The following is a 72089-nucleotide window of genomic DNA, read 5'->3' as shown; positions in this document are numbered from 1 at the left end:
GATTTGATCGATCATTACGAGACGTGGAAAAAGGGGGAAAACGGAGGTTGACTGAAAATTTTGAGGACGGAGCCACTGATTTGTGCCATGATCATGATGATTACATAATACGTTGTGTATGGTGCAATACGCTACGGAATCAAGCAATTGGTGTCTTCTTTTTTATATGGCAGATAAAAACAAAATAGATGAAGATTAAAAGTAGTTTTTATTCAAAATTCAACAGAAATGTAATAAATTACACCTTTTACCTGTTAATTACCTAAAAATGCAGGTAACCTGATAAAAATTTTACTGAAATAACTGCCTAACATTACAGTTCATACTCTCCTGAGTATTTTTCATGCAATTACATTTTCTGTATCTCTTATAACTAGAGGCTCTAAAGAGCCTGTGTCGCTCACCTTGGTCTATGTGAATATTAAAGGAAGCAGATGGATTCATGACACAATTGTGTTTTGGTGATGGTGATGTGTTTGTACATCTTACTTTACTGAACATTCTTGCTGCTTAAAATTATCTCTATCTATAATGAACTTGGCCCATTAGTTTCAGTGGAAAATGTTAGTAAAAATTAAAAAAATTTATGAAAATTGTTAAAAATTGACTATAAAGAACAATAACTCCTAAGGGGGTCAATTGACCATTTCGGTCATGTTGACTTATTTGTAAATCTTACTTTGCTGAACATTATTGTTGTTTACAGTTTATCTCTATCAATAATAATATTCAAGATAATGACCAAAAACAGCAAAATTTCCTTAAAACTAACAATTCAAGGTCAGCAACCCAACAACGGGTTGTCCGATTCATCTAAAAATTTCAGAGCAGATAAATGTTGACCTGATAAACAATTTTACCACATGTCAGATTTGCTCTAAATGCTTTGGGATTTGAGTTATAAGCCAAAAACTGCATTTTACCCCTATGTTCTATTTTTAGCCATGGCGGCCATCTTGGTTGGATGGCCGGGTCACCGGACACATTTTTAAAACTACTAAACCAAAAGATGATTGTGGCCAAGTTTGGATTAATTTGGCCCAGAAGTTTCAGAGGAGAAGATTTTTGTAAAAGATTTCTAAGATTTACGAAAAATGGTTAAAAATTGACTATAAAGGGCAATAACTCCTAAAGGGGTCAACTGACCATTTCAGTCATGTTGACTTATTTGTAAATCTTACTTTGCTGAACATTATTGCTGTTTACTGTTTATCTCTATCTATAATAATATTCAAGATAATAACCAAAAACAGCAAAACTTCCTTAAAATTACTAATTCAGGGGCAGCAACCCAACAACGGGTTATCCGATTCATCTGAAAATTTCAGGGCAGATAGATTTTCACCTGTTTAACAATTCCACCCCTGTCAGATTTGCTCTAAATGCTTTGGTTTTTGAGTTATAAGCCAAAAACTGCATTTTACCCCTATGTTCTATTTTTAGCCATGGCGGCCATCTTGGATAGTTGGCCGGGTCACCGGACACATTTTTTAAATTAGATACCCCAATGATGATTGTGGCCAAGTTTCGTTTAATTTGGCCCAGTAGTTTCAGAGGAGAAGATTTTTGTAAAAGTTAACGACGACGACGACGGACGACGGACGACGACGGACGCCGGACGCCAAGTGATGAGAAAAGCTCACTTGGCCTTTTAGGCCAGGTGAGCTAATAAAAAAGAAACAGCAGTCTGAAAAGGAATATACTGTTTTAATAAATGAACACAAAAAAAATGCAGCAGCAGCAGCCATTTTTCTATTTTTTTTTGTGTAGCGTTGAAAGGGTTAATCCTCTCAAAAAAATATTTGAAGAAATGTTCTATTTATTTATGAAATCTGAAATAGAAAAATTGAACCCCCTCCTCCCCAATTTTTTTTCACATCCCCCTTTCCCTTATTCCAAAACTGATCTCAATTCAAATTTCTAATGGAGTTTGTAAACAATAGCTACTCATTTAAATACATCATAAAATATTGAAATGTAAAAAAAGTGCTTGTTATCCAGGGTCATTTTACCGCATGGTATTTTGACCCCGGGTTCAATTTTTAGGGGGTTCAAAATACCATATGACACCGGCAATGAAAAATTCATGTCAAAATTAGGTGTCAAAGTTCCCCCCAAAATTTGCTCTCAAAATCCAGACGTAATCAAAGAGCAGATTGCTTTGAGGGATACGATTGCCGTTGTTTCATTGACACATGTACATGTATACATGTAGCTGGATAATATTATTTTCAAAACTAATTCAACTGCACATGTAAAATAGTTACAAAATAGCCAATCACGGATAAAAGTGTATGAACAATGAAATTATGCCTATTGTGTTTTATTTTTGTACTATCAATTCCAAGTTTACTTTCCACAGCAGTCACTGAGACTCAGAGTGAGAGAAGGTATTTCACTTCGTATCTTATCACCTATTTTCCTACGTTAATTCTAGGAGGAACCCCATTCCTAACTCTTTAAATATTTAATTTCCTTTGGGTCAGTGATCATGACTCCTTTCCGTACACATTTATCAGTTTAAATTGCGATCGTTTTTAATATAATACGACGTTAATTGACAAAACGGGCTAATACTCGATGTGTTGTTTTGATTCAGAATTCATGGAAGTTACTTCCGGAAGGGAGACAACTCGAAACGATAATATGGAAGACTCCATTTCGCCTGAAGGGGTGCTCTACGATGTGGACTATATTTATTTTAATTTAAATGATGCATATGATTTAAAATTATGCAACAACAATAACCCTCAATAGCAGACATACATAGAAAAGATCCCATGAGTTATAAATTAATTAATTGAGTGGGGAATCCAGAGCAACCATTCAATCTAAAACCCCTTGAAGTCAAGAAAACTATACGCATGCGCATAATTTCCAAAACAAACCCTGTAGCAAGAATGTATATTTAACGACCTAGATGGTTCTCTATTTCTTCATGGAAGTACATACTTAAATATCAGTTTCATAACGGTAACATATAAGAAAAACTCCACTTCAGTTCTTATACATGTATGACAGAAATATATAGATTTATCGGAATTTAGAGAACTCTCGCATTTTATCAAAATCTGGGAATTCCCTCTGACGTGTTTCTTAATTTATAAATACATTAAATATAAATACTGCTTAATTCTGATTTTCCGTGTTGTTAAGTACACATGGTACAAGTGTATGCATATAAGTCAAGGGAATTATCAAACATGAAGATTATGAAAAGAACATTATAGGAAAGTTGTTTAAGTTCAATCCCTTTGTTTGTTTTTACCTTTTAAAGCAAGACAATCATGAGAATCTGAGATGTTCCTTAATGTTTAGAATAAAACAATTGACGTGAGGGCAATGCCCTGAGCCACCGGTATAAGTCTACAGATTGCTTGAAAGCAATCGTATACCAAAAAATTTGTCAGGGTTCCGCGGAACCCAGTGTCTCGCCTACTTTTGCTGTTAATCACACACTCATCAAAAATAATGAAAAAAAATCAATAAAATTATTCCTCTCGATACTATCTTTTGATTGTCAGAAGCTTCTGTCCAAGTTTGGTAAAAATCCAGGCTAGTTTAAGAATCTTAAAAATGTTTTAAATACTTTAACTGCAGACTGTATGTAATGTTAGCTGGAAGAAAAACTAAGTCCATTTATAAGTAAAATACGGGAAAAATGGAATTTTATTTTTACAAAATTTACATCTGGATACTATCTTCTGATCATAAACAAGCTTCTGGCCAAGTTTCTTACAATTCCAGGATAGTTTAAGAAAGTTATTAAAATTTTAAAAACTTTAACCACAGAGTGAATGTAATGTTTCCTGGCAGAAAAACTAAGTCCATTTATAAGTAAAATACGGAAAAAAATGGAATTTTATTTTTACAAAATTTACTTCTGGATACTATCTCCTGATCATAAACAAGCTTCTGGCCAAGTTTTGTACATTTCCAGGATAGTTTAAGAAAGTTATTAAAATTTTAAAAACTTAAACCACAGAGTGAATGTAATGTTTCCTGGCAGAAAAACTAAGTCCATTTATAAGTAAAATACGGAAAAAATGGAATTTTATTTTTACAAAATTTACTTCTGGATACTATCTCCTGATCATAAACAAGCTTCTGTCAAAGTTTCGTACAATTCAAGGATAGTTTAAGAAAGTTATTAAAATTTCAAAAACTTTAACCACAGAGTGAATATTTGTGGACGCCGCCGACGACGACGACGCCGACGACGACGGAATGTAGGATCGCTATGTCTCGCTTTTTCGACTAAAGTCGAAGGCTCGACAAAAATGGCTTCAGCGTTATGACGTGGTAGGAAGGCGTCCCAGAAAAAATTAAAATAGCCTTGCCAGACGTCATAATTATTTGGACTACCAATATATCTTTTGGCTAGTAAGTTAGGTAGGGACTTACAGGCACTTGTTTCTGTCAATGAGGGGTTTATTACCCACACCCGTATGAAAAATCACAAAATCACTTGATTTTTCGTAAGGGTGTGGATACTAAACACCACATCGACAGAAACAATTGCCTGTGTATCATCACTTATGACATGTATGGTAATTCAGTATATTGTAAAATTTGATTTACCCAGACTCTGTCATTTCAGTGTTAAGTAAGACGAAGATTCTATGAATATGACATATAAATATAAACAATAAAATCAACCAATAATTAAATATAACTTACATGTTCAAAGTCATTATAAATTTCTGTTTTTCATTCCAGTTTTTACAAGGGACATAATTTACATATACTAATGCAACAAACTTAGTCGGAGAAGGAACGAAAATCCGAAACAGTATCTTAAAAAAAAAAGAAAATAGTTCCACGTGTGTGTGTCTCATTGGTGGATCCATCGGGGGGTTCCGGTGTTGGCACCCCACATTTTTGGCTGATCAATATATATGTGGTGGTGTTTAACGACCTTTACATCCCAGCTCCTTTGTTCTAACAGGGGTGATCTGAGCCGGATCGATCTACCAGATCACCCCAGTTTGAGTTTCTTTGTTATGCATGCTTTCCTTTGTTCTGTTACATTTTGGCGGGAATGTCAAATCCATTATAAAACTTATAATTAATTATACGGAAAAGACTATCTATCAAAATTCACGTAGAAAAAATCCAGTGTATATGCTGGGATTCGAACTCAAGACCTTTAGCATATCAAGCCACGACACATATCACTGCACCAGAAGGACTGGATACGAAATTACAATAATTTAACATACTTAAAGGAAGCAAGATCTTTTAAGAAGTGGAGCGAGTTGGCAGACCTTTATTCAGTGGGGTTTAAACCTTTTTCGTTAATAAGTGAGTTGTCAGACTGATTGTTAAATTTGATTTTACACTTTTTCAAAAGTTGGGCGAGTCAGTAAACAAGAGTTGTGTTGATTTTTTTTTTGAACTGGCGATATAGTGTGGGCCGATAGGCAAGTGGGGCGAGTTGACATTGTTTGATATCTACTCATCGTGTTTGAGGGTCATAAAGGGTATACATCATATAGTAATATATAAAGTATATTATAATGGTTGTGTGGCGTTCTAAACTAGATTTTATGAATTGTAAATGTTTTTTCGTCCAATCTAAAAGAGCTGGGATGTAAAATAGTTATCCCATTCGGACTTGGTGTGTCAGTGTTAGATCACCCTCTGGCCTCCGGCCATCGGGGTGATCTTACACTAACACACCGCGTCCTTGTGGGATAACTATTAATGACTGGCTATACAGCCCTCGCACGGTCGGCTCGGTGCCCGAAGGCGTTTGGTGAGCTTTATCATATTTTGATGCCATGGGTCAGGAACAAGTAGTGGAGGTCGCAATATGTAGGCCGCCATCTTGGTTTTGGTGAGTTGTTTTTCTTTTGTTGACTATTTTGATGTTGGTTTACTTCACAACGGCTGCTTTCAGGGCCAGTTTGGTCAGCTTGGCAGCCCGCTAGCCTCGATGATGGAGTACTGGTAGATGATCTCGGACGTAGTTCGAAAGATGACAGGAAGCGTTATCAGGACCAAAGCCGTGAGGCAGTGAAATGAAGGTCGTATCACCCAACAGCCTAGGATACAGCCCTCGGACGTTAATCGGCATAACACTCCCCATGATACAATGGTTTTGGAGTGCATGTTAACGCGGGTACGCCAACTACTACGTCTATCTGTACGGCATGGATTGGTTTCTGTCATCTTAAGTAGTAAGTCGTTGATATCTAACTGTAAACCCTCATCGAAGATAGCGGGTAAAGGAGAGCTGGCCCAGCACGTCCGTTCAGCTGTAATGACTGAGACGTGACTGAATAATTGAATTGATCAATGCATTTGAATGGGAACATATATAGTTGGACACCCCCCCCCCCCCCCGGCTGGTATTTTCAAAATGGCGACAGGAAACGTAAACAGAGAAATTATTTTCATATTGGGCCAGATTAAATATTCCTGGTTTTGCTAGGATAATATGATATACAAATATGCTAAAAACGGTTTAAAAAGGTTACTCCAAATCAAATAATTGAAATATAATTATACCTTTGTGTGTATAAATGTGTGAATTGATTTCCTCTCGATTTTCTACACGCTCGCTCTTGCCCTCTTGCGCACTCGTGGTATTCATCCGCAACAACAATTTTTCGACGCGTCATTGATATTGAAGATCGTTTGATTAATATACAAATATTTCTAACGACAAAACATTTTCATATTATAAATTTGCATTAAGAAAATTTAAAAAAAAACTGAGTATCCATTGAAAACATGAATTTAAAAGAAGCGATACGGAATTTTATTCTGCACTATATAGGTCCGCGGGTCTATAATGTCGGTTATCATTCCAAAACTAATTATATATGCATCTCTTTGATCTTTGAAAAGTAGGCGATGGCAATACACCCGAGGCCCCTCAGGGGCCTCTGATGTAAAAATTAGTAAAGGGTTGGTTCATGCATGTTTTTGCTGAACGTCCAGTCGCAAGTATTTCACGTATGTTCAGGATGAGGTAAATGGTGTAATTAGGATTCATGGAAAACCCCATAATACATTAAAACAGAATAATCGAGATTCAACATGTGACAAATAAATAAACAAAAAGGGAAGTAAACCAAAAACAGTAATTAAACAACACACACACCAAACAATTCAAGGTTAATGTTCTGCTTATCGTTCACCTTCAGATCTCTGTCATTTAACGTCCAAAACAAATCTCGTGAAAGATGTAACTTCAAAATATAAAAACTTTCAATTAAACATGTCATTTGATACACATTGATATTTCTCCATAAATCACTAAAAAGAATTAAAAAAAAGGAAAAACAATCCTGAATTATTTCGTACTCTCGATCTTGTCTCGTTTCGTTTCATTACACATTCTGTTATACTAAAATGCATAATTTAGATATGTTAAAAGATCCAAAAGATATATTTTTTCAACAGGTTAATGTTTTTTGATTGACGTAAATAAGAAGGTTTTTTTTATTACAAATTGAAATGTTCAAAGTACATATTATACTTTAACATCAAATTATCATAAGTTAATATAAAAACACTATTAGTTAAGTCACGCATATCTTGAATGCATGACAAAAGTTTTAAGAAAATATTTTGATACGAATCACGGACGACTGGTTAATTATACAATAAAGATTATTTGTAACTAATATATTTGAACATACACGTATTAGATTTCAATATACATGTAGGAGATCGGTTTAGCAGGTAGGTTTTTATATATTTGTTTTATGATTCGATAGCGGAGTTTTTTTTATAACTATTAATCAACGATTCATAACAAATTCTATCTAAATTATTTGGACACAGATTTCCGCTCATGCCGTTTTTACTGTGACTTTGAGATGAAGATCAGCAATTAAAGCGCTGTTCTTTTGCTTTTTGTGTTTTTTTTTTTCTGTGCATGCAATGATTTTGTGTCAATATTCAAAATTATAAGTCAAAAGAAACTGACAAAGCCATTGCAAAATAAAAACGTATAAGAGCAAAATACGAACAAAAGTTTACGAAACACAACGCAGAAATCTAAAGTCTTAGAAACACGGAACCCCGGATTGATTTCGTGTGCTCCAGAGGAATTAGCAGGTGATATGTCTTGTTAGGTAGGTCACATTCCATGGAAAGAGGACGGGATTGTTGTTAAGACAAATATTACATACCCGTCGTTATGTGTAATATTTGTTATAATAAAATAGAATGATACATGTACAAAGAATATATTTGTAACATAATTACGGCAACAGTTATTCTTCTTATTAATAAAAACATCTATGCAAAGAAAACTAACAGTCTTCTTGTTCTATCCTGACTTTCATGTATTTCTTTTGTGTATAGTATGCTCATTCAATATCTCCATAAAAAGTCTGATTTATGAGTACAGTGTATAGAGTATATCGCATTCTATACGTTTCCTGCTCTTAATTTCTATTGGAAAATCGACGGAACAGAAACTATTCCTAACATTATAAATACCTGAATCAAACTTGGTCTTCAGAAAAGCGGCACAGTAGTTTTTGCATTCCGGAATTTAGGTTGCTCTTTTGTGTATCCTACTTGAGTCAATGTATCTAAACAATGTAATTGGACAAAAAATCAGTAATACTATCACCTGAACATAATTTCCTAAATTGAGGGATAAAAACAGAAATACTACCGTGCCAACTTTAATAGACGTACATAACTTTGTATTCATTTTTGTATTTTTCTCTACAGATTTCCAGAGCAAATTTACTTTGATAAAAGAATTTTGAAAGAAAATGGTAGACGTTTTTCCAACTCTTCTAATAGTATGCCTCTTCACTAGTTCTAAGGCATCATGGGACATAATATATCCAAGTATGTTATAAATGAAAATCTTCTAAAACAGTGATCAATGTTCATAGATATAGGAAGACGTGGTGTGAGTGCCAATGAAACAACTCTCCATCCAAATAACAATTTAAAAAAGTGAACCATGAAAGGTCAATGTACGGCCTTCAACACGGAGCCTTGAATAAATTTGATCTGCGATATATCTGAATACAAATGCACAGCTAATAGAATATTAGGGACACACATTCAAGGTCAAAAAGCAAACAAACAAGTCCAAACAAAGCCATGGCAAGACACCACTGCGAAATATTTAACCCATCGAAAATTATAACTTTTGAAAAAAAAAGGTTTTAATAATACAGATAAATCTTGAAATTTATACAAATGAAGTAAGTGAAAATTAGAAGATATTCCAAATAATCAAAGCTGGTATATAGACAAGTTACATATTAATATAGAATAACAAAAAACATTATAAACAGTATCAACAGGTCTAATTAACAAGAAAATACGATTTGAGAGTACTCGCAGTTACTGACAGCAAGTTATAAGCCAAAAACAATTAAAAATAAAAATTCATGCATCAGAGACTAAAATCAACTAAAACACATCCCAGGGATTTAGTATGTTAACGTCATACAGTCAGAGAAGACATGACTTGTGCAATGCCAAAAATAAATGTATCGAGGGCTAGTAGGATAGTGAGGAGCGACAAAAAATAATAAAAAAAGTATAAAAATCAACGTGTCTGTGTCTTTATACATCCCACCTCAAAAGAAGATACACTTTAGTTATGTTTTAATTTGCTAATGACAAAATCGATATTAGTGCCAAATTGACAATGTAAACTATATTAAGAGATTTAATTACAATATTGGTACGATAAACCTTACTTCTAAGTTTGTTGAAAGGTTCGATAAGTTTACATAGTGATTTCCTCGCTTTAAGTACAATATTACCATAAAATTTAGGATGTGAAATACCATTAATTTTTTAATAAGTTTTCTACAGGTACAGCCAAATTTACTAACCAAATCTTTGTATCTATGAAAGAATTTAGTAAAAGTTTTAAATAATTTATGGTATTAAAATCCCTGACACAACAATTTCCCAGTGATACATTGATTACGTTGCTTAAAATCTATGACATCAGAACACACACGGACAAACCGAACGAGTTTGGATGTATAAACCCCGTATGATGGAGCCAAAGGCACATCGCAGTCTGAAAAAAGGAAAATTAACAATAGGAAATGAAAAATCGTCTCTTTTGTCGTAAATTTTAGTATGAATGTTCCCGTTTGAAATTGAAATGTCTAAATCTAGAAAAGGACAACTGCTGCTGTTAATGTTAGATTTAGTTAAAGTAAGTTCTTAGTATAATAATAAATAATGAAAATATATTTTCTATTCGCTGTTCTAATGTACAGTAACTGTATGTATATAAAAAATACCATTGGTTGGTGTCTTTCAGACACTAAATGGTGTGGCAAAGGAAACACGGCCAATAACTATGACGATCTTGGAAGCTTGGACCAGTTAGACAGCTGCTGTAGAACTCATGATAATTGTCCTATAAATATCAATGCATTTGAGAAGGACTATGGAATATTGAATATAGGAACTTCTACAGTGTAAGTGTTAAAATTAAATAAAGTATCATAGTGAATTACTTTAACAGATTAATGTCACGACCGATCAATTTTAACAACTTTCGCGGGAACAAAAATAACGTGAGAATATAGACTGTAGTGTTAATGTAAAACCATGATAATTATCCTCTTATATAACCATTACAGATTCATTTAACAAAATGTAATGAAAATTCTGAGTCCTCGATGCTTTTTAACTTTGTACTCTATTTATCCTTTTTTATCACAGCGTCATTGATGCGTTTTTAGAACACAACTAAATAGTTAGGCGTACAAAATCATATGCCTGATATCTTTGAAGAGTATTTAAATTGACAGTGATAAGTTCCTTAATTAGCAAAAAAGTTGGAAAGGCATTTTACGATGCGTGTTAAAACAGTTCTATTTACTGTTTTGTTTGCAATTTCTGCAACAGCAACCAAGATAAGGTTTTAATGCATTTGTCAAAATGTCAGATGCAAAATTTTGAAGTTATTGGTTGATGTTTCCGAGCGCTTATCTTGTTAACCTTCATTGGCTATGCTTAACGTTTTTAACCCCTCAAAAACAATAATTACACCTATTCATGAATACTTTAGGAGATATTTGGCAGAGAGGTACCTACTTAACCAGAGACCAACCACAAATTAAGCTTGATGGGGGGGGGGGGGATCTAAAAACAAAACTACATAATTTAGAACTCGTAAAACTGGCGTAAACATAGAAAGTAATTTTACATTAGGTAACATAGAAACTGTGAGTTGGAATTATTTTTTGTTAAAACATGATCAAAATGGTATTCCTCTAGCAATTGTGCAAACCCTATTGGAATTGTTGGTCCTCATTGCTTTTCAACTTTGTACTTCATGTTGCCTTTTTAATATATTTTTTTTAGATTACGCGCGTCTGGTGTACACAGTTGTTAACCTAGTCTTTATGATGTGTTTATTCATTTATTTCGTAAAAAGTAAACTGTCGAATCATTTAATTACCATAGGAGCCATTGTGATTGTGAAGATGTCCTTTATGAGTGTCTTAGAGCAATAGACGGAAGCCAAAAGGACCACGCAACTGCCGTAGGCATTTCTTATTTCAACGTGCTTCATCCTAAATGCATAAAGAAGGAAACGAAATGTGTGCTTAAAATGTAAGTATCAATGTGACACCATTAATTCTTGTTATATTGAAATTGTTCAGCTAATTTCAGTTGTTTTGAATGAAATTACACATGAGAAGATAGAAATGTTTTTTTGAAAGTGTTGTATTCTTTATTAGAAAATAAGGGTAATTGATGCAAAGGTCGGGACGTTACACTAAGAGCCATGCAAGAACAGCAATACACATTACTTGTTGTTGCATCATAGGTAATTATGATTTTCTCTTAATGTTAAACGGAAACTAATATATGACTCAATTTAGTAGCGCACGTTATGGTGATAATTTACAAAACACGTGTGTTGCGCATTAAACTTGTTATCATATATGTTAAAAGATAATAAATTAACCCAACATTTCAATTAAAAACTTTTCAAATATAACAATAAAAGATTAGAGATTTCAAGATATGGACGATGTCTTTAGCAACCGATACATTTGTAACCTTTGCAGAATGTGTTATATTCGTGTTGTTCGAAGAAATACTTTTGTAGAAAATGGGGACTTTAAATTTATGATACATTTTTTTGTTTTAGATGGGGCAACTGCATACATAAGTCGTCGGGCTATAACCTTTTCTCTGGAAGATGGTGGACATAGTTTGAACGATCACATTGATCATAGAAATTTCTCCGTCTGTAAATTAACCAAGGACCAGGTTTTATATACTGACTTTTATTTATTTTAAATTGTTCAGAAATTTTTTTTTTAAATATTACACTTTGTGTTAAAATCTTCTTTTTTAGATAATTAAATTATTATATATTGTAAGATTTTTCTTTTTTTGTTCTTATTAAAGCCTGTAAGTTACAAGTACGTTCCGATAAATTTAAATTAAAACTTCACATTCAGTTTATAACTTCGTGTTATGTAGAAATGGGGATGTTGGATATATACGTCAATAAGACAGCAACCCAACGTTACAAAACTCAAAATACATTTAAAACAATGAACAGAGAGTTTTGACAATATTTCCGGCTCAACCAACTCGCCTTGATCAGGAAAAAAGTAGGAAAACATTTAAAAAGTAAGAGAACTCACCAAATTTGACAAAACTCCGTCTTTTTTTGATAAAAATGGAATGACATTTACTGATTTATTCTTTTTACCAAATATTTAGACTTTTTCATAAGATTAACAGGAATGTGATGTTCAGTAGTTGTCGTATGTTGATAAGGTTCAAAAGTGTTTCTCGTTTCTCGTTTTTTTTTTATATAAAGATTAGACCGTTGACACTTGTCATTTTTGAGAGCCCTTTATAGCTTGCTGTTTAGTGGGAACCAAGACTCCGTGTTGAAGACCATACTTTGACCTATACTTGTTTACTTTTACAAATTGTGACTTAGATATAGAGTTGTCTCGTTGGCACTCATATCACATCTTCTTATCAACTGAATAATGGCTTCGAAAGATGTCGAGAAAAAAGTTTTTAGATGAACAGATGTATTATTAAAAGCACAAAGCGATGAAAAAACATTGGTAAAATAAAATAAATTAAAAAAACGTAAATGAACCTGGTTCCTCATGAAAAGGGTTAACTGTTAATTTTTAACTTGTGGCATCCGTCATGTTGTAAAACTGAAATAGATCTCAAAAGCGGACGTCAAAATAGGAGAAAAGAAGATACACACAAAATGTGGCTAAGATCTAAATAACAACTGCATTTAGCTCTTGTCCTTCAAATGGTAACAATGTCATTCTCAGAGAAATTACATACACAATTATATAATTAGAATAGTATTACCATGTATGTAAACGCTGTTGAAATGTTACAACATAGATAAGTAATCTTTACAGTTGAACAGCTAAAATCAGAAGTATATTTCATGAAAATAGAACGAACGTTTTAGACAAATATAGAGCATCACGTATTTCCGTTCGAATGATCAAATTGTTATGTTGTAGATATTTTTATTGTCATTTTTAAAACAATACGACATATAACGTTTGCGTTAACAATATTCGGATATAAACGACTCTAAAATGTTCTTTGAACTATTTTTCTTTAATGAAATTCTGCAACTTTAATTTAGTTCTATAAAAAAAGTCGCCGTCACGTAAAATTGACCCCATGTTTTTTGTCAAAAAAAAAAAAAAAAAAATCAAAAATCAGCCGCGTTCACTCGAGATGATGTTTTTCATTTAGCGGAAGTAAAATCCTGTCCAAATATCCTCTACTGTCATACCTTTTATTGTGTTTGCACTGTATAATCCTGACCTTCACATTTTTCAAGATTATTTACATGAGGATCCCTTATTCCATAACATTCGTTACTCTCCGGTAATATCATTGTCATTGATGATACATTTTCCCGCGCTTTTTACATAAAGATGATGAAAAGCTCCGAGAGACACACGAAAATGTCATATTCCACCATACAAAATAATCTTGGATTATGTGAAGGTCAAGATTATACAGTGCAAACACAATAAAAGGTAGGACAGTAGTGTATATGGACAGGATTTTTTTCCCGCTAATTGAAAAACATGATCTTTGGTAAACGCGGTCGATATTTAAGAAAATTTTGACAAAAAACATGGTGTCAATTTTACGTGACGGCGACTATAGTTACAAATGCATCGTCAAATCAATTTCTTTTATTTTAAGTGGCTGATTAAATTATTAATACGAGTAACAGCTACCAATTGTTGACCAAACAAAGGAGTAATTTTATTTTGCAGTTAGGAAGTTTATGAAAACAAAAGTAAAATCACAAAAATACTGAACTCCGTTGAAAATTTAATCGGAAAGTTCCTAATCAAATGGCAAAATCAAATGCAAAAAAAACATCAAACGAAAGGATTTGCGAGCATTCATTGATTCATTGATACGGTATTTTATCCTGGACGATATTGTTCCAAGTTCAAAATATTTGTGACAGCTATTAATACCAATGTCTTAAAATAACAAAGATAGAAAAATACAATGAAAAAAAATTTAAGACTGACAGACATATACCATAAACATACTAATAGTTATAGTCAGAGCTTGTTTCTCTATATGTATAAAAACAAGAAAAAAATATAGTTTATTCAGAATCATAAAATACAAAACATTACAATTTGTAAATAAAACATTTTACATAAAATCCATAATTAATATGCAGCTATAAAAATAATTAATACGAAATTCCATCGACGAAAATCATATCAATGGAAAAAATGGCCATTATTGCCACAAGTTCAAAACGTTTGTGACAGCTATCAAAACCAAAGTCTTAAAATAACAAAACAAAAAACAAAAAACGATAAAAAAAAATGTTTATTGTTGTATGAAAAAATATCTGGATAGGACTGAAGATAAGGCACCAGGATAGTCTTATCTGATATTTTTTCAAACAACATTTTTTTTTATCGTTTTTTGTTTTTTGTTTTGTTATTTTAAGACTTTGGTCCTTCCCAAAGGTACTTTAGTGCGTTTTATATTGTTCTGTTACGCCTGTTGAGGAACGATTGAACGCTCAAAAACATATTCAATAATGACTCATCAGTGACGCTCAGGTCAAAATAATTAAAAAGCCAAACAAGTACAAAGTTGAAAAGCATTGAGGACCGAAAATTCCAAAAAGTTTTGTTGAATACGTCTTACTTAACTCAGTAGTCAGTATTTCGGTACAGACATGATTTAACAAACTTTACTAAAATTGTCCGTTAATAAATTTATAAATTATTAAGAAACTAAGGTTTCAACTCCCTCAGGCAAAGTTGGCTTTAGATGAATTTGGCTATTTATTTTAGGTATTTTTTTAGATATAGCTCTTCAACGGTTTCGGTACTTATACATCTTCGGATTTCAAATGTTTGGCTTTGAGCGTTCCTGATGAAGGTAAATCCAGAAAAGCGCTTCGGACGCAAGAAATTAATAACGTGTTGTTTTCAATATTTGTTATCACTGGGTCGATACCTCTGCTGATGGACTATCAGTCCCCGAGGGTATCATCAGCTCAGTAGTCAGTATTTCGGTACTGACATGATTTAACAAACTTTACTAAAATTGTCCGTTAATAAATTTATAAATTATTTAGAAACTAAGGTTTCAACTCCCTCAGGCAAAGTTGGCTTTAGATGAAGTTGGCTATTTATTTTAGGTATTTTTTTTATATATAGCTCTTCAACGGTTTCGGTACTTATACATCTTCGGATTTCAAATGTTTGGCTTTGAGCGTTCCTGATGAAGGTAAATCCAGAAAAGCGCTTCGGACGCAAGAAATTAATAACGTGTTGTTTTCAATATTTTTTATCACTGGGTCGATACCTCTGCTGGTGGACAATCAGTCCCCGAGGGTATCATCAGCTCAGTAGTCAGTATTTCGGTTCTGACATGATTTAACAAACTTTACTAAAATTGTCCGTTAATAAATTTATAAATTATTAAGAAACTAAGGTTTCAACTCCCTCAGGCAAAGTTGGCTTTAGATGAATTTGGCTATTTATTTTAGGTATTTTTTTTATATATTGCTCTTCAACGGTTTCGGTACTTATACATCTTCGGATTTCAAATGTTTGGCTTTGAGCGTTCCTGATGAAGGTAAATCCAGAAAAGCGCTTCGGACGCAAGAAATTAATAACGTGTTGTTTTCAATATTTGTTATCACTGGGTCGATACCTCTGCTGATGGACTATCAGTCCCCGAGGGTATCATCAGCTCAGTAGTCAGTATTTCGGTACTGACATGATTTAACAAACTTTACTAAAATTGTCCGTTAATAAATTTATAAATTATTTAGAAACTAAGGTTTCAACTCCCTCAGGCAAAGTTGGCTTTAGATGAATTTGGTTATTTATTTTAGGTATTTTTTTATATATAGCTCTTCAACGGTTTCGGTACTTATACATCTTCGGATTTCAAATGTTTGGCTTTGAGCGTTCCTGATGAAGGTAAATCCAGAAAAGCGCTTCGGACGCAAGAAATTAATAACGTGTTGTTTTCAATATTTTGTATCACTGGGTCGATACCTCTGCTGGTGGACTATCAGTCCCCGAGGGTATCATCAGCTCAATAGTCAGTATTTCGGTACTGACATGATTTAACAAACTTTACTAAAATTGTCCGTTAATAAATTTATAAATTATTAAGAAACTAAGGTTTCAACTCCCTCAGGCAAAGTTGGCTTTAGATGAATTTGGCTATTTATTTTAGGTATTTTTTTATATATATAGCTCTTCAACGGTTTTGGTACTTCTTCATCTTCGGATTTCAAATGTTTGGCTTTGAGTGTTCCTGATGAAGGTAAATCCAGAAAAGCGCTTCGGACGCAAGAAATTAATAACGTGTTGTTTTCAATATTTTTTATCACTGGGTCGATACCTCTGCTGGTGGACTATCAGTCCCCGAGGGTATCATCAGCTCAGTAGTCAGTATTTCGGTTCTGACATGATTTAACAAACTTTACTAAAATTGTCCGTTAATAAATTTATAAATTATTAAGAAACTAAGGTTTCAACTCCCTCAGGCAAAGTTGGCTTTAGATGAATTTGGCTATTTATTTTAGGTATTTTTTTTTATATATAGCTCTTCAACGGTTTCGGTACTTATACATCTTCGGATTTCAAATGTTTGGCTTTGAGCGTTCCTGATGAAGGTAAATCCAGAAAAGCGCTTCGGACGCAAGAAATTAATAACGTGTTGTTTTCAATATTTTTTACTTAAGGTAATCTACTCCTGGGATAAGAAAGTCCTTAGTTTTTCCAAGAGTTCAAAGTTTGGTTAACAGGAAATAAAAAAAAAAAGAAGATTACCATATAATTGAAATTCGTGTCAACACCGAAGTGCCGACTACAAACGAGAAATAGACAAAAAGAGACAGCACGACGACTATGTAAACAGAAAAAGGCACACAACCATTGTGTATAGTAATCTAGAAAACACCCATGCTTGACAAATGTGAAATAAATGAAATGAAAAAACTAATGACCTCATTTGTGTTTAAAGAAAATTAAAATGGTACAAAAAACGGTAGTCAACAACCAACGCTAACCTTTTAATTACAGGTTATTGACTTATATATTGCACGTATCGAATGGTTCATTGTTGACTATGTTTTTGAGCGTTCAACCGTTACTCACCAGGCGTAACTGAACAATAAAAAACGCACTAAAGAACCTTTGGGAAGGACTTGACTCATCAAATGGTAAAAAATACACAAAATTTACAAAAGGAGTGAAAACAAAGAGTACCAATCTTACCAAAACCTTTTTTCATCACAAAAAATAATCAAAAACAATAATACATCAGCTGAGTTGTACACTATGTGTTATGATAAATAAAGACAAAAACGACAATAATCAGTTATCTGAATAAAGACGAAATTTCAGCTAAAATAAGACAGTAAAAATATACAGTGAAGTTGTCTAAACATCTTAAAAACACTTGGTTCACGGTATTTTATCAAACTTCCATTGCTGTATTGTAATAGATTGCAAAGTTTTATACTGAATGTAAGGTCAACAGTGGTCCAGTTCTTGTAAAAGTTAAAAACAAAATGATTGCGAGTTGCTACATTTGAAACAGTAAAAGGACCCTATGTTCATTCGTGACTTTGCTATCATGCACATCTGTTTTGGTTCTACACTCTGTTGGTGTACTTAACATATTATTGCGCGGTCGTGTGCATTGTTCGTTTTCTGCTTTATTGCATCTGTAGATTTGCATAAGCTTTCTCAAATTCAATTTAGCTGTACATTTATTGCAAATCTGAATTACATTTTACATGTTAAACGACGAGAAAATAGAAAAACAATATCTTAGCAGAAACTAGAAATAACTACATGTATATGATTTAAGAAACAATATTTATCTACAAAAGTTTATTTACCACTTTCAGACAGAAAATTGTTTGAAAACTCAAATAGTTTGCAGAAACATTGATATTTTCCAATTCAAATGAAATATAATACTTAAAATAGTAAACTAGAGGCTCTAAAGAGCCTGTGTAGCTTACCTTGGTCTATGTGAATATTAAACAAAGGAAGCAGATGGATTCATGACAAATTGTGTTTTGGTGATGGTGATGTGTTTGTACATCTTACTTTACTGCACATTCTTGCTGCTTACAATTATCTCTATCTATAATGAACTTGGCTCAGTATTTTCAGTGGAAAATGTTAGTAAAAATTTACAAATTTATGAAAATTGTTAAAAATTGACTATAAAGGACAATAACTCCTTAGGGCGTCAATTGACCATTTTGGTCATGTTGACTTAATTTTAGGTCTTACTTTGCTGTACACTATTTCTGTTTACAGTTTATCTCTATCTATAAAAATATTGAAAATAATAACAACTAGAGGCTCTAAAGAGCCTGTGTCGCTCACCTTGATCTTTGTGAATATTAAACAAAAGACACAGATGGATTCATGACAAAATTGTGTTTTGGTGATGGTGATGTGTTTGTACATCTTACTTTACTGAACATTCTTGCTGCTAACAATTATTTCTATCTATATTGAACTTGGCCCAGTAGTTTCAGTGGAAAATGTTTTATGAAAATTGTTAAAAATTGACTATAAAGGGCAATAACTCCTACCATTTCGGTAATGTTGACTTATTTGTAAATCTTACTATGCTGAACATTATTGCAGTTTACAGTTTATCTCTATCTATAATAATATTCAAAGTAATAACCAAAAACAGCAAAATTTTCCTAAAGTTACCAATTCAGGGGCAGCAACCCAACAACGGAATGTCCGATTCATCTGAAAATTTCAGGGCAGATAGATGTTGACCTGATAAACAATTTTACTCCATGTCAGATTTGCTCTAAATGCTTTGGTTTTTGAGTTTAAGCCAAAAACTGCATTTTACCCCCTATGTTCTATTTATAGCCATGGCGGCTATCATGGTTGGTTGGCCGGGTCAAGCCACACATTTTTTAAACTAAATACAACAAAGATGATTGTGGCCAAGTTTGGATTAATTTGGCCCAGTAGTTTCAGAGGAGAAGATTTTTGTAAAATATTACTAAGATTTAAGAAAAATTGTTAAAAATTGACTGTAAAGGGCAATAACTCCTAAATTGGTCAACTGACCATTTTGGTCATGTCGACTTATTTGTAAATCTTACTTTGCTGAACATTATTGCTGTTTACAGTTTATCTCTATCTATGATAATATTCAAGATAATAACCAAAAACAGTAAAATTTCCTTAAAATTACCAATTCAGGGGCAGCAACCCAACAACAGGTTGTCCGATTCATCTGAAAATTTCAGGGCAGATAGATTTTGACCTGATGAACAATTTTACCCCTGTAAGATTTGCTCTAAATGCTTTGGTTTTTGAGTTATAAGCCAAAAACTGCATTTTACCCCCATGTTTTATTTTTAGCCATGGCGGCCATCTTGGTTGGTTGACCGGGTCACCGGACACATTTTTAAAACTAAATACCCCAATGATGATTGTGGCCATGTTTGGTTTAATTTGGCCCAGTAGTTTCAGAGGAAAATTTTCTAAAAGATGACCAAGATTTACGAAAAATGGTTAAAAATTGACTATAAAGGGAAATAACTCCTAAAGGGGTCAATTGACCATTTCGGTCATGTGACTTATTTGTAAATCTTACTTTGCTGAACATTATTGCTGTTTACAGTTTATCTTTATCTATAATAATATTCAAGATAATGACCAAAAACAGCCACATTTCCTTGAAATTACATATTCAGGGGCAGCAACCTATCAACGGGTTGTCCGATTCATCTCAAAATTTCAGGGCAGATAGATCTTGACCTTATTAACTGCATTTTACCCCTATGTTCTATTTTTAGCCATGGCGGCCATCTTGGTTGGTAGGCGGGGTCACGCCACACATTTTTAAAACTAGATACCCCAATGATGATTGTGGCCAAGTTTGGTTTAATTTGGCCCAGCAGTTTCAGAGGAGAAGATTTTTGTAAAAGTTAACGACGACGGACGACAGACGACGGACGCCGGACGCAAAGTGATGGGAAAAGCTCACTTGGCCCTTCGGGCCAGGTGGGCTAAAAACAGCCAAATTTCCTTAAAATTAGCAATTCAGGGGCAGCAACCCAACAACGGGTTGTCCGATTCATCTGAAAATTTAAGGGTTGATAGATCTTGACCTGATAAACAAATATACCACATAGCAGATTTGCTCTAAATGCTTTGGTTTTTCAGTTATAAGCCAAAAACTGCATTTTACCCCTATGTTTTATTTTTAGCCATGGCGGCCATCTTGTTTGGTTGGCCGGGTCACCGGACACATTTTATAAACTAGATACCCCAAAGATGATTGTGGCCAAGTTTGGATTAATTTGGCCCCGTAGTTTCAGAGGAGAAGATTTTTGTAAAAGTTAATAGACGACGACACCGGACGATGACGACGACGACGGACGACGACAACGACGACGGACGCAAAGTGATGAGAAAAGCTCACCTAGCCCTTCGGGCCAGGTGAGATTAAAAGGAAAAGATTTTTTCCAATGCACATACACAATTATACATATAATAATAAACATGATAAAAAAGGAAAAGAAAACACAATTGAATAGAAAAAAATAAATGAACAAAAATTATAAAAATAAACCATGTACACATTTTATGTGACCTAAAACCGATGATAAACTGAATTAAAACTATTCATTTTTTTAGAATCCCCATTTTTGACAGAAGAATCGATATTTCAAAATTGAACCTTAGCATATTAAATAAAATAATTCTTAAACTGAAAGACAATTAGTTCTAAATTGGCAAGAAACGCCGTCAGTTTCACCGTAGAGTTTATCAGGCAACAGGTTCAAAGTAGACGATTTCCTTTTCTTTTGGAGTTTCTCTGGTATTCGGCAATGGTTTGGCTAATTGGTATGGTGATATTAATGCCGATTTGGTATTCATTATGTGTGTTCTTTTTAGTCCTTTTCTTTCGATGAGATGTTCAGATGCCAAGTTACTGCACCTGTTTGTATTAACAAGAGGAGACGCAAACTCATAATGAACTGGAAGACCATGACGCTTATTGGATTCAATAAGTAATGACTGAGTATTAGCTGCAGGTCTTCCGACAGTATTTGGTATGTCGTATTCGTCCTCAGTGGTAGCTACTGTCTGTCGTCGAATCTTTTTGATCGATTTTGGGATTTTTAGTAATTTTGATTTAATTCCCTTTCTTGTCAGTTTTCTTAGCAACTTACTTCCTCTTCCTTTTGTCTTTTCATATTCGGACGTTGGTACTTGAGGTGTAGCATAAATGTTGTTGTCCACATCTTCACCTGTAATACTGTTGTGCAGAATAATGTCAGGTGGATTTTCGGTTTTCCGTAAGGACGACTCAATATCACGTGAACGGTTTGTTTCCACAATACTCAATCCCCTGCCACCGCTCATTGTAAACCCCCCTATTCCAACTGGCAAACTTGGTCGATATTTATAATTAACCCACGGTTCGGTTTTTCTTTTTTGTTTCTTCTCGAGTGTTGGTTGATCATAGACATACTGTTTATGATTGATCACGGTCTCTTCGTATGCCTCTGTGTTTGATGTGTCATGACGACGAAAATTTGTCGAACGAAATCCGAATGAAAATCTCTTTTTCTTGCTTGGTTTAAGTTTAGAGTTTTCTTTACTGTTTTCAGTCGATTTACCCCACGGATCTTCATATTTTACACTTTCGTCATCGTCGTTTTCTTGTACGTTCTGGTCCTTTGTTTCGTCAGTACAAAAGTTCAGTTCTTGATAACCTGATACACAAGCTTGCCTAGCAGTAGGAAGGTTAGTCTTCGAATATATTCCTGCTTCATCATAAATGTGTTGATTTATATGTAACATCGACAGATTGTTTTTGTGGAATACGGCTTTTTGATTTGATGGATCTAGATATACAGGTCGATTTTCTTTGAAATCATCTGTATCATCGCTTATATGTTCTTCCTTTACATTTTGATTATTTGATAGCTGTTCATTCCTGTTTAGAGCGCCATTCCTATTAAACACAGAATATGAAAATAAGATGTTGTATGAAACCACAGATCAAATGAGAAATGAAAATAACTGTTCTATTCCAGACTTTGTACAGTATTTTCCAAGGAAAGGCAACAATCTGGATATTAGGGCAACATTGCGTTCAAATTGTTTTTGTCTAAACATTGTGTTTTGCATTTTCATAAATACGATTTCTAAAAATTTATGTGAACGCATACATTTTAAGTGTCAAGTGGCATGTTAGTGTTATTATTGCTCTTGTCTTATAAAATATATTGTTGATATCATGTGCGCTTTTGACACATTTGAACATGTAGTAATTTATTATTGATGATACGATGTCCAATATGAATGTAATTTGTTGAAAACATCGAAATGTTATTTTTGTTGTCAATCGAACAGTAATGGGATATTTTTCATTTCAAAATAGGAGATAATACACGTATTCATTTCTCCTTATTTTGTTACGTTCTATACTGCATACTTATTCTAAATATATTGCTAATCACTTAGTATTTATTAGAATTAATTAGAAAACATGGGCAATAGTTTTAGGTCGTACGCAAACAAGAATGTATTCGTACACCAAACAAAATCTGATAATATATTTCAATTTGAATTAACAATAAATGATGACAATGATGACTTGTTGATATGTAAAACTAAATATCTACGAATTTAAAACAAAGTTGAACAGAAAATAAATACATTTTTTACAATCGTTTACTTGCCATTTTTCTTTTATCTTGAACAAACACACCAATAACACCAAAATGGAAACACAAGAAGAAAAAATTCCAAGTACTGTAAAACAATCAAACATACATTTTTTAAAGGAAAATATCATCCATACAGATGTAGATCATTTTAACAGCTAAACACAGATATATAAATCAGTTCTAATCTTATCAAGCAGTGTTATTAAAGAACCGTCCTAAAACAATTGTAGAACAGCTCTCTTACTTAATTTTGGATAGATCATATAGAACTGGTGATGGCAATTCCTTCACATAACAGATTATGGTACTTCTATCTGTCTCTATAGTAAATACAAAGAGACGTGTAGTATTATTGCCGATGAGAGAATCCACCAAGGTTCAATGAAATTGATAAAGGCAATTACAAGCAATCATACGCCTTCAGCAATGACAGTATTGTTTTTAATTTTTAGAATAGTTTTTCTTTATAGTATCATGATTATGTTTTTAAATTTAATGCCATCTGTGAAAGAGTATTCCTCCAGAAGCACATGAAAACCACCCATGTTTCTTTGTGGGGTTTGTGTTTGACATCGTTATTTGTTAATTTCGTTAACTATTATCATCTTCTCTTTAACTTATGAGTCTTGAAAGTCCCCTCGGTATCTCTCGCCTTTCGATAAGTATATCTCTAGGATTATTGCAATCATTGTACATATTGTTTTATCTTGGTTTGTTAGTAATCAAAGGTACCAGGATTATAATTTAAGACGCCAGACGCGCGTTCTGCTACATAAGACTCATCAGTGACGCTCAGATCAAAATAGATATAAAGCCAAACAAGTACAAAGTTGAAGAGCATTGAGGACCCAAAATTCCACAAAAATGTGCAAAATACGGCTAAGGTAATCTATAATTCCTGGGATAAGAACAGTCATCCTTAGTTTTTCGAAAAATTCAAAGTTTAGTGTGAGTTTTAAGGGATCTGTTTTATAATTAATTAACACTCAGTCCTTTTGTTGTATTCCAAATTTGTTTGTTTCTTCCCCCCCCCCCCTTAATATGATTGGATACTTTAAAAAAAAAATGTTTTATAATTTGGTGTATGTGGTAACGTTCAGAAATATACAGACCTACACAAAATATACCACAATTAAGATCATTATGGTGATCCTCACTCTTTACTGATTTCGACATAGTACCATATTGCGTGACGCTATCTTCTTTCGCAAAGAGTGTTGATAATTGTGTTGGAAGATTGGAAGATGTCTTTGCTGGTATAGATCTATCAGTTGTCATGTTGTCCAGTTTCATAGTTGTCTCACGTGTTGTTGTGGACTGTTGTGTGTAATTGTGTTGTGTTGATTCCACATGAACAGGTCTAGCTGTAGTTGATGGGCGAACACTGCTCTCTTCATAAATGTAAACAACATAAAATCGTATTAAAATTTCTTATAAGTTCCAACTTTTATAACTTTTTAAATATCCATCTGTATTTGGAATATTTTTCCACATACGTATTTAAGGGATTTCGCTTATCAGTTTCAAAATAAATAACTTTTCAGATTACTAGTTTATATTGATAGAGGATTAATAAAGGAACCCAAAGAGCAAAACACATATATAGGTCACCGTGCTTGTTTTCGAGATATAAGCCATTGAAATTTTGGCGGGAAAAAATTCTCTCTTGACTTTTCATAGCTTTATCATTGACCAGTTGAAGTTCTCAAAAACTGTTAAAAAATAATTAAAATTTAATAAGACTTTCACAGATGGTTTATCATAATGCATGTAAAAGATTTACAAAAAGAAAAATTTGGGTCACCGGGCAAATTTTTTCAAATGAATAAAACCAGAGGATTCCGAAAATCTGACAAAAAACTAAAACATGACAAGCCAGCTTCCTTAAGACGAGATAAGTAATCAAGATTAAGGCAACATGTTGCTACATAGACTATTGTGTGCGCACTTTGGACTGATTTTCGTCCTGAATAAACGATTGAGAGGTATGATGGACATACGCAAATAGTCGGTGCCTTTCATAGCCAACTATATGGTATGCATTGTTCTTATTGTTGACGTACTAACTGCAGCCTTTAATAGCTTACATCAACTGAATTTAATCTTTGGTAGATAGTTGTCGAAAGGAAAATCATACCACATCTCAATATTTTTATTTCAATGGGGTACCTTACTTCAGCATCTTACTTTAACCAATAATGAACACATGCTTGGATATAAATACACACAATCAGTGACAAAGTTTCAGACTTAAGACTAGCACATAGATTTATTGCTGGATCAACTTACCCATTTAGCATTCATCCTTCTAATATAAGATGATGATAAGAATAACAAGACAATACAAAACGACATAGAAACATCGTTCAACTTGCCTTATCTAAGGGAGAACGTTTAAAGTGATTTAATATAAAATGACAATTTAATGAAACCTTTATGTCATCTTCAACAGACAATGGCCTTAAGGTTATATCAGTGTCATTTTGAATCTTGTGGAGAGTTGTCTCATTGGCAATTTTACTATAATTTCGTATTCTTACATAATGACAAACAACAACTTTTATTAATTGAATGGGTCATCACACATACAGTTAAAATTCTTTTAACTATTTAAAAGATTGATAAAAAGATATAAATACCGTGACAGTAAACATGTTGCCTAAATGTTCCGATCCAATAATATGTATTGTTTTCTGTTGTTTGTGGAAGACTTTCGTTGAGGTTCATCAATTTATGCTGTGCATTTTCACAATACTGCTTTGCCTCTTTAAATGCCAATTTTTGTTCAGCAGGTTTATCTTAAAAACCATACAGTATATATAATATGTTATTTCAAACATATAAAATGTTTTTATGGTTGCTTGGAAATCCCTCTCAAAGAGAGGATAATTTGTTGCGGAATACGACTCCAATGTATAAATGAAAACATATTTAATATAAAAGAAACCAACGACAGGAATTGATTTACTGGAAGTTAAATAGTGTTTTCCGTACTAAGTTGTTTTGTTATGAATAAAACCGTTAGTTTTCAATTGGATGGTTTCATATTTTAATGTCGGGGCATTTTGATGCCGACCATATGGTATGGGTTTCTTCGTTGTTCAAGGCCTTAAGTTAAGTTATAATAATTAACATCCACTTCATTTGACCTTTGGTGGATAGTTGTGGCAATCATCCCACATCTCCTACGTTCATCAAGTATACACATTAAATGATTATATTTTTCTCTCAAGTGTATACTGCATTTTTATGGAACAGAAACATGATGTTTTGTTTTGTTTTCAACCACAACACAATATAACTTTCAAATTAAACGAACGGATGTAACCTCTGTTGCAAATTGTTTGTATTCTTGTAAAGTTATATTGATACTTACATTTTCCGCTGCATATGAAGGAGACAGCCAGGTCACATGGCATTTGTTTGATACCTGTATGGTTGTTGTGTCGATTGACAGTAAGACAGTCGAAGTTTTCCTCTTTCACATCGGGAGATAAAACTGTGTGTCAAATTGAAAACATTAGTCGACATAATTCAAATATTCTTTGTATAGAACAGTTGTTCATATTTTTAATTGTTTTGGTGTATTTGTTTAACTTGAACATACTGTATGTGAACCGAGGAATAGAATTCTAAATGAAGCTAAATAAGAATAAAATTGCTGGTTTAAACTTTCTCATGCTTTTACAATTTAACAGATAGTATATACTGCTACGGACACATCAATTTCGAGTTGATCCGCACAACCTCTCATAAAACGACATAAGACATAAAGTCTTTGATACATTATTTTTGTGTGTGGCTTTTATGAGCTTTAAATTAGCCGTCAGTAGTTGTGGGTACTATAATATCTGTACTTTTTGTCTTATTTGTTGTAGGGATATAAAAACGCCTTGTCACGTACGTTTTGTTGTTTTATTGCTATGTATGGATCAGATGAAATAAGCCTTTTACAACTACTTTTAATAGTTTGTTCTTATTTTATTTTGAACTGTTACATCACTGTTCCAAGTTATGGCGAGGTTTTGGCGTGAGCAAATCAGTTTAATTCCGTCACATTCTGTATGTTTCAGTTCTAAGTCAGTAGCCTGTATTTGACTATGCGGTATACATGTAGGTGTTGCTCATTGTTGAAGGTAGTACAGTGAGATATTGTTGATTTTTTTACGTCATTTGGTCTTTGGTTTAAAGTTATCTCATTTGCAATCATACTTCTTCTCCTCATATTTTTATACACATAACAATTGATTTTCTGGTTCATACATCTGTTGAATTTTATAAAAAGGCAATCATCAGGAGCTTTGACTAAATCCTTAGAAAGTGGATAGTAAAAATGATAAATACAGAACAAACATATATGAACTTCACAAGAGAAACAGCAACCGTAATTTTTGACAAAGGAGTAGGTTCAGTAAGACCACGTTTTGGCCCTAAAATATAGCAGTTTTACAAAATTGTTAAAATGTAAACTTTGGTTTATTTATTAGAGAGTAGAATGCTTCTGTTACATAAAGATGGGCAGTTTTTACCAATACAATGTACATATATCGGGTACTAGCATCATTAAGTTATGGTAAATTACTGAAATCTTCGATGATAATACATAACATATATAAAGGTTGAGGATGAACACGGATGAGGCCACTTTCTTTTTTGACAAAAACATCTGAAAAGTGACATATTTTGGCATATTTGATAAATTTTTCATATCTAAGCTAGAATCAGAGCGTTTTAAATGAGTAAATCAGTTAAAATCTTTCACATAAACTAATTGAATCAATTTAAATAGACACTTAAGTTTTTAAAAAGTGTTTATAAAATCTTTAAGTCAGATGAACTTGAAATTTGAGGCCAAAATCGGCCCTTACCGGAGCTACTCTTTTAAAAAAAAGAATTTGTTTTTAAAAGATGTTAAGTTAAGTATATATTGCTAACATGACTTAAACTGTAGGTCATGTTTAAAAAAAATCCTGTCAAAAAGAAAAAAAAATCACCGACAGGCGTACTGTAATAGACAATTACTTTATTTGATACACATTTCTTCTATGTATTTACCTTTATCGAGTCTATATATATTCACATAATTCATATCCTCTGAACCACAGTACATTTTGTCTGTATAGTCTGGACACTCTCTATGACACTCGTTCAACATTTTTTCCTTCAAGTTCTTAAATTTTGCTTCGTTAAAACAAAAACATTTGAATCCCTAAACAAAGAATACATACTGTCTATCATTACAATGGAAATTGGTGAAGATTATTTCTTCATATTGGCAGGGAAGAGCATTACTTTATAGAGTTGAAATGAAGTATTTGCAGTTCTTACATGTATTTATCAATACAATGTTGATTTTATTATCGTAAGAACAGTTTTACAGTTCGCAAAAAAATAAATTTGATATCATAGGTACGTACCACTAGTAACCCGAATTTAACTTGAACGGACAAAAACGTGTTAACGCTATTTAAATGAGATTGATCGTTATTTGATAAAGATTGACAAAAAATAAAAATTATATTTAATTCATATCAATTCATATCAATTCATTTTAACGCCAGTCAAATAGATTTCTCTGCGGTGAATCAATTGAAATCAAGTTGCTGGTTAGTTGCGTTAAACTAATAGGCCACGCCCCCGTTAAACTATTTCAAACATGCATTAATTCGTTTTAAACATGGATGAGACCCGAGCTTTTTACAGGTAAATCACCCAAGCAAAACGACCTCGATGTATCTATCGTTTTTTGTTTCAAACTTTAAATGCGTATAGTCTTATTAAGTCACATGCTTCACAATTTAAAACGTTGAAACGAATGAATAATACACGTATCATGTTCATATGTAAGGAATTAAAATAAAAACATTAAAATATATATGCACACGCGGTTTAAAAATGCAAAACTTGTGAATCTGTTGAAAAAAAAATAGTTAAATATATAACATGATGGTTTTCTATATTGTACTCGTATTCAAATGTAGACACGGAAAACTATGTACACAAAAATTATTTATTGTGTACATAATTTAAATCGATGTATTTCATATTTTCGGCATTGACTGTAAAAAGTGCTTAAGTCCTTTATGAGTAAAATACAGAATTAAAAATAACTCTACCTTTTTTTATATTTCTTTATTTTAGAGGTAAGCTTCTGGCCAAGTGTCACTGATTCTGTCGCAAATCATTTACTTCAATAACCAATCAATTGTATTCTGAAAGAAGTTGATTTGTTTTCTGTACGAATACATGAAATATTTCTCACTGAACGTTATGTTTGCAATCGATGTTCAAATACAAATCTACAGTATCTATATGAAAGAGACTTAATAATATATTTTTTTTATTATAATTATTCTACACATGCATATTTGAAGGATCGAAATAATCAGTTCTACAAATGGGTGTTATTTTTAAAGACTTGAAACTTTACAATTATCAAGTGAATCCATGAAATTTTTATCGACGCACCAAACTTTCATCGTGCATAGCTCATTTTCCGATTTAACGATCTTCTTACTTGTTCATTACATTCTAAAATTAAAATCCTTAACAAATTGCAAAAACTTGTATTCTCCGGCTAGACTGCGCAAAAGATAAATCTTGCTTTGTTTGTGTATACACAATGTTTTGAAGGCCGATATCCAGTTTGGCTAAAAAAGAATTAATTTGCACCACAAGTTAATTACGCGAATTCTTTTTTTGCACAACTTTATCATAAAAACTGCAACATTCAATAGCGCCAATAAAACAATCATTTAATTGCGCAAATATTATAGACTTCGTTTCAAATGTTTCTTCTTAGTGCATTGAGGAGGTCCTTTTAGGTATTTTCATGTAGGTACAGAAATCGCAAACTGAAAGGGCCTCCTTTGTGCACTTAGACTGACAAAAAAGTGCACTATGGACCTGATGGAAAGATAGAATTGACACAAAAAAACATAGCATACGGAAGGAGAAGTACATAATTTTGAATTTTAGTAATTATAAAGTTATTCCACAGTTGAAGTAGGTATTCTAATGTTACATGTACGTGTAAATAGGTTAATAGTTTCGAGATAAATATGACACAATTAATAAAATTGAGAATGGAAATGGGGAATGTGTCAAGTTTCATTTATTGGCGCAATACATATAATAAAAAAAAAGAGATGAGCGCGATTCAAAACTTTACAATATGATAAGTTACACCTAACCGTTTTGACAAATCAGTAAATTCTTCGCCCGGGGATATACACCTACCAGTAATCTACCTTCAGTAACTTTACAATACCCAGCCGTGTCATTTCCGTATATTGTACATGTAGATAGCAAGTGTGATAAATGTATATACACCAGAAATACCCATTCAAGTGATTTTTAATTTCAGAAGAACTCCATATCGGGTACATAAACATTAGATTACAATAATATGAAAAAATGTATTAATAAGTCAAATGTTGTTTTGGTAAATGCACCTAGGTATGTATTTGTAAACTTATGTTAATTCGTTATTTCATGTCTCTTTCTTCTTTTTTTTTGCTTCAATTAATTTTTTGTATCTTATAGACTTATTCGTAAATCGAAAAAACTCACAAATCTGAATAGAATCATATGGCAATGAACATGTTGAATGATTTCTCTAACTCAAAACTAGTTATACATGTACATGTAGATGCCTCTGAAATTATATTTTCTCGTTGGGTTGCTTGTTCATTAATTGACGTTTACGATATATTCTAATGTTCAGTATTTGTGAAAACCGCTCATTTATCAATTTTACAAGAAATATTATAATACTTGTAAGTCATGAACATTGAAGTTTAACTTTCTATCATTTTTTCGTATACGCACAAACATACAATAAAATGAAACACTTTAAATCGGTTTAAATTATGCAATGCATTTTGAAAATATAGTTTTGAAAAACCGGATATTTTTGATTCATACTTTTTCTATCCCTTTTCTTAAAAATTAGGACACGTGTCACTGGTTAATATAGAATACAATTAACGGTACCAATTTTCTTGTACTAGATGCGCATTTCGAAAATACATGTCTCTTCAGTGATGCTCGAGGCCAAAATATATGAAATCAAAAGCAAATTTAATATAAAAGACGAAGAGCTATAATCCAAAAGGTCCAAAAGTATAGCCAAATTCGTGAAAGGAATACTAGTGAACCATGAATAATCCCAAACAACAAATTTGTGATTCAATTTGGTTTGTCACACTTGCTAATATTATCAATATTATGTATTGTTTTCGGCTGAGACGACTACATGTATAAAATTTATAGTAGCCTCAGTTTTCGGCAATATTGAAACAAATTGGATATCCTTTGAATTGCTTCTTAAGTTATTTTAATATATAAACTGAGCCAAAAACGTTTAGCAACAAAATTGTGAAATTTTGTTTTATTACAAAATCATAAAATTTAAACATATAATTTTAATAACACAAAAATGGAATTATGATATGTCAGAAGCAACATGAATGTTTATCACTCACATTAATTAGGATTTTCTTTGTATGGAGCGCGGGAGGGTCAAAATGCTTAAATGAGTATAGTGTTTCTCAAAATCAATTTCTCAGCCATGCCCTTAGTGCACCAATGAAGGATTGACAGGAACACCAGCAACTTCCCTTAGTCAATGCAGTACTTTTTTAGCCGAAAAAAACTTGTCACGTGTTGACGTAAAGCGAAGGAAGCGCTCCTCCCTTGACGATAGTTTTTTCTTGTCTACGAGATATCGACCTATCCTATGCAGTTGTAATTTGTCGATATCTGTTTGTTAGTCTCTGAACTGTTGCCTAGTGCACATTAAATCGAGCCATGATGTCAACAACCCTCATTCCGGCATCAACCGTTTCAAGACCTTTCTGACTGTCATTTTCGGGGTGGCCTGGTTGACGTCCCAAGCAAATTTTTCAACGGTGTTTGTGTTTTTCTTACCAATGGTGTGTTTCTGAACGTTAGTGAAAAAGAATTTTTTAATATCGTTTTAAAATAACAGGTACAGAAGGTAAAACATCATTGACACGTGCAAAGCTGAAATGGCGCGAAATCAATCAGCAGGAAAAAAGTACGACTGTTACAGGTAAAACTAAGGATTATATCAATGATGTTTAAATATTTTTTTCCAAAAACAACAACAAAAAAATTATAAAAAAAAGTGTTGCTAAACCTTTTTGGCTCAGTATATATACGGAAAAACAAGGTGGATATTTAATCATCGGCTCTCGTGAAGTTTTCTTGTAGGTTAAAAGAAGGGGACAGTATACCTCTAAGTAATAAAACTTTAAGATTTGTATTCTTTAAATTGTATAACGTCTTAGTCTGGCTTTCTCTTCAATTTTTAGATTATATTCAGAATCACGTTTTTATGCCAGATCTTTTATCATTTGTTAAATCAAAGACATGTAGTAGATGTATTTTTTTTTAGACCAAAAAAACTATCATACGGTATTCCACATGTACGGTGAATTAAATTATTGACAAGCATACCACATCTTCTTATATTCATTCGTTATTTGATGAAGATCTTCAACAAGCCTTAAAGGGATAATTCGCGATTTTTCACTTTAAATTAATGATTTTGAAAATGAACTTATTGATAACTATACACTTTTTAATTCTAAATAATTATGTTTATCCAGAGACATATAATTGTATTATATGTCTCTGGAACAAGCATGTGCATACAATAATGCATGTATGTATACGCATGAGTTTCTCGCTACATTAAAGACCCGTAATTTAGGCCTTCCTCTTTTGTCTGCTCTATAGTCGGGTTTTTGTCTCTTTTACACATTCCTCATTTTCATTCTCAATTTTTGTAATATACGACGGTATATTGTTCCTGTATCAAATACCATGTACATGTACATATATGAGGCTATGAAAGTAAGTTTACAGAAATAAAGATGATAGTGGAATAAGCACTTTAAATTACAGAATAAAGAGATGAAAATATAAAGAATAGATTAAATGATTCATGATTGCTTAACGCCCAGTTACAAATATTACACTCTACCCCTCCATCTTTTTGTCCATCCTATTTAAAATGATTCTTATAGGAGGGTCTGAATTGGGGGGGGGGGGGCTGTTTTTCTGTAAACATTTAATTTTCACCCCTTTTTTTCTAATCTTCAAAAAATAAGTCTTAAAAGTAATTTTTTACGCATTATTCTCTAATTTTTCCACAGTTTTCTTTAATCTTTAAAAAAAATGTAAAAATCATTCTTTTAAATGAATGAGAGCGGTGATTTCCAAACAACAGCAAGGCTTTCATTTGTTACTCAACAATGACGTGTTGGTGTGTATTGTTCTGCATGATTTAAGTGCTAGTTCTATGAAGTAACAAGTCCAAGTTTTCATCAGTTCTTTCCAGTGATTTTGACTACACATAAGAAGATGCCAATGAGACAACTCTTCGAAGAGACCAAATGACACAGAAATTAACAACTATAGGTCACTGTACGGCATGCAACAATGAGCTAAAGCCAACCGCATAGTCAGATATAAACAGGGGCGGATTCAGGCTTTTTGAAAGAGGGGCTGTAGTTTTGTAACGAGGGGAGCGAGGCGAAATTTTTTTTTGCCCCTTTTTAGGACTTAAAACATAAAATAAGTGAAATATGCACTTTTTAAACGGTTCCTGGCGTGGGGCATGCATATTTTGTAGTTGCTGGTAAGGTGTAAGGGTTGGACATTTTAGATGCTGCATCTCCCTATTAATTCACGAAGTCTAGTCTGATTAATCATTTAAAAAAAAGTCCAAGCAAAAGGGGAGGTGTACGCCCTCTACGCCCCCTCTGGGTCCGCCACTGAATTTAAAGCCCGAGTAGAAGTATCGGAAACCAGTTCATATTGACTGAATCCTATAGTCTGTTACCACGAAACCAAAAAAGGTTTACCAAGTTTGTTTTCACTTTTATCATATTTTTACAATGATAACTTTGATAATTTTCTTTAAATTTTAAGCAGAGAAAATTCTGTTACCAGATAATGTTTAGCATTTTCTTTTATTAATCATTCAATAAAATTCAGGTATCTTTTAGCGTTTTCTTTTATTGATCATTCAATGTTCATTATATTTTTAGACCACGCATTTCTCTAATCTTTATTTTTTATGCCCATTATTCTCTAATCTTCATTTTTCAAGGGCATTATTCTCTAATCATTGAACCCCATCCAAATCCTCTTTTTTTATTATGTACTGTTATACCACTGATCGAGACTAGGGTGAGGATAGGGAGCCCGCTAACAATTTTAACCTCGCCACATTATTTATGTATGCGACTGTCCCAAGTCAGGAGCCTGCAATTCAGTAGTTGTCGTTTGTTTATGTTTTACATATTTATTTTTCATTCATTTTTTTTTGTTATATAAATAAGGCGGTTCGTTTTCTTGTTTGAATTGTTTTTACATTGTCATATCAGGGCCTTTTATAGCTGACCATGCGGTATGGGCATTACTCATTGTTGAAGGCCGTACGGTGATCTATATTTGTTAATGGCTCTGTCATTTTGGTCTCTTGTGGACTGTTGTCTAATTGGAAATCATACCACATCTTCTTTTTTATATTCCTGTCCTTTTAAAATGCCCATTATAGACATATAATAATACATTAGGCTTAACATTTCAATTTATAAATATCAAATAGCGAAAAAATTATATATTTATTCAATAACGACAATGTTGCTGCAATAGATGCCAAAAACATCAACAATATTTTATTGAAAAGAAACGGCATTTTATTTCACTTGTTCTTAAATAAAAAGATGTTTTATTTCATTTGTTATATACGGACACTGTAAATTTTGAATGTAAATGAGTAAAAATTTGTTTATATTTATATATTGTGTCTTATACGCGTCTCATTTATCTTTTTAAAGATTGATGCACACAATGCCGCTGAAATGTTTAAATGTTTTGTTTAGTTCTGTGATTCTCATTTTATGTTTGTATGTGGTGAGACTTTTAAAAATAATAATAATGATAAAATATTGAATCTAAAAATATTCAGAAACTATTAACTTTTCTTAAATTTATACTTGAGTCAGAAAATTAAAATTAATGTAATATATGTCACTGAACGTTAAAATTCAATCCTTTATTTCGTCTTCGTCTTCGTCAAATAGTGCTGTTGGTTTCTTTTTATTATTATTACATACTAGTATACATGAATACACCACAAGTTATTCCTATGTAATCTCATTTAGATATTTAGTAGTTTAAACATATTTTATTGTTCTAAACAAATGGATTAGAAATTTAGTGCATGCAAAGTAAATTTTAAAGATGACAATGATTGCAGTATCTGTGTGAATCTTCATCTCAATCACGCTTCATAAAGATATTACAGAATATTCAAGATTTACAACTTTTCGTGAATATGATTGCCAATGGAATAAACCATGCAGCAGATTTCAAAATAACCATATTAATTTGTGTCTGAATTATAACAACTGAAACTGTAATTCTGCTGTAGTGCACCTTTAGAACTTGTATTTCAGATAATTTGACCACGTGACAAGAAATTATACAATAAACATTGGTCACGCACGATAGGTTCTGATGTAAGACACGTACCGTTACAATACCCAGTTTACACGCATCAGCGCACACAGGTTTCTCGAATGGGGCAGTTGATTGGAGGAAAGTTACCAAAAACCACGCCTACCTTTACCAATTATCCAATCAAACGCCTTTGACATAAACATAAATAATACATGAGTAATATTACAAAGATTTTGAAAAAAGTTGAGACTCTAAATTCTAACTTAAAATTATAAATTTATGCTCGTAATGCATTTTCGCAATTTACAATAAATGTTATACATACTTTCACCTATCTAGTGAGGAAAAAATAGAAATTAAAAAAAATTGCAATTTACAACTATTTCGAATTATAGTGCTCAGCAAGGCGGCGTTTTACGTTTCCGCAAATTGGCTTTACTTTTCCGGAAAAAAAAGATGACGTTTCCGGAAAAAAAAGTTTACGTTTCCGCAAATAAATATCTTACTTTTCCGGAAAAAAAGTAACTATTCCGGAAAAAATAAATTATTGCTTTTCCGCAAATAATTGAGGAATACCTGTTGATCGAAAGCAAAGCCTTAATATAAAATAAATATTAAGTAAGTCAAAGGTCATCATAACATGCAAGTAAACTTCATCATTTAAATATATGAAAACGTATGTTCAAAAGTCAGCACTAATCAGAAATATCTTGATATGAGTTCATAAGTCAGTTCTGGCAGAATATTTGTAGCCAACACGCCGCACAAAGTCCACAGTAGTACATTCACCGTTAACAAGTTTTGTATTTTGTTCAAGAACTTAAGGAAGTCCATCTTCTCCTTTTCACATTTCCAAACGGGTGCTTTTACAGTTAGAGTTCTCATCTTTATGTAAGATGTTGTTTGCAGTTTCAATAACACATCGATAAAAACAAACAAAAAATGTTAGGATGGCTAGCGTAAAACTGCTCGTTCAAGTGGGCATGAAAAGACTCGGCACTATTCGTGTTTTCGTAACAGCAGTATGCATTACACATTCAAAGTCATTATGAACTACCTCAGGAAGTTATTCTTCGGGTAGTGCACACACCAATAAGCCGATCCAACAGTTTCGTGTAACATTCCTCGGATTTAAGTGGAAGTAGCGCAAATACAAAACGAATGTAGTTACCATTTTTACATCCATGTATCGAATAAACTGAGTTGGTAGAAGAATTTCGGACAGGATTTAAATGCGCCATCTATGAAAATATCAGTCATTTCATTACATAGACATACCAAGTTGGTGAAACATGAAAGTATAACGATTCCCGAATCAAAATCATTGACTAATTAAAAGTTAAAATAAGTTTCAATTTTGTTAGTGTTCAAATCTATTTGTCTTAATGTCTAGTGAATTTCTAATCTACATTTAGGTAATTTTGGAAACTGCTTTCGCCTGTCTCTGTATAAGGACATAGCAACATTTTTCAAGTCAATATATATTCAATTATTTATAATTTATTAGGTAAATTTCCGGAAAAGTAATAAATACAAATTGCGGAAACGTATACTTTAAATTTGCGGAAACGTAGCATTGGTACTTTGAAAAATTAGCGGAAATGCAATACGCCCCAGCAAGGACGTATATTTGTTTTCCGTCCTTGTGCACAGTTTGTGATAAATGGGTGTCAAAATGTATTAAACAGAAACCCAAAGACCAGTTTCAAGAAGAATTCTTTGCTTTTATGCAGAATCGCATAAAACATAATGCTGTCATATTTTAAAAAAGAATTATCAATTAGAAAACTCCTTTTTACATTTCTAAATTCATATATTACGCAGATATAGATGTGGTAGTTGCCGATTGAGTCCAGAAGGTTTCAGGATTTACACAGAGAAGACAGAATATGTCGTCTCTGTGACACAAACAACATTGATGATGAGTACCATTACATTATGAATTGTAGAACATATAAACTATAGAAAAAGAAGGAAATGTTTAAGGAACTACTGTTAGTCAAACTCTTATATCTTTAAAGCTGATCAACAGTTAAACTCATCAAATATTGTAATATAAGAAAAACTATGTAAAAGTTATAAATGTGAAAGTCAGTCCTCCAAGCTAATTTAATTGTATCGTTTACACATGCATGTACTAATTTTACCTTATAGTTATGTGTATGTATGTTCTTGATAACTAGTAATTGAAGTTTTATGAGAAATAAAGTATTCGTATTCCTTTAAACATGTAAACCATAAATTGCAGTACACGAAGACAGCCTACGGGTAAAGTACATGCAAGTGAATATATCACAAAAAGATTATATTTAATCCTCATCCGTACGCGTCCTTGTAAATGCCGAAAACTCTGGATTTTCTTTGAAAATTACCTGAGAGGTTATAAAAGATCTAGAAAAGACCAAAAATGAATTGAAATAAAAGATTTTTGTGTAGACGAGTTACAACATTGCATAAGCATGATTAGGAAATTTGAACAAAAAAAGTTCGTGCTCATCTTTGTAGTGGCGAAAAACACGCATATCGAGTTACGTAGACGAAAAAGAATAATTACATTCATAATAATTATGATGTAAATTCACGAAATTAAAAGGTTATAATTAGAAAACAATCTAAAACACGATTCGTCATTCCCCATGTATAATTATAGATTAAAACAAAATTATAATTTTAATTCTGAAATTCAAAAGGCATGTTTCTGATACGTGACAGTTCAGCGAACACTATTACATGAAATGCACGATGATATTGACCGAAAACAAAGGTGAAAGATTCAAATTGTAAAATCATTCGCTGAACGGTAGAATTTCTATCAATCATTCAACGATATCAAAAGACTTTTGAGTGTAAAAGTATGATAGAAATACTTTTAATTTATTGAAATGCCTGTTATATTGTTCCAGTCATTGGTTACTAGTGCATGATTGTCAGTCCATTTCGATATTTCATAGCACTTTTACAAATTCTGAAAAAAAAGGAAAAGAAAAAACTAATATTCCCATGGGAAAAATATATCTTCCCATGAGAAGAAAATTGTCCCGCAAAGTGTTCAACTCCCACAAAAGGGAATCTAACCAACTAAGAAATGCATAATCATCTGTAGATTGATTTTTATATATGAAACGATGTGTATTGATTTTACTTGGTTCAATGTTCAGTGGCAAGTATTTTATATATGCGCAGGTCCTGAGACAGATAATCAAATTATCAGATTGCGGATGACGGACAGGAAGACTCCAAACGTAACAGTGTGAACTAGCTGTCAGAAACTTAAGAACTCTCAGATTCTTTCATCGTTGAAGACCCTCTAGCGACTTTAAAGATGAACAGGAATAAAAACGCTGACCATTGATAATTTGTATTTTTGTTAAGCTCTGACTTTGTGTTCGATTAGGTCCCGTGTATGTTTACCCCATATTCCTTTATTTTCTATAAAGGCGTCTGTCTTGACAGTAAGTTGACACGACTTAATCATGTTAATACTAGTTAAACCCTTAAATGTAAGACACCAGATGGAAATACTCAAAAAGGAGAGCCAGTTTGGTTCTCTTTAATGTTAGAGTTCAAATCTTCATGAAGAAACGACTATATGTTTTCTGTATTCAGCATAGAATAATATCTTCTAAACTATATTTTTTCGCACAATGTCTGGATATTGGTGGACATGCATTATTGCGAAACCAGACATTTACAAATGAAAATTAACACTTAGACTATAGACATTTAGTAGGGAAGTAAATGAACAAAAGACAAGTAATTCAGAAACATAAAATTGAGAATGGAAATAGGGAATGCATGGATCACGCAAAATTAAGCAGGGGCGACATCGGAGTAATGGGAGTTTGCTTCTTGTAAGACATTCGCCGTGAAAACAATTTGATATGAAGACAAGCCTTTGTACTGTGACTTTGTTTTAAAATTTCAAACATGAGGCTGTTACGGCCCTGGTCAATGTTTTTAAGCAGTACATAGTTTCCTTTCATTTTGTTGTTGGCTTTCTGAAATAAATGTTTACATATTATAGACTATCATGATCCTTTTTTTTCAATTTCAGTTAAACACTATGTCTGATTTGCTTTTTCAGAAACTTTAGCATGTTTAAATGTCTTTTTCTTTTTCTTCATCTTTTTGAAACCCTAGTTTTGTATTACCACTGACCAGTTCAGTAAAAAAACAGCTGCTTCATGTTTGTATAAATGTGTTTGTAACCTTTCTAACATGCTATTATTTTCCGTTATTTTTTATTCCGTGTCTATAGATAGTCTTGATCGGAGAGTCAAGATTTATTTTGTCTGTTGGTTGCTTGGCTAGCGTAAGCTAATCGATTTACCTCACATTTTGAAGTTGGATGGAGATTGTTTTTAAATAAATGCCGTACCTTTGTACTTTGGTTTCCTGTCGGTTTTTTCTCAATTTTAAATTGGGAAGTTTTATCATTTGTTTTGCATGATTATTAATTTTGACTTGCAAATGAACAATTAATAAATCTAGTCCCATGTGTGCTAGCGAAATGTCTTTAGTGTAATCTCGGAGTGTAATTTTTATTTCAACTTTTACGTTTGCTTCAGCACAACATAAAACACGAAAACTTTCATTTTCTTGTAAGAATGAGATTCGTTACTTCAAACAAAAATCGCTTTTATATTTTTTTTTTTTTTTTTTGCAGTAAAAGACCGGTTTCTTAAAAAAAACTTTCATACAATCGACTAAACGAAGTATAAGCTTCGGGAAGGTCAAGGATTATAACATATTTTTCGTAATTTTGCAAAAATCGAAAATTTACGGTAATTAATGGTCGAATTGAAGCTTAATACCTACCAAAAAATCTCAATGAGCGAAAAGACTTTCATTTTAGTCATCTCTGGTGTATTTATGATGGCTTGGTTTGAAGCGAGAACAGACGAACTATGCTTACTAGTGTTGCATAAAAAAAACATGAGGATATGGTTTGTCCTTTATGAATCTATATTGCAAATTTGACTCATATAAGGATAATGTTTGTCTCATAGAAAAATCGGTAGTTTTAACCGATAATTTATTTTTCGATTTTTATCGGATATAGTAGTTATTTGAAAAAATACAAACCGTATAATTAATTATTGAAGTTTCGTATGCATCATAAATCAACCGGCTCCGGCAACTTTTGACTTGTTCTAATATCAATAGTAATGATTTTCAGCGGAGAAAAAGATAGATATTTTGGTCGTGGTTGAAAGAATCGTAAAAGTGTTATTTTTCTAAATTCTGTTTGTTTAATCGGACAAAGTAGAGTCTTAATTTGATTTTTTTTTGCCGAACTGGACTCTATATTGTGTATTGAATTGAAAGTTTGCAAACGTTCCGACCAATGAAATTCATTTTAATATGTAACGCGAACTTCAACGAGAGCACCTAGATGAAATATTTTATCTATACTACAATCAGTTTTAACTTAGAAATTTCCGCTCAAATATATAGGAAATAAAATTATATGAAAACAACAATGCAGGATGTTTCTTTTCCATTTTTTTTTAACAATGTTTATGTTCATTTCAATTTGGTAAGTAGACTAGTCTTATATTAAATGCCCAAAACGTAAATATATGTTTTCTTTTAAAACAGTAAAAAACGTGAGAGTATGCCGATAAATAGCCAGTCTAGGTCGTTAAACTTAAATCAACTTACCCATCGTTATCGCAGACTAAAATTTATCTCATATATATATGTTCATTTATGACAAGTACGTCAGGGTGCATGACAGCACAATAATCTTTTTACAGAATCGTAAGAACAATATTTTTGTTTGATATTTGCTTCTCTTCCACAATTAACGCCCGATTTGGCCAGTGACCGGTATTACAATTTAACACAGTTTAAAAAGTTCAGTGGGCTGCTACTTCATTTATAATTTTGGGTATGACTTTCTGTTTATCATATTCAACATACGTCAACATTGTCTTCATCAATTTTATTATTCAATTCATCAAAACCTTGTTTTTCATTACAAGCTTTTCCGTATATCAATATACGGCAAGAGAATGAATATTTGTTGCATACCGGAAATATAAGATACATCGATTTAAATTATGTACACAATAAATAATTGCTGTGTAGTTTCCATGTCTACATTTGATTTACGAGTACAATATAGTAAACATAAAAAGAGAAAAGAGAAACGGTAAATATACAGGAATACATAAAGTTTCGTAAATAGTTGCAAAGGACCACATGTTACTTACATGCCATGAGGTTTCATAGCATTCAGTAATTTTTGAAACGCACATATATATGTGCGATAAAGATCTAGTGCATTTGAGCAAATTAAATTTATGTTATCCATCTAACTATTTTATTTTCAACAGATTCCCTAGTTTGACATTTTTAAACCACGCGTGCATATATATTTTAATGTTTTTATTTAAATGCCTTATATATGAAAATGTCACGTGTATTATACGTTCGTTTAATTAAATTGTGGAGCATGTGACTTAATAAGACTACGCATTTAAAGTTTGAAACAAAAAACGATAGATACATCGAGGTCGTTTTGCTTGGGTGATTTACCTGTAAAAGCTCGGGTCTCATCCATGTTTAAAACGAATTAATGGATGTTTGAAATAGTTTAACGGGGGCGTGGCCTATTAGTTTAACGCAACTAACCAGCAACTTGATTTCAATTGATTCACCGCAGAGAAATCTATTTGACTGGCGTTAAAATGAATTGATATGAATTGATATGAATTAAATATAGTTTTTAATTTTTGTCAATCTTTATCAATAAACGATCAATCTCATTTAAATAGCGTTAACACGTTTTTGTCCGTTCAAGTTAAATTCGGGTTACTAGTGTACTGTCCAATGATTATTTCTTGGTTTCAATTTTCTTTACAATAATGTAACATGTGTAAATTACGGGGAATGCATTATTTTATTTTAAGATATACTTTGATTCAAATAATGAAATATATTTTTAAACGAACAGTGCTACGGATCATTTTTTTTTTTTAAATGTTAGCATGAACCATGAACTTCATTTGTAGATAATGTGTCAAATATTATTACCATTATGACTTCAATACACAAATTGAAAACAACATCCAGGTCATTTGGTCTCAGTTGAATTTTTTTCTCGTTTGCAATCATATCACATCCTCTAATGTATTGTATATGTATTTTAATCTTTTGTTGTTTCGTATACTTATACTTGCCAGTAGTGCGAATAAATTCCAATTTCCACACTGTCTAGAACATATTTTAGGTTGATTGTTGGTTATGTTTGTCATTTTGACAGTTGTCGAATCTCCCAATCCATTAACACCGAAACAACCTAACGATAATTTGAATTTTAAAGTATATATTATATCAACGGTAAAGAGTAAAATAACAAAAGTACCAAACTAAAGAGAATACAAAACGGAAAATCCTTTATAAATTGACAAAATCAAAAGCTCACAAACACCCATCAAAGGGAAAACAACTATCTCATTCCTTACTTGGTTCAGGAATGTGTTGTTCTACTTAATTGTCTACCAATTAAACTCATCATATCATACATTTCTCTCACGACATGAACTACAGTGTCGGATTATACAACGTGAAAATTTATTATCATTATTTTCGAAGACCAAACAGCTTGTCCAGGGCATGAGTTTGCCTCCTAATTTAGTAAAAAAATATTTGTTTTTAAAGGCGAACATTTAAAAAATCTACATTAGGAAACTTCCTTTTTGTTAAATGTGACAAGAACTAAATGTCAAAAAAACAAGAACACGATGTCATGTAGAAGTCAACGTAAAATGTACAGACGTATAGGTTAATGGTCAAAACTTGTTTTCTCTTTGATACTATGCATTACCTATGGAACGGAATATTCATTATGAGTAATATTTACAACACAGACAGAACGAATTATTTTATGAAATATAACCGATATAACATTATATAATTTATGTTGTTGAACTATAAATTGTATATTTATATTTAGTCCACAGGTCATGTTACAGGAAATGTGTTATCATATTTACCTAAATGAGTCATCCATTTGGTTTTCAAACATTTCTGTGAATCTATATGTTGTAATTTTACTAAATCTGGAACAAAATAGGTACATTTGCACTATCTAATCTTAACAAATCTTGATATCAAATAATGGTGCCATTGGGCGCAGGACAGGATACCAATGATTTGAATAGCTACATTTAAATGCCAACGATAGAAGGTAAAAATGCAATATAAACATATAAAGCAACTGTATAAAATGTACAGTACTGTATACACAGTCGTTATTTTCCCTCAAGGCACATCCCTTATGGCATATCTATCTTTTTGTCACTAAGCACTTAACATTTGTATATGCCCCGTCTGCAAAAGGAAAGGGACATTATTTAATGTTTTTTCCGGTTGTTCTTTCATCTGTCCCCGGCCAGTATTACGTTATAGTTTTTGGTCATGGTAAATAATTATGATGCTGTCATCAACGTTACCTGTTTGAGGCATTATAATTATGCTACTAATTAATTTATCTGATTGACTAGAAGAAAAGAAATTATATATCATCATAAAACTACTGTTGGCAATTTATTATAACTTATCCACTGTATGCTGCTCGCGGTAGTAATTTGACGGCTTGTAGTGTTAAAAAGGCATGTTCTTTTCTCTAAATTATCAATTATCAAGAATTGTACTTTATCCATTATTTTGAACAATAGTTTTCGCTTCTCTTCTTTAGTTTATCACATAGAAACATTGATTACAAGTAAAAGTATACTTTTGCGAGTCAAAGTGATATCATTCAAAGAATATTATGCTTACCGATCGTGATGTAGAAAATAAAAACAAATGATAAAGTTGCTGTTTTATCCATCGTTGATAAACTATTACTTAAATAACTTTCCTATTATAATATTTGAAACTTCACAAGGAAATATTGTTTATTCTCTCATTGACATCAAGTACTTGTATCATACACGTATATTTGTATCACATTATTTCCGTTAGTGTTTTTTTCCGAAATCAGACAATATGAAGTAAAGCAAGAGCAAATTTGCATACTCTTACACAGTATTACTTGTCGAACAAACAATTTGAACGTCAATGAGTTTATAATTGTTAATTGTGTTATGCACAAATTCATTGGTTTTCTCTTTTGAAATTTATTATATATTGTAGAGAATCTAATTTTCCTGTATATATGTTGCTCATTGTTGAATTACTGTAAACCAGTATAATTGTTTAAAGCAATATATATATACACAATACAGATAAAAGAGGGACGAAAGATACCAAATGGACAGTCAAACTCATAAATCTAAAACAAACTGACAACGCCATGGCTAAAAATGAAAAAGACAAACAGAAGAACAATAGTACACACGACACAACTTAGAAAACTAAAGAATAACAACACGAACCCCACCAAAAACTAGGGGTGATCTCAGGTGCTCCGGAAGGATAAGCAGATCCTGCTCCACATGTGGCACCCGTCGTGTTGCTTATGTGATTACAATCCGGTAAATAGTCTAATTCGGTAAGTCATATTCATGAAAGGGAAGGGGATTGTATATATCATTTGTGAAACGGTTATTCCATAACGGTCAACCAACTCGTGATGGCCGTTATGTATGCAATTATTAGTTCATGAAATAACAGAAATAAAAACAAAACGAATACTAAACAGTATTACATGGTAAATTCCCTATTGGTCTTTGTATCAGCCCTCTAGCTTATTATGGGAGTCTCGGGCTAATATCAGGACCATTATAGAAATGCCATGTAATAATCTATAAGAACACTCCCAACGGATTAAGTGTAAGACGTAATAAAAATGTGATAAAAATAAAAAACAAGCTGTGTTGTACAAGAATCTATAGAATATTTTGGGATGCTATGAAAAACAAAGACGCTAAATTCATTCAAGTGTGGACATCACAATATAGCAATTAATTACATAATAATTAATTATGTAATAATTATGTCATAATGAAATTATCACAATTTGACAGATTAATCTGTCTTCTTTCTTTTGGTACCTCATTTATAAATTATAATTACGAATGAAATGAATTACATCAGTTTAAAGTTGTCTGATATGGAGTGAAAAAATCTTTGTATTTTGCTACCTTAAATAGTAAGTTAGCTTAATGATACTTCATGACTAAATAATCTGCCAGTCACACATTGTGACAGATTAAGTTTATTGAAATGTACCACATCACCAAAAACACGGGCACGTCTAACTGGGTGGACAACACAAATAGTTAGACCGAATTTATGGACTTAAGGAAAAGCACATTCCGATGAAGGAACACTTTGTGATTTCAATCCTGCATATTGTTTTGCTTCAAAAATGTACGCAGGCGCGTAGCTACGTTTACGTCAAAACGCTCGGGCGTACACTTGGATTTTGATCAAAAAACTAATTGTTATCTGAAGAAAATAAAAGAACTTGTTAAAAGCATTTCAGCGTTTAATATTCTTTCTTCGTTGGCTTGAAATTGTGGATCAAATTGACGAAATTCACTTTTCAGTCAAATGTATCATATATATTTGTTCATGTTCTGTCAAGTCTGAATCTTCTGTGAGTTTTATACTCACTTCCCTTTTGTTTAAATCAATTCATTATCTGCTGAGATTCGTTTATCAGTTTACAGTTTACAGTTTTGACGACCATGTGACATATTTCTGACGCCAAAGCGAGACATAACGATCCTAAATTTCGTCGGTGGTGTCAATTTCTAGGTTCAGTATGTTGAGAAACTTTGTTCTTTAAATAACAATAACTTTTTCAAACCTTTGTAAACTTTTCCGGAAGTTGAACAGATATTGCTTATGGTCAAAAGAGTAACTGACTGAGGGTATAATATTTAAGTCAGTTTTCCCGTGTTTTACGAAAAAAACTAACAGGTACTAACTAGTAGAATTGGGTTAAAAAAATGTACACAACAATTTCTTTGTCGAAAAATCATCGATTTAAAAAAAAATGACACTTCAGCAGAATACAAGCATTTTTTCATAACTTTTGTCTGAAGCAAATTTTTGAAAGTAAATTTGTTTATTCATTTTTCAGTTTTATACTGACAGACGATGCTTTTTATAAATTATAAATGCATCAACCTTCATACATTTTTATGAAACTTGGGCCAAAACTACTGAATATTCCAGATCAAGAAAAAATATCTAAAGAAAATGTTTGACTTTTCAAATTTCTGTAATGGAATGATAAATAGATTCCCTTTTGTAGGAGAAATCCCAGACAACAAACACAGCGTTCCACAGAACCCCTTACGATATAGAATATTGCACTTGAACATCTCTGTAGATTATTTATTACATGTTCATTTACGAAATTTGGACATAAAAAGGGTTTTTTTTGTTGGTCGAGTCTTTTACCCCCACATATTTTAAAGTTACTGGTTTTGACCTTTTCTCTGAATCCAATGACCATTATATTTCAAATTAACAAAATGAATAATTTAACATAACAAATAAACCATTAAAATTCTAAAGTATGGTGCTACTGAAGAGATATTGATGACAGTAATGGTATCCATTCCCGATAACTCGTTAGCTTCTGGGGGCTTCGCTCCCTATCTCTAATAATCCACTACCAGCAATTGTTTGACATGGACCAGTTTGGACCCCTTGCCAAGGTTCAGGCGTACACGTAGAAATGACATTGGTACGAAAAGATAAAAGATCAAACATTGACAATTACATCTCGGTACAGACAATGCACTTCACCTTTAACTGAATATAAGGTAACACAATCATTCTTGGCTCTTCCAGCAGGTCAACACGCCACAGATAAACAGTCATTCATATCGATTAGATTATTTGTGCACGGACTTGATATTTGTCTTCTGCCTTCGTTAATTTGCGATTGTTGTTTTCGTTTACTTTGAAGTTCAACGAAACAGTATAATTTTGAAATTTAATGATATTTTACTCTGTAATCGACACGATAAATAAGTAAAGCAGAAATTTCATGAAAAATGAACATGATATATGAAGTAATAACAATCGACAAAAGCTTATCAAACACGTTTAGACAGGAATCTGTCAAAAAACTTTCAAACAATTTTGCGTTTTTTTGTTTCTCTAATGCACTTACATTTGTAAAAGCAATTAAAATACAATTTCATGAACATGTAATTATGAAATATAGAAATAAACATAATTTTATAGAAACAAAACAAAATAAAGTAATGAAACATCAATGAATACCATCCTGTTCACATCTATACATGTACTAGCAAGGTTATGGTTGCCTTTCGGAAATTGTTTAACATATAACAATTATTTTATGGATTTTGTATTTACATTGTGTGGTATATTAAAGTCATTCGTTCGGTGTATGTTCACTTGTGTTGATATGTCTTTTGTGTTTTTAATTTGTTTTGAATTTATGACAACTCAGACGACAATCAAATCGCACTACTCAAAAGCATTCACTTATCATAACAGCTTTCATCACTTTATTGAACTCGCAACATGAAAAATTAAGAAATGTAACTAACTCGCTGAATTGTGTTAAATCATTTGACTGTTTGTTTGTTTCTTTCTCCATTCTCGGAGCACCAATGTCATACGTAGACAGAACTGGCACCCTTCAAACAAAATAGTACGAATTCAGAACACAGTAGAAATGATTCAAACAAAATAGTACGAATTCAGAACACCGTAGAAATGATTGCAATCAATACATGGGTGTAGATTATCTTCTTTTATTTATTCCCCTCATGTGAAGAGGCTTGACTTGCACCTTTCGAAAAAAAGAAAAGAAAATACTACTAACTAGCATTACTGAGAATTTTTTTATCATTTGTGTTCTAGTTTGTCGTTTTCTTCTATAATTAATTTCTCCATACTCGGAGCATCTGCGTCACACGGAGACATAAGCTTCTAATTTGAATTCAAACTCATTTGGAAGAAGAAGGACAGACTAATGAAAAGAATCAACATAATGCATCAGTGCATTACAAAGTCTAAGAAACACGAACTCAAGCTGTGTGTCACCCAGAAAATGCCAAGGAGTCTTAAATCTGCGCTCGCGCCGTTTTTGTCTAGTCATATATATATATTTGAACTGCCCTGATCAACACAACCATCACAAGAGCCCTTATCAGTGATAACAATATAATTATTCATGTTATTATTCAATTCATTATACTAAACATGTGTATTGGAAAACCACGCATATTTTGATAATAGTACTGTCATAATTCAGTTTACACACAAATAGGAACAACCCAGAATAATGCTTTTACTTGTCGATGTTGTAATAAGACTATTTGAAAATATCCAATGGTTTTCCTAATATCTAAATTAGTGACGGGAAAATCAGCAATCTAAGTTTTTTACATTAGTAAATTTAACATTAAAGTGAAGTCATTTCTTCAACTGAACGATGATACGTTTTTAGATTTCACAGTGAATAAAAAAGGAGTCAAATTCAACATTTTTGCATTAATAAGGCTACATGTTAAAATAAAATTAATGGTACCAATTTTCTTGCACCAGATGCGCATTTCGACAATACATGTCTCTTCAGTGATGCACGTGGCCAAAATATTTGAAATCCAAAGCTTATATAAAGTTAACGATTTTCTTTTCTTTAATGGTTTTTCTAGGATTCAAAAAGGATTTAGACAATTGGTTTGGAGACTAATTTGTTTTCTTTATTGTTTCTAATTTCCAATCCTCTACTTTCTATTGAACGTTCGGATGCTAGAGTGCTACACCTGTTTTAAAAAGCAAGAGACGATGTCAACTGATAATGCACTGGAAGACCATTACGCTCATTGGATTCAGTAAATAATGGCTGATGATAAGTTGTTGGCATTCTGGCAGGATTTAGCATATCATATTTGTCGTCAGTAGTTGGTACTGTCAGTCGTCAAATCTTTCTTGCTTAATTTCGAAATTCTAGTATCATGGTTTTTCTTTTAATTGTCATAAAAATGAATTCCTCTTCATTTTGCATTTTTTTTTTAGTGGATGTTCAGCAGTAATATTTTTTTTTATCTGTGGTTGTATTTACACCAAACGTCATGTAGAGTACACATTTTAACAATTAGTTTAATGTTATTCACATAGGTTTCACATTATCAAATGCCTCTATTCAAATGTATACGTATTGATCGTCCTATTGGTTCCGCCACTGATTTCGCCAGAAAAACGTAGACTGCAGCGGCGTGATAACAGAGTTTTACGAAGCAGCATTGAGCTGATTTAAAAGTTGTATAAAAAGATATTTATAATAGCGAGTTTATTATTTGGCGAAACATATTTAAGCTTTTGTCAATTCATTAGTTCTGCTTGAAAATAACGGTCACGAGTTTGAACCAAGATCAATAACCAAATTATACCATGCAGGATACTTTTAACCTATTGGAATGCAATTCCATCTTTAAAAAAAAATCCGAAATCAACACATTCCAGATTACTATGTCAAATATCCCAGTGCAGCAAAAATGACTGGATTACTGTCGATTGTTAATAAAACTACATGTACGCCAAACCATACAATCTATGGATTTTTTTTTAGTAAAACATTTAAGATAATAAGTGAATCTTTAATTGATTAAAGGCCACTGTCAATATTTCTGTGCATTTCCAGTCGATCCGAGAAGACATTTCAAATGAATTATATATTTTGCTGTTTGTCAATGATGATGCTTTGAGTGTTGATCAGGGGTTAATAAAGCTACCTAACGTTGTTTTTTTTATAACAAAGCAATATTTCTAGTTTAGACAAATAATTCGTTAAAAAACTTTATTAATAATTGTTTTGAGTATCAATTTTATTAAAAAAAAGTTTCTTCTTTAAATATGCATTGTTAAAATATGTTCGAAATACCATGTTTTGTGTATACCCACACATGACCTACACTGACTATTGACTGCATGTAGACAAACATGATTTAAACTACATGTAAACATTGAGTTTTATTAAAGGGACCGTCATTATAATTAGTTTACGTGTGAATTACACTTACACAAAATCGAGGTTAGGTCAATATAGACTGGTCCCGATTCAATATTCGGTTTGTTCCACATATACCGAAAGCGTATGACTATCAGCTATTACATGGAACGTAGTACCTTGAAGCAGGATGAGGTCAATGTAAACACGGCCTGTGTCTTCACCTGTATCAATGTTGTGCATGAAAATGTCAGGAGAATGTTCGTCTTTTGTTTAAGACGTTTCTATCTCGCGTGAACGGTGTGTGCCCGCAATACTCAACCCCCTGCCGCCTGACATTGTAAATTCCCCTTTTCGAACTGGCAAACTTTGTCGGTATTTATAATTTTTCATGACTGATCACAGTCTCTGCATAGGATGTGTTTTGACGACATTGATTTGACGAACGAAATCTAAATGAAAACCTCATTTTCTTAGTGGAGTTAAGTTTTGAGTCTACTTTAATGTTTTCAATCGATTTACCATATATAGGATCTTAATATTTTTGCACTTTCGTCGATGTCAATTTTTTCCACGTTCTGTTCCTTTGTCTTGTCATTATAATAGTCTAGTGGTTGGTAACCTGACACAAAAGGTTGCCTATCTGTAGGTAGGTTAGTTTTCGAATATGGTCTTGCTTCATCACTAAAGATATTGGTTTAAAACGCACCATCGACAAATGTTGATTGTGGAATACAGCTTTTTAATTCCAGGGATTTAGGTAAACAGGTACCTGTTTGGCTTTATAACTATTTTGATATGAGCGTCACTGATGAGTCTTATATAGACGAAACGCGCGTCTGGCGTACTAAATTATAATCCTGGTACCTTTGATAACTATTTACACCACTGGGTCGATGCCACTGCTGGTGGACGTTTCGTCCCCGAGGGTATCACCAGCCCATTAGTCAGCACTTCGGTTTTGACATGAATATCAATTATGTGGTCATTTTTATAAATTTCCTGTATACAAAACTTTGAATTTATCGTAAAACTAAGGATTTTCTTATCCCAGGAATAGATTACCTTAGCCGTATTTGGCACAACTTTTTGGAATTTTGGATCCTCAATGCTCTTCAACTTTGTACCTGTTCGGCTTTATAACTATTTTGATATGAGCGTCACTGATGAGTCTTATGTAGAAGAAACGCGCGTCTGGTGTACTGAATTATAATCCTGGTACCTTTGATAACTATCGAGCAACATTCCTATTTAACATATTTAAACATCGTTTTAATGAACAAGCATTGTAAATGAGAAAATTCCCAACTAAAACAACAAGCTATAAAAGTTCATTGTACCTTTAAAGTTATTCAATATGAAATCGAAGAATATTTTCAGTTAATTGAAAGGGCAGCAACTGTGATTAAAAGTAAACCAAAAAAAGCATAGGAATCATGTATGTTAACCATTGTGCAAAATATTCAAAAAAATATCACAGAACTACTAAAATTCTAGCAAACGCAAATAGGGAAAGTTCCTACAAACTGACAAAATTAAATGCTATAAACGAATCAAAGGAAAACAAATGCCATAATCGTGATTTTTAAAATATAGGCTTTTCAGAAAAATAGGGATCAAATTGTTGTTAAACTAATGTTTGACTTTTGTGTTCAATTAGTTTACATGGACTGGTTTTAGTCTTAATACTGTGTTTTACATATTCACGAATAATATTTCAAACCATTTATGAACGTGAACACGTTTTATCTGTCAAATAGCATCATAATTATTGTTACTATGTGCTCTATTGATACATGTTTACATGTAGTGACTGCTTTATGATAAGTATACTTTTTAAGTTTATCTTTTGTAAAATGTTGTAAATAGTAAAAAAAGTTGTTACTATTGTTATTTGAACGGATAACAGTATATCGAAATACGTATCCTGAACGGGTGAATAAAAATGGTCAATAAGTTTTATATACAAAACTAATCGGGTTTTTTTTCGAAACAAAAAGTGTGTTTAGATTTCTATTTACATTTAATTAAAAAAATATAATGACTGGGTAATATAAAACCGAAATATTCATATGTGTGAAACTACATACTTTTGAATTTAAAACTGAATTGAGCAATAAAAATAAGAGTTTTAAAATATCGTTTACTTGCCATTGTTTTATGTTGTTTAACACACTCACCAATAGCACCAACATGATAACGCAAGAGGAAAATATACCTAGTACTGTAAAATAATTAAACTTACAATACATTTTTCTTTGAAAGACTTGTAATTCGAACCGCTAGCAATCTTTATTTGTAGATTTACTATAACAGTAAAACAAAGACAATACATGGATCAGTTCTAACGTTATCAGACGGTGTCAGAAGAACTGTTATAGAACAGTTTGTAGAACAATTTTCATGACGCATTTATAACAATTTCTGAACAAAGCTGTTCTGCCTAAGCACAATCTGGATATATCTACAATGGAACTGATTATAAAAGTTCTTCTAAAAAATAAAGGCAACAGTAGTATACCGCTGTTCAAAACTCATAAATCCAGGGACAAAAAACAAAATCGGGGTAACAAACTAAAACCGAGGGAAACGCATTAAATATAAGAGGAGAACAACGACATAACACCAAAACGGACCAAGCATCAGATAAAACACCACGAGAATAACAAATATAACATGAAAACCAAATACATGAATTTGGGATAGACAAGTACAGTGCCACGTCTGATCTCAATATCTCAAAAATAAGAGAAAACACAAACGACTCAACGTTAAAATGCAACACACACAGAAACGAACAATAACATAACAATGGACATCTTCCTGACTTGGTACAGGACACTTTTAAAGGGGAATAAAAGTGGTGGGTTGAACCTGGTTTTGTGGTATGCCAAACCTCGCACTTTAATGGTTTAAAAAACAGTTTCTTGAAATCGCATTTTTCTTATCAGAATTGAATATTCGACATGGTATGATTGTCGATGAAATTAGCCACCAGAGTTGAACGTGTTCAAAGGAAATTGATGTAGGCAATATAAGCCATCGTACAGCCGTCAGCACTGATCGTGATGTGTCCATTTTTAAAGATACTTTTCGTTAGAGGTATGGTTTTGAATTTTTATGCCATCTGTGAAAAATTATCTGCCTAACCGTTAGGAACACATGGAAACACCCCAGTTTTGATTACAAGTATGCGGACTATTCTTTCCGTTATTTGTTACGTTTAAGGAGGCTCGAGGGTATAAAAATTTAAGAAAAAAATCAAACATTTGTTTTTCATTACAAATTTTATTTATTTCCTTTTGTAGTTGTTACTTTATCATATGGTACAAAAATCATTCAAAACAATCAATTCGTGTTGGCCCCAGATGACTTTCAAAATGTATACATCATTGAAAAAGTTCCAAATTATCTCCCTTTGGTGGAAAAATGCCATTTTTTGGCTCTAAAATTGAAATATCTTTTTCAACTCATCGGTGACCTATCTTTTTTAATATAATTTCCATATAAGCTGTACTTAAACTAAATTATTGTAAAATTTTAGCGATTTTTGTAATAAATTTCTTTTTTTTATTTCGATATTGCCTTTATTTCTCCTATTACTTCAACAGAAAAAAAAACCACCTTTACAAAAATATATGCTTCTTTCGAAGGCAGATTGTGAGCGCAAATGAACGGTGACCCCACTTTTTTATTTTATTTTTCTATTAACTATAAGATAAAGTTCATTTATAGAAAAATATAGAGAAATCCTATATAAATGATTTAGACCCGCGAACCCCCTTAAATGCAGTTTGTCATCTTTTCTTAGACTTAAAAAGTTTTTAATGATTCTTTGATATTTATCTCCTTTTCGATAATTATAACTTCAATATTATTGTAAGATATTTTTATATTGCTTCATTTTGTTTTGTTAGATGGTGCGGTTTGTGTTGGTCTTCGTTTTAAATATAAGTGTTTTTGTCCTTCTTTTTGAAGTATACTTTGATTTATTTGTTTCGTTTTCCCCTTGATTTGGATACTTCCAAAGAACACTTATTTCATGATTTTTTTTTTGTATATTTTGATATTTCGAAATACACTGACCTATGCAAAATATGCCACAGTTTATGTCTTCAGGGTGATCTTCGGTCTTTGTTGATTTCGAAGTAGTACTAGCTGTCCAAGTAGATCTCTCTGTATTCATCATGATCAAATGAACCAGATCAAAAGTGCTCTCCCGTTTTGTTGTAGACTGTTGTGTGTAAATGGCTTGAGTTAATTTCCACACATATGATCGTTTAATGGTTAGTAAATACAATATAAACCCATACATATATGGTTTATTGTGAATAATTTACATGAAACATTACATGTTTCATTCGTTTATTGGACTTTTACTTGCTATTACGAACAACAGTTTATGTGTATAGGTATAATATAGTCACTTGCATAACTGTTTGAGGTTCATGTGGACCCTTTTGACGAAAATGGCTGCGTTTTCACCTAAAAAATTACAAGCACACTTGTCCATCTGAAAAAGTTAAGTGACATAGCATGCTCTAGGTAAATAAGAGCTTCATTTCAGTTATGACCCGTGTGATAGTTCTCAAACCTCTTTCCTTACGTAACACCTTTTGTTTGTAAAAGAGCACTGCAACATCCAGTTAAGTTTTTTTTATTTTCTAAATCATGCATTTGAAATCTATTTATGCAATGCCTTGAAACCTCGGGATAGAAAGCTAGCATTACTAATTGTTAGGACTATTTATACTATTTAGAACATAAGTCATATTTATTAATCAAAACATGTAGGCTGGTGTTTTCCAAAAAATACTGAATGTTGATATAAGTGATGCACTGATTTTACACATGAAATCTTTTTTGTTTTCTTCCGATTGATTTTATTCTGAATTTCATGTTATAATTGGTCGATAAACGGCCAACGATCAGAGTGTATACCAAGTCTGTGTATTCTGAAATGTAATGTGTAGATACAATCACGATAAATCTTTAACCGAAGAATCTATGTACATGGGAAACTATGATTTAAATATGTAATACTATGTCGTTTTCAAGCTTCACTCATTGAATTTATGAAATTGAAATTATACATATTCATGTTATTATTGATATAACATATTTTACATCTACGTAAATCGATATGCATTTGTCGCTACTTTTATTTAGAAAGATGAACACTTATTTCCTTAAAGTAAAATTCATTTATTCGATCAAATTCCCTACTTTAATTTGAACGTGCAATACTCATTCTCGATATTTACCTGAGGTATATAGTGGCGGGAATTTGTATTCGATTTCTGTAATGATATGAGGCACACATTTTTGTTAATACTTCCTTATATCGCATTTGAATATTATTGACATTTTTACTTCAGTTTTATCATGTACATCTTTTGAATATTCATTTTATAAAATTTACTGTTTGCAAAAGTATATATTATTCTAAATTATAGGGATTTTCTGGTAACGAACAGAAAACCCTTGCCGTTTTTGGCACAACCTTTTTGATCTTTTTGGTCCTCGATGCTGTTCAACTTTGTACTCGTTTCGGCTTTCAAACTTTTGTATCTGGGCGTCACACGTAGGTCTTGTGTGGACAAAATACACTTCTGGCGTATTAAAATTTTGAACTTGTTGCCTTTTGTTGGCTGTTGTTCGTGTAATTCTTTGTCAATTGTGTTCTCCAATTTATTTATATTGTAGTCCTGTGTTGTCATTTTGATGTTATATTTCACATGGCCATAAAAGTGCGAGGTTTGGCATGCCACAAAACCAGGTTCAACCCACCATTTTTTCCTTTAAAAATGCCCTGTACCAGGTCAGGAATATGGCCATTGTTATATTATAGTTCGTTTCTGTATGTATTACATTATAACGTTGTGTCGTTTGTTTTCTCTTATTTTTGAGTGTAAATTCACATTGCGATAAGACGGGTCACGGTACTTGTCTATCCCAAATTCATGTATTTGGTTTTGATGTTATATATATATATGTTATAATGTTATTCTCGTGGGATTTTGTCTATGTGTGTTACATTTTAGTGTTGTGTCGTTGTTCTCCTCTTATATTTAATGCGTTTCCCTCGGTTTTAGTTTGTTACCCCGATTTTGTTTTTTGTCCATGGATTAATGAGTTTTGAACAGCGGTATACTACTGTTGCCTTTATGTAGCAGTTAAAGAATAAAGTTCATATAACATTGAACATAAAATGGACTAAGTCTTCATTCGTTGCTATATAGTTATTGGATTAAATAAGACCTGATCTCAAGATGTGATATACCAAGGTCGTATTTTAAACGATTATTTTGTTAGAAAGAACTTGTCTGAAAAGTGTATTTTTTTGGTTTTAAATTTAATCATTAGACAAACTTGACACATCTACATACAGATTACGGTTAGGAGATATCATCTTATGCGTAATTTCATTTCGAAGGTTAACCCAAGTCCCTAAAATCGTATTTCAGTGGTTTCCGTTGTATATGTTTTTCGATAACTGCTTTGTGTTAAATTAGACAATTAGTTTTCTAATTGAAATATTTATTTTTTTTTGTCGGTGTCTGTCCTAGCCAACTATACGTTATGTTTTTTTTTCTCACATAGTTGAGGAACGTACGGTTGGGTATAATTGCTTTCATCTTCTTCATTTTGCGTTTGGTGGATAGTTGTCTCAATTGCATTCATATCACGTCTCCTTTTTTTATATACATGGTACATGTATACACATCAACCAATTATAAACAAAGTATTTAGATATAAACACAAGCAACTAAAGACTAAGTTTAAGACTTAGGATAGACAGCTAAGTTTTTTGTTGGATCTACCTACTCTTTTAGCATTCATCCTTACAATGGTAACTATGATCAGTGGAATGACAACCACACACAAAACGACATAGAAACATCATTAACTTATTTAGGAAAACAAATTACGTGCTAATTAATTAGAATAAGACAAATTTATATAGACTTTTATTTCTACCTCAGATAATGACATGTAGTTGTCAATTTCTGAATCATTTAGATTCATGGAGAGTTGTCTCGTATGACAAACAACGACCATCATTTTATTGAATGGTATATCAAACATGCAGTTGAAAATGAATACAAACAGTGTTTTTAATGTTATTTTAACAAATTAACTTCCTTACAACCATCCTAACGATGATTAAAGAGCTACATACCATGCCGAAAAATGCGCTGCCTGAATGTTCCGACCCAATAATTTATGTTGTCTTCCGTCTTTTCAGGTAGACTTTCGTTGAACCTTATCAATTTACTCCGCGAGTTTTCACAATATTGCTTTGCAATTTTGAATGGCAATTTGGGTATGGCAGGTTTATCTAAAAAAAACAGTATAATATGTTATTGTAGATATATATTATGTTTTGAATGGTTGCTTATGAATCATTTTCAAACAAATAGGGGATCATTATTGTGGAATACACCTGTATTGTTATAAGGAAAATTCTTATTTAATTTAAAAGAAATCAACGACAGAAATATTGGAACTTTAATATTGAGAGTTTTGAGATGAATAACAAGTTCCTAACTATACCAAGTCAGGATTAGAACAGTTGTATTCAATTCGTTTTAAGTGTTGTCTTTGAGCTTTGGATTCTGCCTTTTGATGAGGGACTTCCCCATTTGAAATTTACTTGAAAATGGTATGTTTCTTAATGTACTTTTTTTGAACGAAATGAAAAGAAAATGTAAAAACTATGATCCCTACAAACAGCTGACATACTTCGGGATTATTTATATAAAATGATTCGCATTGTAACGTTAATTAATAGTAGAAATTTCAACAAGTGCTTAAAAATACGATCTATGCAACAGTAAATGTAGACAAACATAAAAAAAGAGCGAAACATTAGTCAAATTGACACAACCAGAATATTGTAAATTGATCAATCCACGAATGGTGAATTCTATCATTTTATACAAATAAACGAAAGAATTTTAAATGAATATATTATAATTTGGAAGGTTGTTTGAAATTTCGAGCTTAAAAAGGAATTTGTAGATTTACTTGTATTTCTAAAAACAAATATCTCCAGGACTAAATAATCGTAGCCAACACTTTTCATCTTTTCGCACGACAGGGATTGACTAGTAGATCTTATTCATAAATTATTAGCAGGATCTGTTTACCCTTTCGGAGCACATGAGATCACCCCTAGTTTATTTTTTTTTTTGGTAAGGTTCGTGTTATTGATGATAGTCCATCGGAAGGGGTCGATAAATTGCTGACCCGTGTTAAGACAGAGCCATATCGCTTGCACGTTAAAGACACCCTTGTAGATTTCGCAAAAGAGCAGGCTAATGCTGCAACAAGGCAGCACTCGCACCCGCAAAAGTGGAAAAGGATTAATATAAGTTGCAAATATTGTTTCCCAATCCACTATAAATGAATATTTTAAAACTATTTATTCTTTAGTTTTCTATGTTGTGTGATGTGTACTATTATTTGTCTGTTTGTCTTTTTCATTTTTAGCCATGGTGTTGTCAGTTTATTTTCGATTTATGAGTTTGACTCTCCGTCTGGTATCTTTCGTCCCTCTTTAATTATAGATTTTTCAATAATACAAGTAGTAAAACAAACACACAAGCATAGATATTTTTTTGCTAAAGATTGATACGAGGAAGTATGTTGGTTCAAGTCTGTCATTTTTAGTTTTCGTAAACTCTTTCATTATCAATGCGTAAAATACACTGATAAAAGGCTTTTAGTTCTCACCATTGAATTATTTCATATTTGTCATGTCGATTTCTTTTAAGATCGACCATAGCGAAGGGTTATTCTCATTGTTGAAGGCCGAACAGTTGATTATTATTGATTACGTCCACATTGAATCGTTTGAATGTCGATATTTTTATAAAGTATACTCATGAAATGATAATATTTTTGTTTGAATTATCAAGCTTTTTCTCAAGGTTTGATACATGTAGTGTAATTCAATATTGCTTTATTAATACAATTTATCTAACAGAAATTCTTTGTTTCTAATTCAATAAAAACTTCATAAAACAATATAACCTCAGATGAAAGGATGTACATGTAACTGGTGTTGTCAATTGTTTGTATTCTTGTGTAAAATTATAGCAATACAATCTGCTGCATATGAAGGAGACAGCCTGATCACATGGCATTTGTTTGATTTCTTCTTGTTTTTTGAGTCGACTGACAGCAAGACAGTCAAAGTTCTGATCTTTCACATCAAGAGATAAAACTGTACGTCATAGGGAGAACAATTTAATCGACAAAATCCACATATTCTTTTTATAGAACTGTTGTGCATGTTTTTTAATTGTTTTTGAGTGTTTATTAAATCAAACATACTGTATGTGAACCAAAGAAAACAATTTGCAAATAAGCTAAATAAGTATAAAACTGCTGCTTTATTAGTATTCTCAGATCTATAATTTATGTCTTATTTGTTGTGGGGATCTAAAAATGCCCTGTTACGTTCGGTAAGTGATTTGTTTTCTACCTTAAAATCGATCGGATGAGATAAGCCATTTTCAGCAATAAATTGAATAGTTTGTTCGGATTTTGAACTGTTACACCACTTAGTTCTTCGTTCATTGTTTTATACATACACCAGGCCGTTAGTTATCTCGTTGGAATGGTTTTAAATTTGTCACTTCGTGGGTTTTATATTTTACCATGCAGAATAGGTGTTGCTCATTGTTGATGGCTATGATATATAGTTGTATACTTCTTATAAACATAACAGTTAATTTTTTGGTTCATGTTTTGAATTTTATAAAAAGACAATTATCAGGAGCTTTGAAAGAAAGCAAAAAAGATAAATACTAAAAAACATCAAATGAACTTTACTAGAGAAACTTCAATCTTAACAAATTTATTAAACTTGTATTTGTTTTTAATGCCGTTACATTAGGTATCTACCACTAACATGTCTAAAACTGAGGGTCATCAGTAAAAAACAATTCCTAGTCACGTTTTTTATTATAAATAACCCATCTGTAATGATCACTGTTCACTTTAATAGAAAATTACTTTATTTGATGCATACTTCTTGTATTTACCTTTTTCGAGCCTATATACATTGGCATACATGTATTTCATATCATTTGAACCGCAGTACATTGTGTCTGTATAGTCTGGGCATTTTCTATGACACTCGTTCAACTTGCGTTCATACAAGTTCTTAAATGTTACTTCGTTAAAACAAAAACATTTGAAACCCTAAATAAAGAATAAATTCTAATTACGATGGATACTGGTGAAAATTGTTTCTTCCACTTGCCAGGGAAGAGAGTTACTCTATAGAGTTGAAATGGAGTATTTGCAGTTCTTACATGTTGATAACGCGATCAAATAACATCAGTTTTACAATTCACAAATAATACATTTGTTATCACAGGTTACTAATGTAAATGACGGCTAAATGCATTATATTATTTAAATATTTAATTTGAATCAACTAATGATTTTTTAGTGTTATGGATCATTTCAAATAGTCTATAATAAGTAATCACGAACCATGTACTTTATGTAGATAATGTGTCAAATATTTTCTACCATTATGGCTTTATTACAAAATATGAAAATCACATCCGGGAAAGTTTTACTCGTTTGCAATCATATCACATCCTTTTGTTTATTGTATATGTATTATGATCTATTGTTGTTTTGTATACTTACATGTATACTGATGAAGTTGATAATGTAATTGTAAACATTAAACGCATTTAATATGTTATGTTTTCATTTTGCAAGCAGTAAAATCTAGTGATCTTCTGAACATTCTAAGCAGGGATTAAAAGTCATATAAAACTTATAAGGTGCAAGCATTTTTTGTTCTATGATATTCGGGATGTAATTATTTTCCTTTTTAATACTTGCCAGTAGTGCGAAGAAGTTCCAATTTCCACACTGTCTAGAACATATTTTAGGTTGGTTGTTGGTAATGTTTGTCATTTTGACATTTGTCGAATCTCCCAATCCAATCACACGGAAACAACCTAGATTATAATTTGAATATTAAATTATGTATAATGTCAATAGTATAGAGTAAAATAACAAAAATACCAAACTCCAGGGAGAATTCAAATCGAAAAGTCCTTAATAGAATAGCAAGAAAAAAGCTGAAAAGCAACAAACGACAAAATTACACTTTTTGACCATTGCACGTTGAAATAAATACATATTTGAGGACCAGACATCTTTTTCCAGAGCATGGTTTCTAATACATTTATTGATTTCCAAAGTCGTCAAAAAGTAATTTATTATTCAAGGCAAACGGGAATATTTTGATTCTTTTGAAAATAAAAATAAAAAATGAATATTTTTTGTAAGTAATTAAAAGAATGGGTTGTTTTTGATTAAATACGAATACAATTGTTTATCCCAAACATTTCTAAAAGAAGGAAGAAAAAGACAATCTTTCAAGCACAATTCATAGCAATGCAGTTTACTAGATCAAACAATTGGGTAACACTACATTTGGTTTTCTTTAGGTAAGTTTATTGTATATTGATAAATCAAATTATTTTTCATTCTATCGTGTAAATTTATTCCTATTGTGTTGAATTTTCTTTTATCAATAAAAATAAGAATAAATATAATTAAAAGGAAAAGTGACTACAATGTGCATGTACATTTCAATGAGACAAGAACTAACATCAAAATAACCAAGAACACATCTAAAAGGGAACGTTTGGATGGTAAAAACTTGTTTTCTCTTTCAGAATATTCTCCACGTATGGATCGGTACATTCATTGTGAATAATATTTACAACACAGAAAGAACAATTAATTTCAAGAAATAAAACCGATATAACATTATATAATTTATCTTGTTGAACTATAAATTGTATGTGTATTAAAGTTCACATGTCATTTTACAGGAAATGTGTTATCATATTTACCTAAATGAGTCATCCATTTGGTTTTCAAAAATTTCTGTGAATCCATATGTTGTACTTTTGCTAAATCTGGAACAAAAAATCAAATAATCTAATAAATCTGGATATCAATTAATACACATAAGCAATCCTTATTTGAAAATAGAACATATCCTTCAAAACAATTGTTAAACATTTTGTTTAATCCAATCTCGAATATTAATTGTGATAAAAATGAGACGTGATGTGGAACATCCTGTAAATAAGATGTTATGACATATATATTTTCTATGTACTTAGTGCTGTACATTTTTGTATGTCCCGTCTACAATAGTAAAGGAGCATTTAGTTAGTTAATTTGTGTGTTCTTCTGTTCCTCTGCTGATCCATTCCTCTATCCACGGTCTGTATTACGGTACAGTGATTGGTCAAGGTAGATAATTATGAAGTTGTAGACAACGTCACTTGTTTGTGAAATCATACTTATGCTATATATTAATGTATCTTATTGAAAAGAAAAAAGCAATATAGCTCATTACATAATTAATGTCTTGGGATTTTTATTATAAATTATCCATTGCTTACTGCTCCCAGCAGTAATTTGTCGACTTGTAGTGTGAAATAGGAATGGGGTTTTCTCTAAAATAACAATTGTAAAATGCATCTTTGCTATTCAAAGTGAAATCAGTCAAAGAATATTATGCTTAAAATGCATCTTTGCTATTCAAAGTGAAATCAGTCAAAGAATATTATGCTTACCGAACATGATGTAGAAAATGAAAACACATGTTAAAGTTGCTGTTTTAGCCATTATTTATAAACTAGTACACAATTTACTTTCCTTTGATAATATGTGTCCCTTCACAAGGAAATAATTCATTGAATTTCTCTATTTTACATGCAAGTACTTGTATCATACATGTTACTATATCTGTATCAGAGTATTTCCGTTAATGTTTTTTTTTCTCCGAAAATCGACAATATCAACGAGGAACAATAATAATTTTAAATACATTCACAAAAGTATTTTTTGACGAATAAACAAATTGAAGGAGAAGCTTTACGTTCAAAACATCGTTCAACTTGACTGTTATCTGTCATAACCATTTTGAGGTACGAATGTTCTAGCACCGAGTCGATACAATTACTGGTAGGATGTAACATGTCTTCTCAGATGGAATCATATGCTCTAGTCTCTAATGATAAAAAAAAATCTAGTTAAATAAATATCCATATAAAGAAATTTGAAAAATATAAAACAAATATTCAAACTTTATCAAGCGCAGATAATCTTACATTTTTTGTGGATCTTTTTGATATTTGAATAGTCTATATTTCAATCTCGAAGCTTTTTGTTGCTGTTCACTAAATGTTTTATAACTATTTTGTGCGATCAGAAATTCATTTGATTACTTGAAACAAGAGTTTTAGTGCAGATCATTTAACTTTTATTATTATTTTGAAAGACAGCAGTGTGTCATAATAAAACCACTGACAAGATGCAAATACTTTATAACTAGGTTGATAATTGAATAGCTACTGGATGATAAGTTATATATTTTAAACTTTTTTTCAATTTAACTAATAAAAGTAGCGCTAAAGGAAAATTAAAATAGTTACTTCTGAATTGATATTATTTGTCAATCAATTAATATAAGGGGTTAATGAATTAATAAAATCTCATTTTAGCTTTCCAGCTTTATAAATCACATTATCATGACACTTATGATGTGGAATCTCGTTTCAGATAAGATCTTCTGAGTGAGACTTCCAAACTTCTTATTTATATCTATGACAGAATTAAGTGTAGGGTTTATAAAATCATGGAAATGAAATCATTAACTTAATAGTTTAACAGTGGAATATACTAAATAACCTTTATTGATAGGGAAGTTTTTTAATTTGCAGTTTTCTATTCCCATAAGCGTGATAATATGAATACTAGTCAACAAAACAAACGATACACAAGTTTGAACTAAAATTTATCATAAAATATAATAACTGAATAGCGGAAAAACTGCTAAATTATCCAATAAAAAATATTCATTTTACAAACCAAATTCCTATGATTTAATTAACTTGACCAAATTGGAAAGATACAAAATACTGATTTATTGACCATCGGCGTTAAAAAATAATGACAAAAGTCGGCATTTAATTTCGAAGAGGATAATTAAGTACTCAAATACCTGCACATTCATTCACAATTTGAAGCAGACAATGTTTTAGTTTAAAAGTTTAAAGTTCTTAAATCGATTTTTAATTTCTTTTGTGAAAATACGATTTTTTGCCTTAAATCAATGGTTTTGGTGAGAAAATAACACTCTGTAAAAATTAGACCAATAGGGCAATTATTTATATTGGTACCGTGTTTCCAATTTCATTATATATATATGGAAAATACATTGCCTTGTAACGTTTCTTTTGTTGACTAGTATACATGTATCAAAACATGTATGAATAACACTTAATACAAAACAAATGTATAACAAGTTTTATATCAAATCAATGGCAAACTTAATTGTTTCAACCACTCGTATTAATAATACAAATATTAATGTGTATATTTATAAAAGGCATAGTCATTGCGGTAAATTTATTCCAGGTCCTTTCTTTAAACTCCCTTTTTATAACATAATTTATGTAAAACATGTTTTGTTTATCAATCAAGCTTTTTAGTTCTTTTTAAAAGACCCACAATTTTACTATCGGGTTCACATTTATACAGTACGATATGAATTTTGTTAATCTTATACACGCAGTTTATTCTATGTCATCCTGGTTTGTTGGTCGTTTGTGGGTCTTTTTCATACTGGTACAGATATACCATGTCTTCATATTTTAATAAATTAAAACATTGGCTTTTTTTATTCCAATTGCCAGTGAGTATAAGAAGTTCCTTCCAGATATACTAAATTAAAGCGTCATTCATCCTGTCAAGAAAGATTTATAGGTAAGTGATGACAATACACGGAACTATATGCGAGAGTCTAGATTGGTTTAAACGCATGGAGAATAGAGCATAAAAATTTAAAACAAAAAAGGTACAGAGAAAATAGACAAGAACACAACAAAAAGAAAAGAGAAAACATGGATAATTATATGATTGAGAAAAAAAACCAAAACATATATAAAGTAGTGAAAACAGGCAAAAGATATTAAATGTTATAGAATAATGTGATTCTTAAAAAAGGGAGAATAATGCGGTACTAAGTAAAATGATAAGTATAAGGGAAAAACGGGAAAAACAAATCAAGAATAGAAAAAAAGAGATGAGAGATCTGAATATCTGACAAAAATTCAAAATCAAAAGTAACGGATATCTTTAATTGAGAGAACAACCCAACACAAAAAATCGAAGACTTATACATGTAGATATCGACATAGGCCTTCAGCAATAGTAAGTTAGACGAACCATGTCCAAGTACTAGATTACCAGATATGTACACGTGTACAAATATTGAACACATGTCGATATATTGTTGAGGCTTGATCTGTCTTTATTATAATGTCACTGAACGTATATGGATGAATCATGTCTACAACTAAAAATATTATGATCCCTAACCAATAGACAGTAGGCTTAATCCGATAATACCTCATAGGATATATCTAATAGAAATTTCGAAGCAATGCATCGTGCAAAATAGTCTATTAACCTCTGCTAAAGTAAACACAAATGTATATGATTTTGTTTAAAGTGTGAATTAACGCATTTTACGATGGTTTCTTTACACCTATATGTCTGGTGGGTATAATAGACAAGTTATTTGTATTTTAGCTTTTTAGACATGTTAGACCCGTGGTAAAATTATATATTCCTAAAACATGTAAGAGGGTTATTTAAATGTCATATTTTGATTAGTCCAGAAAAAAAGGTTTTTTTTCTATGTCAGATAAGACACTAGACGAATACATATAACATTGTATAAAAATACTTTAAATCAAAACATCTAATACATCAAACGAATGGGGAACTACTGTTATATTCCTGACTTGGTACAGACATTTACTTAATATGGAGAAATTTAAATGGTTGCTAAAACCACCTGGTTTTATATCTAGCTAACTCTCTCCGATGTGTAAGCAAAACAAACATCCACCTTGAAAATAATGTACTGTTTGGAATATAAACTGGTATATACAAACTTTAAAAGCTTTATGGTAAAAATACAAAAATTACCACAAAACAACACAATATATTTGTACTTTCGATTTTTGTATTCCAATAGCGGTCTTCACCCTCAAACGAGGTTTCTCTTGTCAGGTAGATAACATCGGACTTACATTAAATACTACTAAAATTATGAATATGTATTTGTGACACCGAACCATGTATAAAGAACGACACATAAAGCGACCTGTCCTACAGTTCAAAGTTTCTACGAATAGTGATATCAAAGATCAGATGGAAATTTGATAAATACAAATGATTTATCAATGTAACACGAAACCATTTCCAGCAAAATCCATTGTAAATTTACACTTCTGAATATAGACCTCCACTAAACTTTGAAAACAAAAACAACATTAATAAAACGACACATTAAGCGTGTATATTTTCATGTTTAAATCTAGAGGCGATTTCGTCTAGACTATCACAATTATGAAATCATAATAGTGGCTAATAACAAAATAAAAATGTATTATTATATATATGTAATCTTTAGATACCAGAATATTAGTTTAATCTGCAGGTTTTATAAGTTGTAAGTTTTGACTCAAATGATGGACAATACCAATGACGCGACTTTTGAACATCGGTAAACTACTGTTCCTTAAATTGATTGCAAATGAACTTTCACGTCATTTCGGAGTCTGGTGGATAGTTGTTTCATTAGAAATTATACCACTTCTTTTCATCGTGCAAAGACATTTATTAACTTTTTGAACAGTAACAAATCTTGTGAATTAATTTAATTTGAGAGGATAACAATTGTTCTCATCTATAACGGTGGTCGTCTGGTTGATTCGGATAAAAACACTTAACCGTACATAAATTAGGTAAATTGTTAAGAGCAAAGTATGCCTTTTATCAACATATTCAATTTGTTAAATTTTGCTTTCGTGGTCCTCATGTCTGTTTTTATGTTTAAACAGCTTCCACATTGTAATGCTAATACTGTGAGCCTGCTAGTCAATAATTGACGATGCTGTATTTTTGTTTTTTTATTGATCTTTATCATAGATGTTTAACAACCAAATTTTAACATATTGAAAGCATATAGTTATCAAAGGTATCAGACTTATTATTTGAAACGGCAGTCACGCGTTTCGTCTACATCAGACTCATCAGTGACTCTCAGATAAAAAAGTAAAAAAAAAACCCAAACAAGTATACATGTAAAGTTTTAGAGCATTTAGGACCTACAATACTTAAAAGATGTGCCAAATACGGATAAGGTAATCTATGCCTGGGATAACAAAAAATCCTTAGTATTGGAATAGTTTGTTCTTTTACAAACAGTAAATTTAACAAAAAAGACAATATAATTGATATTCATGTCAATACTGAAGTGCTGACTACTAGGCTGGTGATACCATCGGGACGAAACGTCCACCAGCAGTGTCATCGACCCAGTGGTGTAAATAGTTATCGAAGGTACCAGGCTTATAACTTGATACGCCAGACTCACGCCTCGTTACCATAATAATCTTCAGTGACGAGCATGTAAACAAGGTTGGAAAGCCAAAAAGTATACAGTTGAAGAGCACTGAAGGTAAAACGTACGAAAATTGATTGAAACAATACCAAGCGGATCGAAACAGGATTATAGGAGAAATGTCTCAACTCAGTCCAGCCTTTATTATTATTTTAGATAAAATGTGTAAATCAAAAGATGTACTGTTCATTGCATAATAATTTCATCAACCCCTCCATTGCATCGATTATTATAAGGGAACAAAGTCCGTATTGATTGCACAATGAAACAAAGAGGACAAACAACAATCATGACAATCTTTATTAACTAAACAAAAATTTTCTGTTGATACACATAAGTTGAAATTCCTTTACAAATGTGACATTTATCATACAGGGGTAATTCGAATCCCTCTTATCTACAAAAGAACATATTCATCATTTAAAATTGTTCACATAGCGGCACATAATTAAAATTATAAAAAATACAAAGCGCCCACGTCCACGGTCAGTTTATACAAATTATTCGAAGATTTTTTTTATCATCATTAGGGTCAAGGTCAGAAACCAAAAAGATTGTTTTGATTTATCTGTTTAGAAAATGTTATTTAGAGGAAACTTAACATAAAGTGTAAATAGCATTTGTTAAATTTTTCTTTTGCTCGCGTCAAGTAAAGAAACACAAAAATGTGACGCCGCAAAATTTCACTGCATATTCCCTGATCTTTCGTTATTTGATAGTTTCAAACATTATACTGAAGATTGTTGAGTGTTTATATAACCAAGGTTTCTGTTTATATAGTAATTAATATAAATAGTCAAAGACTCAGCAATCATTGGCAGGTTAACAAATGTTAATTTGCGACGCTCCGTTGATATTTTACAGACCTTTGCATCCAAACTACCATCAAAGTAAAATAAATTATATTTTCATGTATATTTGTATATCTGTATATCAAATCCTATAATGTTTACCATACTCCAATGACTGTATTTTATGTTCCAAAATTTTTTACTGAATATTGCGTTTTTGTTTGTAGTATTCATATTTTTTTTGCAATCGAATACCTGTCAGTCAATACTACAAGATATAAAAACAAAAAAATGTTAGAATACGTTTTTGTTTGGTTCAGTTAAAAATGAAAAGGAAATGATGAAATAATAATTCGCTTTAAACAGACAATGTGTTTAAAAAAAATGAAAATGGCAAACAAACATCACTAGAGGAATATTCACTTGAAGTGAATAATTTGAGCTCATTTAATCCGTATTCATGTGACCTACTTCTTAACCCATTAGCTAGAGATTGGTTACGCATGTATAAATCGTGTTCGGCCACTTAGAAAAACAATGTCAACATTCAAAGTGAAACAAAGGTAAACGATATTTAACTTATTTTTTAAAACTTATAGTATGAAATGAAACAGGCTTTGTAAAATTCAATTGCACGTTTATTTTGTTAACATTTTGAAAGTACAAAATTTGCCGCTGTATTTTAGCATTCATCAAACATTGAGCACAGTGAAAATGTAACATACTCATTTAATAATCATTTTGCAAATAAAAACACGATGTTAAAAAAAAACGATATACAGTATAGTGTTAAAAGCAGAGAATCTATTTTTTAATTAATATTATTTTTATATCATTTCCCCCAACTTGTAATCAATTTGTAATGAATAAGTGATGAGCATATTGTATAGAAATATGTTTATGTTGCCATTTCAATGTCTGTTTTTTTTTTGTAGTTTGTGGTGTGTCGACATCTGCATATGTTTCTCTCCAGTTGTCTTTTGTGTGTTGTGATGTTTGATCGATGTCTCATTGACGTATAATCTTTATATAAGTACATCTAAACAAGTGCCATCTCAACGACAGATCTTTTGATACACGAATAACAACACTAATTTTAATCATAAATACTCTTAATATCAGCCCAACAACAGGGGCAGATGCAGGAATTTTCGAAAGGGGGGGTGCTAACCCATGCTAACCCAGGGCAAAGGGGGGTGCAAAACATATGTCTCGATACAAATGCATTGATCGGCAAAAATAAAGGGGGGGGTGCGCACCCCCGAAACCCCCCCCCCCCCCTGGATCCGCCACTGCCAACAATGTTATATATGTGAGTTTTTACATACCATGGTTTTGGACAATCGCATTGACATTTCAGTTTTAACAGATCCCATGGGTTTCTTCTAACACACTTCCCACCAGTACATCCCTTTTGCAAGCGGTCACAACATAAGTTACAAAGTCTGTTAATCGGACATCCTCCCGATTGACATGTTATCTTAATTCCTCCTTCTGTTAGATTTATCATCATTCCTAAAATTATAAAACGAGAACTCAAGGTTTTCATTGGAAACAAAACGGAAAGATTTCAATACTATAGAATTACTATCAAGAATGTACTAGGGATAAATGAAAAAGTAGATCTATGTTTATAGCGGATAGCAAGACTGGTTTTACGACTATCTAATGACGGCATAGTCGTGAATTCGGTGTCGTCATGATTTAGGTTATGATACATATTATAAGTCTGTTTTAGTTTTTTGACACCAATAACTTAGTTCAACTATCACGGAAGTTTTTGGAACGAGAAATCTAAAAATTAGGTGATAACCATAATAACATAACAAAAAAAAAAGAAGAAAAAACATCTATGAGTTCTTTTTCCATGTTTTTCTGATTAAATGTTTTGTAGGTATTTTTTTTACATCAAGAATTTTATCGAAATTACTGACTCAGAAGTGTTTGGTATATGGTGTGCCACCCCTCACCCATTAAAGTTATTGTTATAAAGGACAAAACATAATATATAAAGTATAGTTCAGCAAAAATGGTGGTTGGCGAGGGATGGCACCATTATATATACTTCAGAAAACTATAAAAAATAAAGTTTTAATGAAATTCGACTACACTTTTTACGTCACAAATACATCACGGATGACGCTATTAGTGATAATCTGTTTTTAAGTGAAACAATTTGACATTGTGGTTTATGATTTCATCAAGTTTTTACAATATAATGGCTAGTACATTCCTTTATCAAGTGTTATTTTCAGTTACTATAGAACTGGCTCACGACCAACGCTGTTGAACTGCTAGGTCTGATGGTATCATCAGATCTATACTCAGTGTTTCAGTACCGACAGGATATTTAACATTATAACTTTAGAAATGCATGTGACATTACGGTTCTAGATCCTACAGATCTTAGCAGATTTTGACATTTTGTTGTATGTCCTTGTTGTTCATATAGACCCTGACGATTTTTCGTATTTTTTCTGTGTTTCGAGTTTTAAGGTTTAAGCGTTCTTGATGAATGCTAATCCAGAAGAGCGTTTTAGACGCACAACATTTGAAAGTTCTTAATTTCATCTGCTATGTATGCATCAAATAAATTTGAAAGCATCTTATTAGTGACATAAACATCTAATTCATATTAAAAAACACGAGCCATATAAAGACTTACCAGAAAGACAAACGAGTAAAATAACAACAGCAACACTTGTTTTCATGGTGTGAATCTGAAATTAAAGTGTACTTAACATTCAATGGAAGTACACAAAAAGCTGATGGTAGTATCTAGGTGATATTAAGTTTGTTACCAAATTTCCCCTTCCTTTATAAGAATATTAAATGACCATTCATTAACCTATAAATAAAGGCAACAGTAGTATAACGCTGTTCAAAACCAGTAAATCTATGGACAAAAAGCAAAATTGGGGTAACAAACTAAAACTGAGGGAAACGCATTAAATATAAGAGAAGAACAACGACACAACATTAAAATGTAACATACACATAAACGGACTAAGCATTAGACAAAATCCGATGAGAATAACAAATATAACATCAAAACCAAATACATGAATTTGGGATAGAAAAGTACATTGACACGTCTTATAGTAATGTGAATTCACACTC

The 72089-nt window shown here is 31.9% G+C and overlaps 1 protein-coding gene across 1 annotated transcript; it reads right to left on the bottom strand.

The window, feature by feature from the left end:
- Window positions 1–23187: 23187 nt before the first annotated feature.
- LOC143046463 (uncharacterized) lies at window positions 23188–44648 on the bottom strand. Its single transcript, XM_076219623.1, has 8 exons — window positions 44528–44648; window positions 43741–43806; window positions 42925–43043; window positions 28292–28445; window positions 26613–26735; window positions 25876–26034; window positions 24349–24627; window positions 23188–23321 (listed from the first exon to the last, which is right to left on the bottom strand). The coding sequence occupies exons 1-8, from the start codon at window positions 44577–44579 to the stop codon at window positions 23188–23190; spliced, it is 1086 nt and encodes a 361-aa protein (XP_076075738.1). The 5' UTR covers window positions 44580–44648.
- Window positions 44649–72089: the final 27441 nt, after the last annotated feature.

Source organism: Mytilus galloprovincialis, chromosome 9 (genome assembly GCF_965363235.1).
Source record: "Mytilus galloprovincialis chromosome 9, xbMytGall1.hap1.1, whole genome shotgun sequence".
In the NCBI taxonomy this organism is placed as follows: Eukaryota; Metazoa; Mollusca; class Bivalvia; order Mytilida; family Mytilidae; genus Mytilus; species Mytilus galloprovincialis.
Note: the sequence above shows the minus strand (reverse complement) of the source record. Positions and strands in the feature narration are given on the sequence as shown.

Bases quoted from the DNA above. Each gene is read 5' to 3' on its own strand.
- LOC143046463 (XM_076219623.1), bottom strand. From the start codon at position 44,579: ATGGATAAAACAGCAACTTTATCATTTGTTTTTATTTTCTACATCACG. The intron at 24,628-25,875 runs GTATTTATATCT...ACATTTATGAAG, and splicing joins GCAACATGTTTACTGTCACG to AGAGCAGTGTTCGCCCATCA. The intron at 23,322-24,348 runs GTCTGTATATTT...ATTGTTTTACAG, and splicing joins TTGTGGTATATTTTGTGTAG to TACTTGGAATTTTTTCTTCT.